Raw genomic sequence first — 63,712 nt, 5'->3', positions numbered from 1 at the left:
AAATAAGGAACTAGAAACCGAATAAGGAAATCGAAACCGAATAAGGAAATAGAAACCCAATAAGGAAATGGAATCCGATTCAGGGAATAGAAACCGAAAAAGGAAATGAATATGAAAAAGGAAATAAAAATCGAATAAGGAAAAAGAAATTGAACAAGGAAACGAAAAAAAATGAGGAAAAAAAAAATTTGAGAAAAAAAATTTGAGGAAAAAAAATTTTGAGGAAAAAAAATTTGAGGAAAAAAAATTTTGAGGAAAAAAAATTTGAGAAAAAAAAAATTTTGAGGAAAAAAAATTTGAGGAAAAAAAAAATTTGAGAAAAAAAAAAATTTGAGGAAAAAAATTTTGAGGAAAAAAAAATTTTGAGGAAAAAAAATTTTGAGGAAAAAAAAATTTTGAGGAAAAAAAATTTTGAAGCAAAAAAAAATTTAGTTTGGACTTGTAATATTTTTCAAAATTGAATATCGAAATAGGAAAAAGGAACCGAATAAGGAAATGGAAATCGAATAAGGAAATGGAAATCGAATAAGGAAATGAAAATCCAATAAGGAAATAGAAACCGAATAAGGAAATAGAACCGAATAAGGAAATAGAAACCAAATAAGGAAACAGCAATCGAATAAGGAAATGAAAATCGAATAAGGAAATAGAAACCGAATAAGGAAATAGAAACCGAAAAAGGAAATGAATATTGAAAAAGGAAAAAGAAACCGAATAAGGAAATGGAAATTGAATAAGGAAATGGAAATCGAATAAGGAAATGAAAATCCAATAAGGAAATAGAAACCAAATAAGGAAATAGAAACCGAAAAAGGAAATGAATATTGAAAAAGGAAAAAGAAACCGAATAAGGAAATGAAAATCGAATAAGGAACTAGAAACCGAATAAGGAAATGAAAATCGAATAAGGAACTAGAAACCGAATAAGGAAATCGAAACCGAATAAGGAAATAGAAACCCAATAAGGAAATAGAAACTAAATAAGGAAATAGAAACCGAAAAAGGAAATGAATATTGAAAAAGGAAAAAGAAACCGAATAAGGAAATAGAAACCGAATAAGGAAATAGAAACTGAATAAGGAAATAGAAACCGAAAAAGGAAATGAATATTGAAAAAGGAAAAAGAAACCGAATAAGGAAAAAGAAACCGAATAAGGAAATAGAAACCGAATAAGGAAATAGAAACTGAATAAGGAAATAGAAACCGAAAAAGGAAATGAATATTGAAAAAGGAAAAAGAAACCGTATAAGGAAATGGAAATTGAATAAGGAAATGAAAATCCAATAAGGAAATAGAAACCGAATAAGGAAATGAAAATTGAATAAGGAAAAAGAAATCAAATAAGGAAACAGAAACCGAATAAGGAAATAGAAACGAAAAAGGAAATGAATATTGAAAAAGGAAAAAGAAACCGAATAAGGAAATGAAAATCGAATAAGGAACTAGAAACCGAATAAGGAAATCGAAACCGAATAAGGAAATAGAAACCCAATAAGGAAATAGAATCCGATTCAGGGAATAGAAACCGAAAAAGGAAATGAATATGAAAAAGGAAATAAAAATCGAATAAGGAAAAAGAAATTGAATAAGGAAACGAAAAAAAATGAGGAAAAAAAAAATTTGAGAAAAAAAATTTGAGGAAAAAAATTTTGAGGAAAAAAAATTTGAGAAAAAAAAAATTTTGAGGAAAAAAAATTTGAGGAAAAAAAAAATTTGAGAAAAAAAAAATTTGAGGAAAAAAAAAATTTGAGAAAAAAAAAATTTGAGGAAAAAAATTTTGAGGAAAAAAAAATTTTGAGGAAAAAAAATTTTGAGGAAAAAAAATTTGAGGAAAAAAAAAATTTAAGAAAAAAAAAATTTGAGGAAAAAAATTTTGAGGAAAAAAAAATTTTGAGGAAAAAAAATTTTGAGGAAAAAAAATTTTGGAGGAAAAAAAGTTTTGAAGCAAAAAAAAATTTAGTTTGGACTTGTAATATTTTTCAAAATTTGAATATCGAAAAAGGAAAAAGGAAAAAGGAAACTTGTGTCTGGTCAGTATTCCTGTCACGTAATAATGTCATTTAAGTGGTATTGTTAACATTGTCATTAAAGCGGGAGGTTTGGTTAGCCATAATACCAGGTTCAAACCATAACTTTTCTTAAAATGTCCTGTACCGTAACAAAGTCATGATTATGGCAGATCTGTTCTTAGTGTCTTTTTTGTTGTTAGGGACGAAGAATGGATAAATACACTGTCACGTCCAGTCTGTTTTTCTGCTTTGTATCGATCTGATTAGTTAAGTCTTTTTCAATTGATTTTTATAGTTTGTTCTTTTGTTGACTGTTATACCACTGTCCCAAGTTAGAGGAGGGTTGGCGTCTTCAAACAAGTTTAACCCTGCCACATTCATTATGTGTCTGTCCCACAGGCGCTTGTAGTTCAGTTGTTGTCATTGGTTCATGTCTTTCATATTTGTTTTTGATAAATTGTTTTATTATAAATTATGCTGTTCGTTTTTCAATTGAATTTTTTTCGTATTTTTCATGTCGGGCGCTTTAATAGCCGACTATACGTTATGGGTTTTTCTCATTATTGAAGGGCGTACGGTTGCCTATGATTGCATCCACTTTATTTCAACTTTGGTGGATAGTTGTCTCATCGAAAATCATATACCTCATCTCCTTATTTTCATATCAACAATATCCTACAATCGTGGAAACAACATAAATAGTGTCCAAGTAAGATGTCGGCTCAACGTTATAGAGACGATATTTTTCAGCCAGATATGATCAATGTTATTTACCGTCAAAGGCATATGTTTTAACAGGACAATGCGCGGCCCATTACAACAAGGGGAACCTATGAATTTCTGTGTTGCCATGTCATCAAAGTCTTCTAATTCGAACCCCATAGAAATCTTTAGATGAAACCTGATAGACGCATCAGCCAACCCCCACTTCAATCATTAGATCACCTCAGTCAAGCGAATGAATGGAAAAGAATACCTCAGGTCCGAATACTCAATTTAATCTTTCAATGCAAAAGAGGTGCAGAACCGTGTTAGCCTCAGATGGTGGTCAGAACAACTCTTTCTACAGTGAAAGATGACCTTCAGAAATAATGTGAGGAAGTATATTTAACAATTGGTGTAAATCAGATGTAGATTCCTAAAAGATCCAAAGATCAAGTCTAACTATAACACCCGCGAAATCTCAGGCATTCAGAGCGTAGTTTAAAGTATGTAAAGTGTTGTTGAAAGAATTTTGTAAAATATTGAATGAATTGAGAATTTCAGCAAAAGTATCATATTATTAAGTTATATGTTATTGGGGACAGGAAAATGTTTTTTTTTTATCCCTCCTCCTTTATTTCCAAAATTCCGAATTTTTTGTTTTCTATCAATTTCAATATGAACATACATTTAGTATATATTATGACAATTTAAGTAAGGAGCCTGTAATTCAGTGGTTGTCGTTTGTTCATGTGTTACATACTTGTTTTTCGTTAATTTTATGTACATAAATAAGGCCGCTAGTTTTCTCGTTTGAATTGATTTACATTGTCATTTCGGGGTCTTTTAAAGCTGAGTATGCGGTATGGGCTTTGCTCGTTGTTGAAGGCCGAACGGTGACCTATAGTTGTTAATTTCTGTGTCATTTTGGTCTCTTGTGGAGAGTTGTCTCAACATGGCAATCATACCATATCTTCTTTTTTTTTTGTAATCAATGAATTTTGTAAAAGATTAAATGATTGGAAAATTTCAGCAAAGGTATCAAAAGTTCACATGAATAATTTTAGCGCTTATCTGTATATTATGAACATTCTTTACTATATAAATAAAGTGTATTTACTTTCAAATCTAAGTTTACTAATCGATCCATGGTGGTCATTGATATAGTATACAGACCCTCTCTATTTAATAAACTCTGTGACCGCCGTGGATAGTAAACTTAAAAATGATAGCAGATAGAATTCTGAAAATACACTTTATTCGTAGAATATGTATGTTCAAAGTATACAGAAAAACGTAAACCGGAAGTTTAATCTGACTTAAAATTTCGTCCAATGACGGGACAATATCCGGATGCCTTTTTTCTCGTTTTTCTCCCAAAATAACTCAATCTGAATAATCATATGAATGGATGACAAATGCGACTATGCACTGTACCTATAGGATACAGAGGCGTGTTGATTAATGTATTGTGGAAAGAAGAGAAGCGACACATAAAAATGAGGTCTTCTCGTTTAATAGTATAGATATCTTCAATGACAAGAATCATTATTGAAGAAGCTAAAATAATTAAAAAAAAATCCATTTATTTTAAGCATCGCTTGTAATGAAATGAGCCAATTCCTTTCTATTGTTGAAGATCGTCATGTCCCCTGGATTTGCTGTGTTGTTGTGTTTCTGACTAATTGGCGTACTTCTCATATCGTATATATACCATGCTGTTTGTATGAATTAGACAAGGATACAAGAATGTCTGAATATGTCATTCTTTATTTTAGCATATTTTTGAAACAATGAAATATAAGCAAATAAATATGAAAAGCAACATTAATCATTGATAAAACTACACAGAGGATTAAAATACACATTAAATACAATAACTCACTTGTCAAAATAACCTTATTGTTAATATTGAACGTAGAAGATATGATAAGGCCAAACTGCCAACATTGCCTCAATTAGATAATTAAAAAAATATCAGTATACAAGTCAAAATGAGCAACAGCCATACCTACAAAAATAATTCTAGTGTAAGGTTGTTGTTCGTAAAAAATTCAACGAAAACGATATGTTAAATGTTTTTTTGACAAATACGTCAATTCTTCGGCTTCAGAATCTAAAGAATATTGGTTAACTGTGTTGTTTTTACCCCAAAAATAAAAATTACGTCACGTCATTGGTAGAATCTCCTTGGTTTATGACGTTGTTAGCCAATCACATATAAAATAGATGTACATTGTCGGAAAATATAAAAATTATTTGTACGAGGTTTAGAAAGAGGACGAAAAGCGACAATGTACAGATATTGTTTTTATCCTGTAATTTACACCCGCCACTTAAGGGACCAGTTGTTTTAATCCAAATAGTTGCCTCTGATTTTTCAAAGAATCGGAATAGTTAAAACGCAGACCGCGAAGAGCACCCCAAAATGAACTGTAACGCAAAAAGAAAAAAAACACATTGAAGCGGAGTAACAGGAGACTTTATTTGTACAGGTACGAATATAGCAAAAATTTATTTCTGTACCTGTTATTTGTTAAATAGTTGGCTGATTGCAGGAGAAAACGATTTAAAGTGCGCTTTTGAAAAGATTCCTTAGAAGCTGAAGCGGAAACATATGTCATGTTTATTATCATCTAAGACTGCATTCACAGTGACCATGTTTGTACAAATGTGCATGTTTAGTTATTAAACTACTCAATTGTTTGGCATGCTTTCGTTTGTAACTATAGTTATTGATTCAATCTTGTTAAATCCTCAGTTTGACTTTTGTTCGATAATTCATCTAAAATTGATTCAATCATCTAAAATTGATTCAATCATCTAAAATTGATTCAATCTTGTTGAAACCCCAGGTTTACTATTGTTCGATACTTCATCTAAAATTGATTCAATCTAGTTGAAGCCTCAGTTTGAACGCAGTCTTATTTAATTATTCTTTTAATTAACACTATTTTGAACGATTTCAGTTGTAATTACAAGGACCAAAAAATGCCTCTTATCAAAACTTTGTCTTTCTTGTTGGTCTCAAAATGCTCCAAAGTAAGTCATGTGTCATCAGTATAGTAAAATAGTAATAAACGTTATAATACATTTTAAAAAGTTCGAATCACATTTAATACACAGTAAAAATATATTTGGAAAGTTCATAAATATTTGCACAAGTTACTTAATTATGAAATTATATTATAATCAACAAATTATACATTAAAAAAACTATTTTAAAGGATGCAATATTCAGTTTTATTCCATAGCAACTTCATATTCAACGTAAAACATCAAAATTTAGCGTTCGATATTTGCAGCTAAAGCACACTGAATAAAATCACGTCAAGTAATTAAACTATCTTCACAAAATATGATGTTCTTGTAATTTTGAACACTTTTGTCATAAATGTGTTTATTTTTTAATTGTTTTGGTTTCCGTCGCATTGTCTAATTGACAAACACTCCACATCTCTTTAAATTCTTATCAAAAATATTCTTGCACAAAGCTATATGTTACTTTATGCCTTTGTGGAATATTATTTTCAGTCGATATGATATTTTACACTAGGTCTTTGATACATTATGCAATGAATAACAATAAGTCAAGTATTTTGATGATATCGTATTCGGTATATTCGTTGTTAGTGATCTTCACAGATTTTTCGTGGCCTTAATTTTGAAATTCGAAGCTATGATCCCTATTTTTGCAGAAAAAAAATATATATAAACGGTCTTTCAGTTGAGCCTAAGTAATAGTGTGGCAAAATCAAAAGTATTAGCATTTCTGCGAAATTGTTCTTATTATGAATGAAGATAAGGGAGCAGATATTTAGAATATTTTAAGTACTCTGTTAAACACATGTGTTGAGTATATATCACAATATTATGTAGGAAGGCTACCGTTGAAAGAATTGCAAGAAGACGTTTAGTGGAACATCAAAGCGAGTCTAATTTATATCATTCTTTACAAGCAAGGAAAATGAATGAATTTTATTTCTCATAAACTACAAACTACATAGTTACAGAGAATATATACATTTACATTAAATAGTAAAGCACATGTGAACAATACAAAGTTAACATAAACATTAAATTACAAACTAACCAGGAGGAGTGACCCTCACATTTATAATTTTTATAAATCTACAAAGTTTTTCAGGAACAATATAATTATTAGAGCTCATCAATTGTTGATATTTATAAATATTTGGACGAAGAGTACAATAGTATTGTAACAACCTCTTCCTTTCTTGATTTAGAGCATTACATGACATAACATAATGATATTCATCACCTACATGTACGTCTCTTGATTCGCAAAGATTCAAAGTTAGTAGAATATCCGCGGAGAGTTTTGCATAGAAAAATGTTTGAAAATAATCGGCATATACATAGCTTATACCATGCACAAGGAAGAATCTAGTCATGTGTTTGGGTTTAATCATAAGCTTTCATGTGGTCCTTTGTATCATCATTTCTGATTTGATAAAATAGTCAGGATACCAACGCAGCTGTTTGATATAGTCTTGGTTCAAATGTATATACGAACAGCTGACGTGCCACCAGGCTCCATCAGAATCAGCGCAATTATCATTCCAGGAATCATAATCACGATCATAGGTCGAAAAAGGGTACCCATTGTTGTATGACATATAGTTTCCTGCAATAATGTAAAGATCTGATGTATAAAAAGACTTTTGCTACTAACATGTCGCATTTTTTACCTTATGTTAGGTACTCTCTCTCAACTTTCCACCTGTTAACCACGCAAACCATGTTTTAACTTCCATTTTTAAAGCAAATACATACATGAATTTTTGTTTGTCGTATTCTTGATACCGGTTTCAATTATAATACAGTTTAACATTCATTACATGCTTCTATTTTTTACCAAGAAGAGTCATGCTGTTTTTTTTTTGTTATTTTAAATCGTATCTAATAATATATGGCGTACATTTTGAAATTTGAATACAATATATGTTGGGTAAACATAAATGTGACATCAACCCAACTACTTTTTTAAAATAACTCAAAGATATGTAGCTGGCAGCCTATAGTCTACAACCACAAAATGAGTTAAAAGATAATGAGGGGACAATCCAAAATCAAAAGTGGATTAAAACAAGCAACACCACATCAAAACGTTAAAAGGTTCAATAGTTGTCGTTGGTTTATGTCTGTTGTATTCGTTTTTAGTAAATTGTTTGTCATAAATTAGGCCGTTAGTTTTCACAATTGAATTGTTTTATATTTTTCATGTCGACGCCTTTTATAGTCGACTATACGATATGGGTTTTTCTCATTTTTGAAGGCCGTACAGCTGACTATAATTGCAAATATCCAATTCATTTGAACCTATGATTGTTGTCTCGTTTGCATTTATACCACATTTCCTTATTTTCACAAAAGGCAAAGACAAGTCTTTAAAACACTGCACAGAAAACTAAAAACTGAACAACACGAAAAATAATAAATGGGGTGTTCTAATTATCTCTGTACGATGGCGTCAGGGCAAGTTAAAATCTGGCGATAAGCTGCAATTGGAGATGTAAGAATCGAGGAACAGAGGACTGGATTTTGACTACGACATTTTGAACATATCCAGGGTCATATGTCACACTGGTTTTCCATAACCTTCAAACAAAGCATGATCGGTTACGTTAAACTTCCGAAAGGATGACTTCAGCTTTACCATAAGGAACCTCTGATTCAATACATGTAGCTTCTTTGTCAGCAGCAACCGTCAATAATATAGCAAGCTACTATTTGTTTTGGGTCTATTAATATAGTAGTTTTGAGTCCATTAAGAAAACCAGAGCTGCAGAGATATGGTCATCTATTGACCCATTGTGGCCATCCATTGGCTAGGTCAGATCAGGTTAACATTTGTTCGTTACGCCCACCTATTGCATGTATTTACAATAGACATTTAATCGAACGGTGTCGCTATAGATTTTTCAACGCATTAAAACAAACTTTTATGAGTTTAACACATTACGTTAATACTACATATATACATGTAACATTTCCATTCATAATAGAAAGATTTTTGCTTAAAAGTTTATGGGAATTTTTGCGTGAACCCCTCTGAGGGGTTCACGCCTATATATTGGTGAGTTTTGGAAGTATCTATGGTCCATTCAATATACTCGGAACGTCTCGAAATTTGTCGATCATTTATACAGGTATGTTTTTGATACGGTTACGCTGTGGATAGGCTACCACGTGACATTGTATATTTCAACAATCAAATAAAATTGAGAATGGAAATGGGGAATGTGTCAAAGAGACAACAACCCGACCAAATAACAGCAGAGGGTCAAAGTTCATTTGTAGATAATTGGAAAGTAAAACAGTAAAGACTAGGTATCAATCAAAATATCATTTAAATGTTAGAATATATTTGCCTTTTGACAAAACATATGTAATTTGATAATGTGAATGGTTATCAAATATCAAGTATAATGATAACGCAATTATATAATTCATGCTTTGAGACGGTCCCTGTACGCGTTGTGTGTGTAGTATTTAATACAGCGAGCTGTTGTGCATTGTAACAATAAACCTGGGAATAGTTTATTGATATACAATGTCCCAGAATAAACTGATTATTTCTGAACGTTTATCCTTTGATATTTTGTACTTCAATCATAGCATGGGAAAATAATATTTATTTATCGATTTCAAGAAATCATTCGACAGTTTACACAGAGAGACTCTTTGGACAATCCTTTTATCATATGGAGTTACCACACAAGATCGTAACACTGATAAAATGCTTTTATACCAACTTAGAATGTGCTGTGATACTTAACAACAAGGAAACTGACTGGTTTGAAGTCAAATATGGAGTACGACAGGGCTGAATCATCCCTCCAATCTTATTCCTGGTTGCCATTGACTGGGTGATGAGGAAGACCACCAGTGACAAAAAAAAATAGGCATCACATGGTCAATGTTTACAACCCTAGAGGAACTTGACTTTGCTGATGATATAGCACTTCTGTCATCAACATAAGACAATATGCGACTTAACACAACACCACACTTAAGACTAAAAGCACAGAAATCCAACAGGTAGATAAATTTAGATATCTAGGAACTGTGGTTAGTACAGAAGATCCAACACAAAAATACATTAAAAGTAGGCTAGCCAAGGCAAAATCTGCATTCCAAAGACTACGACCCATTTTGAAGTCCAAACAATACAACAGAAAAACAAAGATAAGGCTATCTAACAGTTATGTTAAATATGTCCTTCTGTATGGAAGTGAATGCTGGAGAGTAACAAAAACAGATATGAGATCGCTCTCAAGTTTCCACCACATTTGTCTGAGGCGAATTTGCAAAATCGTCTAGCCAAACCGTGTTTCAAATGAATATCTCCTTGAAATGACTCAGTCCACTTGTATCCAAAAAAAAATACAGCAGAGGCGCTTCAGATGGCTGGGCATGTTCTCAGGATGCCTTTATCTAATATAACCTGGATAGCTCTTAGATGGACACCCCAGGGGAAGAGACCAAGAGGAAGACCCAAAACCACCAGGCGTCGAACTATTGAAGCAGAACTGAAGGAGCTTGACATGACCTGGGGAGAAGCCAAAACAAAAGCTAAAGTCAGATCTAGATGGCGAAATCTTGTGGTAACCTTATGCTCCACCGGGAGCGAAGAGGATAGGTATGGGAAAATGTCGGAAAGCATGAAGAAAATTAGGAAAACGAAATGTCTGTTAAAAAAAAAGTATCTAAGGTCGGAAACACAGGGGTCTGAAAGCAGAAAAATAATCAAACATAAAAGATTGTTCTGTCAAACATATCTAATTTCATTTATAGATACTACCAGACCAAGAGAATATTCATTAATAAGTTTAAACTGAGACTGAATTTATTCTTAATAGAATATAATTAAAATTGTCATATATACATGTACGTGCATTATGTCTCACAGGTTCAAACAGTCATTACATTATGAAAATTATTTGCAACGTATGAGCACCAATGAGCAGGGATTCGTACCCAAAGTTAGCCAAATATCTAAAATTTAAACTCTCGTGAATGAAAAAATACTTGCATGGTTTCAATTCACAAGGATTTTAAACTCTTGTATCTCACAAAAAACGTCATTAATATTTTACAATAATCATATCAAAATTTAATTACTATTATAATGTTAATTATTCTATACTGTTTTAGTATGGATTTATAAGTCTCTGTTTACATTTTGTATAGTAATATATTCATATAGTGGAATATTAGACTTTAAAAAGAGATTGATTTGATAAATAAAATGTCCATCTGTAAATACTTAATGTTTGTGTTTATTGATATTAATATATTCAAAATTTTCTGAAAAAATCACTATCAGGATTGTATGTTTATAATAAAATTTCAATTCTTTTTTGTTTGTTTGTTTGTTTTAATAGTTCAACCATATAGCATCTAAATATTTGACTCCAATTTTTATTGACTAGGATTGTCAGTTTTCCTATCGAAGGTCGGTGGTTTTCTCAAGGCACTCCGGCTTCCTCCACCAATAAAAACTGGCCGCCACGAAATAGCCCAAAAGCAGTGTTAAAAGTGGCGTTAAAACACCAAAAATCAAATCAAATCTAAATATTTGTACTATGGTACGATTTTGAAAATTGTATTCATTGTGTTTATCAGCTATCTTTCACATTATAATATATCATTTATTTTATGTATCAGAATTGTATATTATGTATTGATTTATCTGAATAAAATATTTTTTAAACTATAAATCACCCTGTTCACAAGCACACTATCGGTTTTCGTTCACATAAAATTCCGGATAAAATATCAATGAATCCGGAGTCAAAACACTTGAGGTAGGTAGTTTTACATCAGAAATCAACTATTAAATTAATATATGTGATGACGCAAATGCGTATTCGTATCCAGAGTAGCAGTGCGTATGCTTTCTATTTACAATTTCTTATGCAAAAATACCACGTGCATGCATAAATATTAATTTCACTCGTGAATGCGAATTTTCGCTTTTCTTATCTAAATTTAGGACACGGCAGTAAGAGCTTGACATGTGACTTTCAAGCACGGTCATCATTACTTACGGTATTCTGACCTCTAGCTGTTTCTCTTTTGTTTTCTTTCTTGAGTCACTGTCCTATTATAAACTTTGACATTTTCGAAATGTTTAGGATTTTCTACCCAAGGAATATATTACTTCGTATAACTGCGTACTTTACTAAGTATTTGGCCTTTTTGCCTTTTTTTATTCGTTCGTCGCTGATGATTCTTTGTAGACTTAACTCGTGTCTGGCGTACACCATTTTAATCCTGGTATATCTTTTTATATCTACATATCTTTTTAAATACATTTTTTCTTTTGAGAGTATGTTCAGGTTCATAAAATTTCTGAAAATAAGGTATTCTTCAAAACCAAGTTTTCCTGTAGAAGATTTGGATTTATTTAAGTAAAATCAAGAAATCCTTAAAACTTGAGATGTTTTATGAGACCAAAATAAGTCTCTATATAAGAGGTCCCAATGAAGCTGGTGTGTTACTTTCAAGAAAAATATACGAAACCTTCTAATAGGTTGCATGACACAGGGTTTTACTTCACATGTAAATTGGACTTTACATTTATCTATACAACATCTACCATGAGTACAGACAGCTTCAATAAGATTATATCTAGATTATAAAGCAAACTGAGTGCTTAAATTTATATTGCGATTGGTTTGTGCAATTTGCATTAGACATCCGGTTTGTAGATACTGGGATTTGCAGTAGGGTATGAAAAAAGAAATGTACACTCCAAAGTAATACATAAAATAAGCGAGCCTAAAAATGTATATTCAAATAGTAGCTGTATATATACACTTTTCTATTCACAACTATCCAACATTACTTTCAACTGACTTGTGCAAGAATCTACACACAATTACATATTTTTAATAAAGGTGTTTTAACATCATCATAATCTTATTCTATTCACAGTCAATTATTTCGATATAAAAGCAAACAAAAATTCAGCAACAATTTTTTGGTGACCAGTCAGCGGTCTTGGGTTCACGTGTTGCTTTTCTTTTCTTTTTAAAGAAAGAAACTTGTTTTAAATATAATTAATACTAGAACACACCCGTGATATCGCAGGTCCATGACTGAATTAAAGTATATAACTATGCGCAAGCCTTATTTTAGTATTAGTATTTTCATCTGATAAAGTCATGCCGATTATAAGATACACAGTTTTCTCTGCTGTCAAATCTTTCTGTTTGAACCCGTCGAACTGGAACTTATCAATTATAGGTAAAATTAATTATTTGGAAAACAAAAGGTCCTGGAATGGAGTATTTCTTAATCAACAGCATTGTCCTATATAAGTTATAAATAAATTTGAATTCTTTGATTCGCTGTTTTCCGTCATGCCCGCTAACAAATTGAAAGCTGTACCTATACGCCTTATTTTTAGTTCAGATTTTTAGTATTCGTATTGTTATCTTAGAAAGTCTTACTGATTAAAATACTACAATAGGTAACAATTTAACAATGATTGAATTTAGTAGTGTCAACCCTGTGATTATGACCCGTGTATATAGCATAATCCTAAATACACCGTTTGGTGGTGCGCCTGTTAGATGCGGAACGTACATATAAGGTAATAGGTAACAGGTGAATATATTATTGGTATCGGTATCGGACTCGACCCGGAACTTCTTAACTATTGGCAACATTAATTACGTGGAAAACAAAAGGGCCTGGAGTGATGTAATTTTTAATCTACACCTTTCTACTATATTAGTTATATATAAAATTGTATTCTTTGATTCGTCGTTTTTACGTGATGACGGCTGACAAATTGGACCTCGTTATTTTAGTATTATAGATAATAACATCAAAATTTGTTATCGAAAGATCGATAAATGTTGGGAGGAAATATCATCAAATAATGGTGGAAATACGATATAGTTTTTTAAATATGTATACAAGTTCTGTGTCTCATTAAAGAAAATATGAGAAAAAATATAAACTTATACGATGAGAATAGTTGAGATAAACCTAGTACGATCATATTAGATTTTTTTGCGTGAAAAATAAACTCATCAAAGATGAAAAGTAACCAAAATTAGTCCTTAAACATATAACTAGGCATTATGAATCCATTTTCAACGATTTCATCTTGCTGATATATTCATTTGATTTCTTTTTTGAAGCTTCTTTTTTTTTGGGGGGGGGGGGGGGGGCATTGACAAAAAACTTTCTTGAACTTGTTGTGAGTTGGTTGGTGTTATGTTAAGGTTAATCATTCACGTCTGGTACAACTCTTTCTTTTTTGCAGGATCTTGGAAAGTGTGTAAGCTTATGCCATGTGAACTTCGAGTTGAACATCCGTACGCTTGACAAGTCATTTTGATACTGAATATACGATATGCCATGCTTGTTTTTTTAGCTTTGTGGTATTCAGATATTTTATTCAAATATACTCATCACGTGACAATTTGTATCGGAGATGCCGTCAAAATGGCGATAAGTCGAGAAGTGTTAGTGGGATTTTAATTTTCATTTTAATCACTTATCTAGAAGAATTGAACAATAATTTTAATGAATATATGATTATTTATATCAAATAAACATAATATAAAACTTTCATTTTTTTGCGAAGTTTCCCTTTAAACATATAACTAGGCATTATGATTCCATTTTCAACGATTTCATCTTGCTGATATATTCATTCGATTTCTTTTTTGAAGCTTCTTTTTTTGGGGGCCCATTGATAACAAAAACAGCTTATATCAAATATGAAATAACAAGTAGTAAATTATTAAGTAAAACATGAAAATATCGCCCGAGATCATTTTAGTCGTCCGACTAGATAATTCTTTGCCATGCGTGTAGCTACATTTTTTGTACGTTTACGTCAAAACGCCCGGGCGTACACTTGAATTTTGAAAATAAAACAAATAAAAAATCAACATAGGATAAGAAAAACTGGTCAAAAGCACATCAGCCTTGTGCTTCTTTTTTCAATGGATTGTAGTTTTAAATAAAAATGGACTAAATTTACTCAAATAGATCATTTAATATATTTGTTCGAATCTTTTGTAAAAGTCTTAATCTACTATGACTTCTACGTACTTTTCTTATATTTAAAGCAGTTCACTACCTGCTCAGATTCGATATACTATTTGTATTTTTGTCGAGCCTGTGATTTATGTCCCAAAAGCGAGACAAAGCGGCGTCAATATTTAGGTTCCGAATGTGGATAAAGTCTTTTAAATGACTCTCCGTGAAATTTTACGAAAGTTGGACAGAAACTGTTTTAATATGATCAAAAGAGTATTCAAAGCAATATAATAATGCAATTATATCTTTAATTTTCCCACATTTTTAGGACAAAATGTATTTCTTTCTGCAATTAATAAGTGGTCGCAGTTTGGGCTTACATTTTGTTATTTCTCAATTACATTAACTACTTGTCGAACCTTCATCAAATTTTATGAAAATCCCGAAGAAGCTTTTTCCATGACTAATGTCTAAAATTAAAATTTGGAAAGCATTTGTTTTTGTTCATTTTTCTGTTCTTTTCTGATAAACAGATAGCCAGACTCTTCTTTACGCAATTAATTGTTTTATATGCTCACTTTATAAACCTTCATAGATTGTCGTGCAATATTCCAGATCAAGAAAAAAATATTAAAAGAAAATTTTAGATTTTTTTTAAAATCCCTTTAAAGGAATGATAAATTGATTCACTTTTTGTGGGAAGAAATCCTAGGTGTTCCAGAATTTTTTTATATTGCACCTCTTAGAAATATTTTTTTTCGTGTTCATTAAAAGGTGCTTTTATCGATTGTATGCTCACTCATGGCACCCTTTAACTTATTTAAAAGGGATATTTGTTTGGACGTTTTCTCTAAAAGTTAAACCAATGACCATTAGGCTAGCTTCCAGTTTAACACGATGAATAAGTTAACATATTACAAAATTTAAGCAAAACAAATAAACCATTTAGATTCAAAATTATGTTGCTATCAATGATTTTTTACTGACAGGAATCATTACGGTATCTCATTCTCGATAGCTTTCGGGGCTTCGTCCCTTTCGAACCCACTACCAGCAGGTGATTTAACATTGAGCGGTTGGTTACCCTCCATATCCCTCGCCAAGGTTTGGGCGTACACGTAAAAATGACCCAGCTACGCCACTGTTTGCACACAAAATATATGAAGTCTTCTTTAAGACTCCAAAGGTCACATATCATTCAAGTATAATATGAAACCTCTCGTTTCGCTGAAAAACATACCTTAACATTTTTTGTGATCACAAATCGCGGCTTGTAATTTTTAATGAGTTTCGTTGTTAACAAAAAGTAACCACTGTATTGATTGATGTAGAATATTGATAAATCAGATGCCTTGTATATGCCAATGCGACAGCATCTCAGTGATACAAATTACCAAAAGAAATCATATCATAATTCTTTAAAAAGGACACCAAGTTGTATCATTTTTATTATATTTTTTCACGGTTACCGTAACTGTGTTTCAATATATACTTCAAGAATTAAATAATATGTTCACAATACAGACACTATAATTATCATTTATAGGTTATTGTGTCAACATAAACCTGCAACAGTACAATTATACCCATGTTTTTTTCAAGTTTACTGCTAGTATACATTTTTTATGGAAAACATATTAAAAAGAATGTAGCTAGACTTGAAGAAATAAAATGCAGTAACACTTCTTTATATTTCAAATGTTTAAAGTTTACGAATAGTCAAATTTAAGCGTCAGAACACAGGGGCGGATCCAGCCATTTAAAAAAAGGGGGGGGGGTCCCAACCCAGAGTAAAGGGGGGTTCCAGCTATATGCTCCCATTCAAATGCATTGATCGGCCAAAAAAAAAAGGGGGGGGGGTTCCAACCCCCGGAACCCCCCCTCTGGATCCGCGCCTGAGAACATGTAGGTCTCCCAATATATAACTCGTGTCGGTTGTAAAAGTAACCGTATAGGTTACCGTAATGGAACACACGGGAACCCGAGGTGAATGAATGAGTACACTTTTGACATCTATGCAGATTCAATGTTAATTCTAAATGTTCTCGGAAATTACTATATTCTACTTGCCTCTAATTTGAACTTTATTAAACAATACAGGCTGTTCAACAAAACATTTATATTTATTAAACTGAATCTAAACTACATGTGTATTTTTCAAGAATTCTGATTCTGTCAAGTAAATACATGTATCAGAAATAAATGTAGAATAGTTCAGATTCAGCTAAATACCATTTCTTCTTTTCAAGTATGGTGAAAACTGAACACAGAGTTTAAAAAAATATCGAGTATAATTTAGCACTATGCAATGCAGTTTTTTCCAAACTATTTGTATCGACTGGTCAAAGCAAAATCCCCAAAGTTTAGAACAAAATATTAAGGCATTGTACCGATGTTCAATTATTCCGTCTGAAAACCAGGTATTAGATAGCCAGAAATGGGGCATGAACACATTTTTACATTTCAAAATTTAACGGATTGAGAGCATGTGCGTAGACTTTGCGTAAGCTGTGAACAACCCAGCACTTGATTCTAGAGTCACAACCTGTAGTATTTTATATTGCAGCCGCTGGCTGACTATTTCTCCGTGTTGGTACCATTTGCACAAAAACCATTTCTTTGGTACAGAAGGATCATCATGATACATTATTTTACGTTTAATTTTCATTTTTAAAATTAAGTAAAACATGGGTTTCGACTATCCCATGGCAAAACTGATCTAAGACGAGTTTTCTCTCTGTTAAGTCATTTTTTGGTTTAGGTGCAGTAATATGTTTGGTGTTTAACGCTTGCAAGAGCTTTGGCTGACCTGTGTCTGCTTTGGGTCATTCCAGGAACACGTGTGCTGAAATCTGGATGTTACCTGTCTTTTTTTTAATTAGTTAATGTCTCCATATTAGTATGTTTACCCAAATCTAATAACGTCATGAAAAAAGGAAAAACGAGTTTTCATAAAGTATAACACAGATTACTTTAATAAACCTTCTTACCAAAGTTAACATGCAGTCATCGGAAATATTCAGTCATTTATATCTGAATATTCTGCATGATGTGAATTTGCAGTGTGTACAGTTGTACAATCCTTAACACTAATATGAAAGCTTTTATGTTTGATTTTGATTTTCAATATAATTCAGGGGGTAAGATACTGACAGCTAAAAAGAGTAATATTTGATAAAAGAAGAAGCTATTGTTAGGCTACTTTTTTACATACTTACTAACAGAAAATCGTCAATTTGATTTCTCTCTCAATTATCAAATTACCAAAGCATATTTGCCATAATGTAACAGAGAATGGAAACGGTGCCAAAGAGACAACAACCCAACCAAAGAGCAGAAAACAGCTCAAGGCCATAAATGGGTCTTCAACGCAGCGAGAAAATCCAGCACCCGTAGGCGGGCTTCAGCTGGCCCTTAAATAATAATGTATACTAGTTCCGCGAACTGGACGCCACACTTATTCCGAAACATACATGCAAGTGAACAAGAAGACTGACAAAGGCTAGAGGTTCTTGAATTTGGACAGGTAATAAAATGCGGCGGGGTTAAACATGTTTTGTGATCTTTCAGTCTATTATAAGTTAAATACTATATTTAGGATCTTATTGCAGGCATGTAAGGCTGCTTTGAAAAGTTGGTCTAGTTCAATAGCATTGTGTTCATTAAGGACATTCTAGCTTATGCCATAGAGTAAGTAATCTTATAACAAGCGTCTACAAGAAAATGGGACGACTAACCTGCATTTCCACTGTATCCATTAATAGTCAATATATATCTTGATGTTGCATCCCCCACTGCAAATGTACTATACTCAGCAAAATACATGATGCCGTTGGTGTCAACTAGTTCCACTCGTAGTTTATATAATCCGCTGCTGGTTAAGAGATTTAGGTATTTGTTACCTAGTTAAAGAAATGTAAATATATATCTAGAATGCAAAAATGTTTCAAATCATTAAGGAGTGACATTACAGACTGCTGTCTGTAATGAATGTATGAATATTTCCGCCATTTAATCGATGTACATAAAAAAAATGGAGATGTGGCAAGTTTCCAAAATGTAGAATGTTGAATTATACGATGACTTTGAGTAGTTTAACGTTACTTTCAGAGCAAACAAAAAAATCTTTCAGATGATAAAAATTCCAGGAAAAAATTAAAAAGAATAAAACAACAAAAATATAACAGACACAACATAAAAAGATGTTTATATATTCCGAGTTTTTAAATAATGTAGTTATAAGTTATTTACGTTCTTATTCGTAGATATGGATATTTAACACCCTGCAGTACCCCAGTACACACTGAGGCGATTATGGGTGTTAAAATACCCATATCAGCAGATATGAACGAATTTATTCCAGGTTTAAGTCCAAATCCGACAATTTTTTTTAAAGAAATGCGAGCAAAAAATTTAACGTGAAAGCAACGTTTTTTATTATTTAAAAATTTTTCGCAAGCGTTATGTCATAGACGGCGTGACATCTATATGGATCATTTGCATAACTAGGTCAATAGTCCCGTTCATTTACTTAAATGAATGCCAATGATCAGAATACTATGACCAAATCATTAGTGATCTACATAATTGAATTTTTCATTGGGAATAAACGAATGACTAAGGAAAACGCGTGCAATTCCCTGGAGTAATTGATAGCAACGCCCGGGTAAATTGGTTAGCAACATCCGGGGCTTTAGGTTTTAAACGACGGTCATTGACCAATAAAAAATCAGGAAAATATTCTTAGCCGGGGATAATAATATTTTATAAACTGAAATGCGACTTCCTTTGTCAAAGTTGTCTTTCGATGGTATTGTTTTTTCAATTAAAGCCGTTCCGGCTTTAAAGCTTGCAAACGTTTCTTATCTTTGCCTATCTATGGTTCCATAAAGTTTTGGTTTCCAGGGTACCTGATGACACTGATCTCTTCAAACATGTGTTGTACGTACAGAATCGGTACCGTGCATTATTTGAAATATTTTATTGATATATTACCAAGACATATAACATCAGTCATTGTGTAGAAATGAAACACGTACTTTATAAGTAAAAATGTAAATAAAATCACTTTAAACTGTGTAGCTTTATTATTCATAACGCAAACTTCAAGTACATTTGTATTACATGTTAATATACAGTGTTTTAATGATGAACATAGCATCAATACTTTTAGTTATAACAGGCTTTCTGAATATCTCAATGAAACCATGTGTATATTGTATGATTGACTTATGTCTTATCGCTAGGGCATGGATGTTAAGCAATGCATTGGTTTTCCTTAATTTTGAATTGATCATGACAGGTTTTATTTAATGGTTAGAAGTACAAACAACAACGATTCAAATGCAGCTGCATGTAATATAATGACAATACTAGCTGATAGAATCTGATATAGTTACGTGTGAAACACATGCCGTTCGAAATGAAATCGTTATATTCAAATTACTAAATGCTGGCACTAATTACCTTTTACAAATTTTGATATAGATTAATGTCTTCTTTCGATTAAATAGATCGCCAATTGTACTTCTAAATAGATTTCATACATCAACCTATGGAAAACTGTAGAAGAATACGAATCCGTGCACAAAATTCCCACAGAAACAAACAAATATTCAGACATTTTACCATGTTCTAAACTGTAAACAAAAGACTCCCTAAAATGTAACAATTTCTCATTAACTATAGTATAAAGTAAACAGGATACTTGTAAAAATGATCCTGTATCAAATCCTTACTGCCGCACAATCGACACAATATAGGAATAAATACAAAATAAAAAATCCAGATATATTTAAATTAAGATATACCCACCAAGCCAAAACTCATTTTGAAGATCACCAAATCCATTCTCATACTCTACCCATGTCCTTCTAAAATTTTCACTTCCGTCTTTTCTTCTTTGAATAACCTTTGATATAAACATAAGAAGATGTGGTATGACTGCAAATGAAACATCTACTATCTAAGACTGTGGTATAGAAATGTAGTCGCGTTGACTTTTTAACCTGGAAGTCAAATCCATGCTCAAGAGGGGCGTTTGGGCGAGCAAGATGTATAGATATGTAGCCAGGTACAATCACAATGAGGACATTAAATTCAATGCCTTTTGTACAAATATTCTCAGGTTCTGTGCAACTTTAAGTCATAAGAGATCAGAATATCACTCATCAGTATTTATATTTTTGAATTTGTCTTACATAATTTATCATGAGAGCTTCAAAGTTCTTGAATTTAGGGGAAAACTGCAAAAACTGCAAAAACTACAAACATAGCCTCGAGCTTATTTTAAGATCCTGTCATCAATATTTAGATATGAGCAACAGATTTACCCAAAAAGAAATTTTGCAAGAAGATGTATTTCATCTAGGTGCAAATATGTGTTAAATATCTTTTTGGGTAAGGCTGTTGCTCATATATAGCGACATCACAAGTGACCTTTCTGCACACACATGTTCAGACTATATCAGCCTGTTCATTTATAAATTATATTAACATAATTACGAAAAGGGCCAAATAATAGCTTCTATCATACCTCTTTTTTTGTTTTATTTGGCTGATAATTTCCGTATATCATATGGATTCTAAAAACTAACTGATTATAGCGTCCGTAACATTTTCGAAAGGAAGACTCAACTTCATCACTTGGAATCATTGGTTTAATAGATTCCTTGTAAGCAGCAACCCCTATTCAAGTAAATCATGATGCAAGCTCTGGAATATCGTATCAACTGGAGCTAAAATCATCTTCTTTGTCGTAAAGTTTTCTTGTCAACCGACTCTCATTGACAATTTCTAAATGAAAGTCAATATATGAGACAGACTTAACTGTATCTGTTGTATCCGTTATTTCAAGTTCGATGGGATAGATGCGTTCATCATTGTCACCAAACTTTGGATTATTTAGTGACACTCGATATACATCATTTCCCTTTCAAGCTTTCTTGATATTTTTGAAAAGAGTCAATGTGATTGAATTCTTACAATTAAAATGAACAGAGATAAATTATGGTTTTTGCCGAAAACTCATTGTAGGAAAAATGTACATACGTATGCTTAATATGTAAATGCATTTATACATGTTACATGTTATATATATATCACGCCTTTTACGACTAAACTTATTTAATTCACGAAAAGCGTAGCTTTGAGTGGATTAAATATGTAAATGAGTAAGGCGTGGCTATATATGATTTGTAACATTAATGGGCTATGACACATGTCAAAGGTTAAATCCTGACCAATACACTGCACTTTTCGATATGCCAATCAAATAGTGGCCTGATACTATATCTGATTTCCAGAAAATTAATACATGCATCAGATGTCAGTTCGATTTGAATGTCCGATAAAGGTACGTTTAAAATTAAAAGAATTGTTGCCGTGGGAGTCATACTCGATAATCATTTATGTCTCATTGGATATTTTTCTTCCACGAAAACCACGGTGTGGTTGGGAGAGAAAAGGGGAAAGGGGGGGGGGGGGTGTAATGCAACATTTTATTCGATGTTTATTTGCCCTCAAATCCGAAAAAAAGACGTGTAGTTTCAAGGGACGTTGTGATAAAAAGGGAACATTTACAATCCGAATTGTTTTATGTATTTTGGCTGCAATTTCGAAAAAAGGCGGCAGACGGATAATTTTGACACCGGGAATCAATTTCGAATGGCATTTTATAACGTAAAGTATATTTCAATGTCTCTTTGAAGTCCTAGAACTAAAAGATGTTTCTCGAAAATTTGTGATATTGTTAAAAGTAAATTAAGTTTTTACTGCAAATATTTTTTGTCCCATTTTTAAATGTATAAAAAAGAATATGAACAACAACATGAAAAGCACAACAACTGTACAAAATTGTGTTCCAGTCCTATTTAGATATTTTAAGATTTTGCTTTCACAATAAGTATTTCTTGAAATTTGGGATTTTTGACTTTCATTTTTGCTTTAAAAATTTGTACTTTGTCTATAGAGTGTCTATATGCCATTTTGTGTTTCTTCGTTGAAATAGTTATTTGTTTTTATAGCGATTAAGATTATATTACAATGCTGATTGCTGTTCCCCATTTTTTTGACATTTTTACCTATTATGTCTGTTTGTTTTGCTCACACATTGTTGTCCATATAATGAAATTATATGCGACAAGTCATACAAGTGAGAGGTTTAGCTAGCTATAAAACCAGGTTTAATTCACCATTTTCTACATTAGGAAATGCCTGTACCAAGTTAGGAATATATTTTCCATTCGTTTGATGTGTTTGAGCTTTTATTTTGCCATTTTGTGAAGGACTTTCCGTTTTGAATTTCCCTTGGAGTTCGGTATTTTTGTTATTTTATTTTTTAGATATTAAGGTTTTTGAATGTATTACCGTCCAGCCACCGTTGGTCATGTTGCAAAACACATCTAGTCCATTATCAGACTTGGAAAGGTATACTTTATATACTCCCGTTTCGTTTTTGCATTTTCTCAATTGTGTACAATCTTCAGGTACATATTCACGAATTTCTGAAAAAAAGAAATTACATGATACATGTTTGTGTAAATCTATTCTAAACCCGAAACAGGATATAATAGTAATAATATGTTCAACTGAAAAGCTCTTAATCAAGTTATGTTTTCCATTTTATGCTCAGATTTGGTAGAATTGTAGGACATATGAGCAAATATCCTTTTTTTCTTGGGCCAATATGGTTTATTCCTTCTTTCTTTCTGACTAGCTTGAAGAAATTCATTGATTAAGTTTCGGATGGAAAATCTTATCCCTATATTTAAAGTAGGTGTTTTTATACAAATGCTGATCTTTAATAAGAATAAAGAATAATTAGCTCCCCCTACCAAATCAAACAACACTATTTTTTTAGCATTGTTCGTGTACTTCGTGCAAACGATTATGCTTTTAAAAAATCGCAAATTTTATTAATTTGAAAAAAAGTAGTTGACAATATATCTTGTAAAAATAGATAATTGATATAAAAATAAGGAGATGTGGTATGATTACCAATGAGACAAATATTCACTCAAGTTAAAAATTCAAATGAATGTAAGCAATTATACATGTAGGCAACCGTACGGCTTTCAACAATGAGAAAAACTCATACCGTATATTGTCGCCTATAAAAGGCCCCGACATGAAAAATATGAAACAATTCAACTGAGAAAATTAACGGCCTAATTTATCACAATACAATTTACGAAAAACAAACTCATAAAAATACCAATATTGGATAAACTTCATAAATAATTGGAAGACCTCAAAAAGTCATAGAAATTAGTGATGAAAATGACAGAGTTGATTGACAAATAATTTAATTTTGGATGTCACACGTCTTCTGATTGGCTAACAGTTTTTTTTGTCTATGAGCGCATAGATATAACTTTGTCATGTGACCGTGACTTCATCAACGTTTTTTCATGATTTACTCCTTAGAAATGAAATTAAGAATTAAATTATAAGGAATGACTGTAATAGTTTTTCTGTCTATTCGAAATAACCTTAAAAATGTGGTGCACACTTTTAAATAACCCGCTACGCGTGTTTTGCTGTGAATAGTAAGCTTGGAATTGATAGTAAATAGCAAAGAAAAGTTATTTGTAGTATATTTATGTTCGTATAATACACAAAAACACAGAAATAATTGAAATTTATAGAAAAAAATACGGATTTTGGAAAAAAGGGGGAGGGCTTAAAAAAATTGTCCTGTCCCCAAATACCTTTGGTACTTTTAGTAAAAAATTGTTATTCGAACACATCTACTCTGTTGCTATGATTCATTAGAACGGAATTTCACTTGACCCATATATTTAATTTTTTCGTACTGTAAATTAAATTTGTAATGTTATTTTATCAACCTATAATACTAAGCCTAAATATATAAAATAATGGAATCTAGAGCGAGAAGATCCCTCAAATATTTTTCTTTTGTACGTTTTAAAGACGGAATAGTCAACTCAACCAGCCTGAACTTAAAAAGGTGTACCCGACTTTTTCTTTCCGATGAAATTATTGACCATTTTTGGGATCTTTTCACAAAAAACCGCCGCCGTGGGCTGAGATGCAAATAAATCATATGGCAAAATTAGGGGTAATTTGCTAATTTGTATAGCGGCCATTTTGCCTTATCATGACGGCAGCCAATATGCAAATACCTATGTCGAATGAACAATTTGTTCGCATATAGGTGAATTGTACATGTTTTTAGGCTTCTGTCCGTGTACAAATGGACATTGTCTACTCTGAAGTCTTTCGGCCTTTTTAGTTTGAAAATCTGAAGCGTAACCATTGTGTAATTGCTATATAAGATCAAATAAAATGACGTAAAATCGTAAAATAGCAAAATACATAACAGAAATACACATGCAAGAAGATATTGTTCATGATTTGTTCGCATAAAGGGAAACACCTTGTAGGTTGAATTTTAAAGTTAAATAACTTTTAACTTACCTGCTTTCTTAAGTTTTCGGCCAAATTCTTTTAAAACACGATGATTTCAACCTTCGGGGGGGGGGGGGGATCCCATTTCGTAATAAGTCAAATTTTAAGCATTTCCCTTATAATTACACTGCAAAATTCAGCATTTTTGAAAATATCCGCCAAAGGAAGTTGTTAAAGATACATTAGTTTTAGATACATGACGGAAAAGGATTGGATTATCCGCAAATCTAAAATTAATTATATTTTCAATCTTAAGCTAAGGGAAGTAATTTGATCAAAAGGGACAAAGTCACGTGGTGCAAATCATTTGAATAAAGTTGAAGTACCTTTGATTTTGCCATATGTTCTCTAAAAAATCACTCTATTATCTGTCTTTGGATTTTTTTTTCGGTGGAATTTATGCTTAATATGCCGAAAAAAGATCCACATGTATTTGCACCTACCACAATAGACTGTTTTGTGAAAATTTGTCTATAATTTAAAAGTATACAAATCATTCGAGGCTCAAAACATAATTTAAGTAAAAACACATATATTAGATGAATAAAATCCTAAATTATGCACATTCATTAAACTTTTACAGCCCATAAAAACAGATGTAAACAATTCAAATTTAACTACTTGGCCCTTTTTACCTTCTCTAATAAAGAGTTCCATTTTTTTGGTTTAATTTCAACTGGGTTTCCGCCTGGTAAAAACAGATAAACCTTGTCGAAATTGTATGTTAAGTTTATAGTTATAATGTTCCCCTTATGGGACAAGATATCAGACGGCATATGATTATTTGGAATTAAAGTTAGAAACACCCTCAGTATGATTCTTATCATTAAACACACTAGTTTGTGATAATTTCGTTTGTTTCGATATGTTATATTTAATTCAGATATATTTTAGTTAATATTAAAACTTATTACGAATAATGTACACTTCAGTAATTGTGTGCTTCATTTTCAACCTATAATAGCCTAAATATATAAAAAATAATAGAATCTGAAGCGAGATTAGTATCAAATATTTTTCTGAAATAGATACTACACTACACAAAGAATAAAAAGATTCGAGTTACAATATATAATTATTGGTTCTAGCAGAAACATGTGAGAAACATTTATTTTTAAATCGTATAACAACGCAATTCGTGATGATATTTCAATACATTCCCTAGGAATTTACCGTTTTGTTTAATTCTATAGCAAAAATGTGTTATTAGTATCAAATATTTAAACCACTTTGTCCGTTTAATAAAAAATTTATAATTATCAAATCGTATAACAACACAATTCGTTATGATATTTCAATACATTCCCTAAGAATTTACCGTTTTGTTTAATTCTATAGCAAAAAAAAAAAAAAAAAACACGCGTTACTAGGTTACTAGTATCAATAATTTAACCAGTTTATCCTTTTAATATGAACATAATTTGTCAAATCATGCTGATTAACAAAGGACGTTACTTTGTTTTTATGTATACTATTCCAAATATTAAGCATGGATACATACATCTGTCATATATTTATGTTTTTTTGTTTTGTCATTTGGAGAATTTAATGCTGATGTGAAATCTTTCATAGTTTCTGTTTAATTTATTCACAACCTTTTGTTGACTCAGAACGATTTTGAGGTTGACATATTGTATAGACACCAATCGGAACTACTCGGCCTTCCTGGTTCACGAGATATTGTACAGCGTAGCGAGAATGGCCGAGTAGTTACGATTGGTATAGACACCTGTATATTGCTGAATTCTGTATGATACACGGTAGATTAGACTTGCTACAATTCCCTTTCTAATATTTCTCTCTTACTAGTTTATATGTTTACTGATAAGTGCCAGCCTACTGATTGCCCTTGGAGAAAGTCTGCAGATGTTTAGTATAATTGTAATCTCCTAGTTATAGCAGTAAAATTATTAAAGGGGCAAAATTGAAAAAATAATAATAATTAGGAAGGGACATGTAGCAAGTCTAACGGTAGATGTACTTGGGCTATTTGTGTCGATATGTTGCTGTCTCATTGATGTTTACTCCACATCTTCTTTCATTTGTATTGTTCTACGTTTAGTGTAAATTGGCTACTCAAATTGACCCAAACAAGGTTATTTGGTAGCAACACTCGCAAGTTAGTATATAAATTGATTTAAACAATCAATTTAGCATTGTAAACCCTTGTATAGATATTGGTTTTACCTTCTTGATCCTTGACGCAAACCACACCTCCATCTTTTTTGTTCTCACAAATTTCTCCAGATTTACAGGGATTTCCCAGGCATGTATCATACATAGGATCCTGATATTGAAAAGAATAGAAATTCGTTACATGAGAATGCCTAATTATAATATTTGCAATAGAGCACTTCATGCATTTTTGAAAATCGATTACAGATAAACAAGATACAAAACATTAAATGATGATTGTAATATTCTTTACGTTTCCTGATTAGATAAGTAATGTGTGTCTGAAAGTACCTGCAGTTTCAAGCAAGAAAGCAATGAGAAAGAATAAAAAGCCAACGGAAAACAAAAAAAGTTGACACAAAATTAGATGACATGGTAAAACCAAGGATTTGTAAAGGGTTTCCAAGTATAAATAAGAATTACGCTGTATAAGATAAAAAAAAAATCACCAATCAAATTAAAATTAAATCTCCGCACACGCTCATTTTTTTATGCTTGGTCGCTGCGAAGATCTAATTTTAATTAGATTGAAAAATCACAAACATATTTAAACTTCTGCGTGTCTACATTGGATTACATTGTACTGAGAAAAAAATACGATAATGATGTTTTGTTTCGTAGAAAGACAAACTTCATAGTATTACAATGCCATAGAAAATATAACTATGAATCAAAGGTAATTATTATTTTGAAAATATTCAACAATCTGACTGTGTAAATATCCTGTCATTATTGTCTCAAAAGCTATCGGTTAGATTTCGAACCTATCACAGATTTTGGTAAAGAAATGCTTGAAATAATGATTTTACAAACCAAATTCAAAATAAGTATGTTCATTGACAGAAACCTTTCCAATAGTATTATTGTATCTTAGTTGGTAAATTATAATTACTCATGCCATGTCAAAACATAGAGTTTAAATGATATATTGTTGGTTTTTACGTCCAGTTGTAAATATTTCAGATTTGTTAAGGACAAGAACAAAATATTAATATATCAATATATTTGATCTGAAAATTTGGTAATATAGTAGGCAGAATAATTTGGCTGAAACTGGAAAACAGACTAGGCTTTATTTAACATACGTAATATCAGAGTGAGGCATAATGTTCAAAACTTGTCCAATATTTATCATCACCAAATCTTTTTGAAGTGTCTGCATATTTACACGTTCCCAACATTCCAATGAATTAAATCTATATAGTGGGCCTTACCGTTGAAGCGGGGGGAAAGAATAAAAAGCAGTCTGATGATATTGCAATACAATACAATGCTCCTATCGGCAAGCATATTGAATGAGTTTATGGAACAAGCATTTAGTTGAGAAAGAGGTCTGCTGAATTTTCAATTCATATTTGGAAAGAGTTATTACAAATATACTTGGGGATTTTCATCTTATATTAATAATCATTTCCAAACACCTACTTAAAAATGCAAATATATATTTAACAACTGCATGCCAAACCAAACCCTAGTCGAATCAATTTTTTTTCTTACGGATAAGTGATATTTAAGCAATTCCCAATGTTCTGAAAGCAACAACTATCGCAAATATCTCTCAACTAGAACGATATTCTAACTTGATGATGCAACTATTTAGCTAAATATCTAATCAATTGATTCAGGCATTTCAGAGAAAAGTGCAGAAAACTGTTTTTTTCTTCTTCATTTCAGTGTTCTATGTCCAAGGTTAAGAAACTTTAGAAAAATCAGTCATTTGAAAGATACAAACTTGTAAGATATGATGACGTAAAACCAAATATCTAATCAATTTGTTCAGTCATTACAAAAATAACTGCAAAAGCTAATCAGTTCAAGCGATTTTCTATGTCAAAGGACCTAAACTTTAGAAAAAAGAAATCGCTTAAGTGAAGGATTTCTATATCTTAATATTACTATGTATACAAAATATCAAATCAACAAATTGAAGCAAAACTTACCAGACCATAGAACTGACTGACAGAGTGCAAAATCTTTAGTCCGGCAGTCGACTTATAAATATTTGTCCACTTTACCTTGTGATGCAGATGTAAAATGTTTAAAATTTTGTCAATTGATAAATATTGTTATGAATTTAGTTGCATTTTAAAAATGTTTATATGTTTAATTAACAGAATGAAAATCACTGATAGCTATGCGTATTATGTCAAAAGGCCTCAAGTTTCCTTATGCCTTACATTCTGCACAAAGAAAAAATAACCAAAGTAAAAAGATAAACAAATATATTTGACAGTATGTTAATATAGTATCAAATATTTTATTTAGATTTCTTTGTAAATTAAAAATGCAATATTTGCCGTTATTTGAACTTGTTTTCCTTAATAAATATACCTTAACAGTAGAGGATTTCCTATCAGTTAAAAATATTTCGTCTGCACCGATATTGCATTGCATACTTTCAAAGTTTTAAAGTTTGAGACTCGTGGGGAAAGGGGATGGGATCTTGCTATGTAAGAATGTAAGATCTGAGCCGCAGGAATAGGTCACTATTTCATGCTTGGTAATTTATGATACGGTCAACAAATTAAGATTAAATATAATATGATGAGGTTGAGATTAATTTATTAATCCGCAAAATTTCAAAAGATCTGTGACGTCTCAATGTTTAAGTATATGAGGTAGAAATGAATTACAAACATGTTTAACCCCGCCGCATTTTTGCGCATGTCCCAAGTCAGGAGCCTCTGGCCTTTGTTAGTCTTGTATTATTTTAATTTTAGTTTCTTGTGTACAATTTGGAAATTAGTATGGCGTTCATTATCACTGGACTAGTATATATTTGTTTAGGGGCCAGCTGAAGGACGCCTCCGGGTGCGGGAATTTCTCGCTACATTGAGGACCTGTTGGTGACCATCTGCTGTTGTTTTTTATTTGGTCGGGTTGTTGTCTCTTTGACACATTCCCCATTTCCATTCTCAATTTTACTGTATATAAAATGTTTACGCAGTGACACCAATGCTGACCAGGGACTTTAGATTCAATTCAAATGTTGAAAGAATGCATCCAAAAAATAAGGGATTTCTGATGAGTTTAATATATAACATCTGCACCGATATTGCATTCCATACTTTCTCGGGGAGGGGGTCTTGCTATGGAAGAGTATATTTGAGATGAGCCGTTGGAAAATGTCACTATTTCATGCTTGGTAATTTATGATAAGGTCAAGAAATTAAGATGAAATATAACATGATGAGGTTGCTGATTTAATCCCAAGTATCTAAAACTAATTAATTTCGACATATTTAGATGCGATTAAAACCACCTGCGTTATACATCAGATATTTGTCAAATACATTTATCTGTTCATGAAATAGAGTAATCATGAATGCTATAGTGTATTTTTTGTCAAAAAATATATTTGACAGGGTATGTATTTTTGTTATTCTAAAAAAGATTGAAGCGCCCCCAAGACCAGAGAGGATCCAAGAAAACTATATTTGCAGACAAGCCGACGAGAGATAAACACGATGGCGGAAATTTATCGTATTGCACTCAGAAGACCGTGAAATATGAAATACTGCCCTAGACAATAATACTCAATTTTTGTGCAATGACCCTATAATATATTTGAGACTAATAAACTTTGAACTTTAGAACCCTGTTATAGACTTCACAAGCGTTTACCAATCATACATTTTAATAAAGTCAGGCAAATTGCCATACATTTGATTACAGCTGAATACGGCCCGAAGCTCTGCTGTAGGAAAATAACTATATGTAGACTCAATGTTATATATGGTCCTGTCTACAAATAAACGTGAACCTCAATGTTCGGCAATAAGCTCTAGATCTGTAGACTTCATAAGCTTTTACCCTGTCAGATATTGTAATTAGACAAAGGTACAAACCGTACGTCATATCTAGAATTTTAAACACAAGTGGTTCACACTTTTGCTGCAGGGAATCAGCAACATTTGACGTAAAAAGTGTGATGCTGTGCATGCCCTGCAACTACTCGAATTGTCGTACTGGCTGTAGGCTGAACATGCATTAACCCATCCTGGTGTATTAGTGGGACAAAGTCGTTAACTGAGGCTACTTTTCTACGGCAAACAATTTGGTTACTGGTAGTGTGAATTAAAGGTATGACTGGTTTCTACACTGGTTGGTTCATATTCCGTAATCAACAATGATGATTAACCTGCAGATAGAAGGTACTAACATTCCTCTTTTAAAAACACTCAAACTGCCATGAAAATGTATTAATCCGCAAAATTTCAAAGAGATAATGTGTAACATCTCAATGTTTAAGTATATGAGGTAGAAATTAATTACTTTGTAAAATGCTTACGCAGTCACACAAATTCTGACCAGGGACTTTAGATTCGATTCCAATTTTGCAAGATTACATCACTGACCTGGCGTTATCCAACACACCCTGAACACCATGCTTTCAAATTACATTAAACATTATCGACCTCTTCACAATTGCAAGGTGTATTAAGTTTTCAAATAATATTCAAAAATATGTTGTTGTTCTCTTCCTAAATATGCATTAAGTAATCGAATTTGACGTTTAGCAACTACAAACAATCTGAAAGCTCTACAACACCTGGAATGTACAACATTTGCAGGAGCAGGCATTTCATGCATAGGGACCGAAAGGCACATGCAGACAGCAAGTTGAGCCAAGCCAAGGCACAGTTAAAAAGCTATGAAAATAAATTCAAACGCAAAAAACACGCACATATATCAAAAGCTGTATGGTTATACTAAAAGTCTTAAAATTAAAAATCAAAGTTTTTAAAAGTATTTATATAGGTTGTAGAAGTAAACATGTATATTTATAATTGTTTTTCAAAATTCATTGAAAAATCGCATAAAAACTTGGTTATCACTTAAAACAAGGTAGAAGAAGAAAATAAACCGAACTTGAGAAGAATAACGAGCATATGATAAGTTTTGTGAGAACCATATTCAGAATGTCCTTCTTGTCATTTATTAAGTATGAGTATAAAAAAGTTTCATCACTTTAATGGGGGTAGGGGAATCTTCAACCAACATCAATTATTGACAGTTTTACTATAATAAAGTCAAACGTTCAAATTGATATGCAAAGTTTAATGTTTTAGAATGAAAGATTGGAAAATCTTGTAAATGAACATCACAAAATGAAATAAGAACGTAATTCTAAGGTTGTCAACATTCTTTAATAAAATAGAGAATGGAAATGTAAGCATTTCCTAACTCATTTGATTTGAAATATTCATTTCGTATGAAAAATAGACAGCTTGAAAACAACAAAAATACACAGAATAATTATTTTCTACAAATTGTTATCATTTATTGAGTATGCTCATTATTTCCTGTTGACAAATAAACAGTTTTGTACTACATGTATATAATGGCCAATTTGATATGAATATGACAGAAACAGTGAAACTTGTTGACTGTTAATATTACATCGACATGCTATTTTGTTTTTTTCATTATGTTGGAAATCTCCAACCGCTATGGATCATTTCCAGTTTTAGTATAACTGCAGATGGGTAACCTGCCATCCACAAAGATTAATACATAATGTATAACAACTCAGTACTTTAACATAATGATTTCACTGCTACAAAAATTCACAGTTTTGGTAAACCTGAATGGTCAATTTCACATAATCATAGATTGATAATGTCAATAATTAGTTTGTAAGCAGTATTCATTTATTAATTTTTGTTAATTTACCTGTTAAAATAAAATAAGAATTTGTCTGAGGACACTAATGCCCCCGCACAAGCTTGCTTATAATATGTGAAAATACCTTTGGGAATGACCGACGGACGGTCAAGGGTAACACTTAATGCCCACGACGATAGGCATGAAAATACCAGTTTACTATAACAAAAAGACGGTCACTTTGGAATAAGAATGTGGGATACTGTGAAACTTTACTCGTATTTATTTGTCATTAAAATAGTATGCTCATGTTTTATTATTAATTTTCTCTTTAGAAATTTTGAATCAGAGAGACCGCTGTTCACAAACAGTTTACATTTTAACTTTTTTACACTACATAATAATCTAATGTAGACACCTTTTTATTAAAACAACTTCATTTCTTTTCTAATATGGAACACTAATTTATAAAGTAGTGGATCATCAACAATTTTATAAACGGACAGCGGCTAAAGTCAAAATATGGATCACCTGAAGACTTTTTGTTGAATGGTCAGCATTTCACTCATGATGGTAATGTAAAAGTAATATGATAGAACTGAATGGGATGAAAATTAATATAATTTGAGATTGATCTCTGATATATCTTTCACACAAAATAACAGAAAATACATTGTACCAATGCAAATAATGTCATTGCTTAAATATCAATTAATCCCTTCTTTCTTGTCATGAAGCAAACAAGTTATATTTTGCATGCAATAGATTGTCATTCGTTTGAAGAACATGTTTGAAGATCAATTATGTTGCATGCACGACGAAATTATAATAATAATGAAAAAACGACCACTAAAACATGCATTACAGTGCAGGTTGCCTTTGGCTAGTCATTGTATGGACATTTAAATACATAAAGAATATGTCATATGCAGTCATCATCTGGCCAAATATTTATCTATTCTCCCGTTTTATTTTCCTATTTTGTGAGAAGCTTGTGATGATGTCCTAAATTGTCTAGCACGACTTATGTCTATTTTATGAGAAGCTTGTGATGATGTCCTAACTTGTCTAGCACGACTTATGTCTATTTTATGAGAAGCTTGTGATGATGTCCTAAATTGTCTAGCACGACTTATGTCTATTTTATGAGAAGCTTGTGATGATGTCCTAACTTGTCTAGCACGACTTATGTCTATTTTATGAGAAGCTTGTGATGATGTCCTAAATTGTCTAGCACGACTTATGTCTATTTTATGAGAAGCTTGTGATGATGTCCTAACTTGTCTAGCACGACTTATGTCTATTTTATGAGAAGCTTGTGATGATGTCCTAAATTGTCTAGCACGACTTATGTCTATTTTATGAGAAGCTTGTGATGATGTCCTAAATTGTCTAGCACGACTTATGTCTATTTTATGAGAAGCTTGTGATGATGTCCTAAATTGTCTAGCACGACTTATGTCTATTTTATGAGAAGCTTGTGATGATGTCCTAAATTGTCTAGCACGACTTATGTCTATTTTATGAGAAGCTTGTGATGATGTCCTAAATTGTCTAGCACGACTTATGTCTATTTTATGAGAAGCTTGTGATGATGTCCTAAATTGTCTAGCACGACTTATGTCTATTTTATGAGAAGCTTGTGATGATGTCCTAAATTGTCTAGCACGACTTATGTCTATTTTTTTTTCTTTAAGAAATATTGATTAGGCAATTAATTATTTAACTGAGTTGAAGACAGCTTCTTTTTTAATATTTATTAAGATAGAACTGGAAAAGACAACTTTTTGAAAGAAAGGAAATGTAACTTTTCAGATGAAATCTATCTGAAAGCTATAAATTACCTAGAAAAAGCAGTGAAGAGCTATATTTTTAACATAAAGCTTAAATTTCAAAATTAAACAATATCGTAGATAGGAGACTCATGATTTTCACTATTAAATTTAGATTCCAAGGTTTCAAATTGTTAAGAAAAAACACCAAAATGTTACAGAAACTGACATTTACACTTAAACATGGAAAACAATTCGGGGATGTAGTATCTTTCAAAATCTATCAATGTTGTCATTATGCACAGAATAAATTTTCCAGCAAAAATTGCGAAAATGTAAATATGTAGATTGGTACATTTGAAATTAACCTAAAAACATTTATCAGGCCATGTAACATATAAATATGTTTTACTGCGTCTTTTTTTATAATCATTTGCAAACAATGATGAAAAATTTATACTTACCCCTCTGTAATGACCAACGTCAACATACACAAATCCGACCTCGTTGTGAAAGTCAATGCCAGAGACACATTTAGGTCGGAAGTTCAATTCGCAACGCAATATGTGTCTGTTATAGTTGTAAGAATGACATTTGGGTCTACGAAGACATTTGTCGAAACACATCCTAGGGGATATTTTCTCAAATGTACGAATGTTGTATCCATCGAGCTTTGTATCAATCTTGTCTGGGTTTATACGAAAAATTCCAGAATTGAATTGATCCTCAGACGCCATTACAATGTCAACCAATAGTAGTAACAATTGTCCAAGGAAAACTAACATGTTGCTGGTAAGTTTTCAGAAAAATGGATTTTCTCAGAGAATTGTTATCTGCAGAAATATATGTAGATACTTTGCAGCTCACATTTCATTTCAGTATGGATGTAACGGATATTGTTCATTATACGTTCATGATACGTGTTATATATTTGTTGAAAAAAGTTTAAATATCGGATTTACAATTATCCAATAGAGAAGCATAACACTTTATGTGTAATCATGAAGCGACAAACGTAGATGCAAACCAGGTTGACATTGGTTACTATATGTAGACATGCAATGTTTGATAGCTACTTTGATCAATCTGTTTTCAAACGCTCGTATATAATCAATCAGAAGAGTTAAAACTTGCATAAGATAGAATAGAATAAAAACTCGAAACAAGATAAACGACTATTCCTAAATTCATTAAATTATACAAAAATAACATCGCATTTACTGCTACGACACAATTGCAAAATTAGTTTTTACTCTAGTGCCACTCCTGTATTATTTGCGCTAAATATGGTTCTGTGATTGGAACTTTTCTAAAGGCAAATGATAGTAGATGTTACTTGTTTAAAGACAAAACCTTACAAACTGTATAAATAATCGGTACTTTATACTACACACACGTGCGCGACACATTGATATACGTTTTTTTTACCACCATCGGGCCAGTTGCGCTGCTATTAGTGTTGGTTACCGATGGGACCATTCAACTAAGAGCCAATGCTCTAGTATTCGTCAATATTATTATTATATATTTTTATACATTTTACTACAAACTTTCTAAATTATGCATAATGTTATTCTACTAAAACTAAGTCTGTATCGCCCTATGGTATAATATATTTAGAACGGCTTTGATTGTTTTATTTCGCTTCATTTGGTTTCTATGCTCATATAATTTTTGTGTTTTTTGCTTCTGAAACTTCTTTCTCGAGCGTATATCTAAAAGGCTTTTAAGAATAAAACGTGTTGTGCTCACTTATATTATACGTTAATTTTGCCTAATAAGCCCGAACTACATCTATAATATAATTGACCATGTTTAAATTCTAATAATGTCCTCTAACAAATTAGGTTGCGACGTTTTCAGTTCAAGTTGACCTTACGCTTGTAAGGATCGTTTTGGCTTTGATGCTATTAAGCGTTTAACATATTTGGATTCATAATTTTGATCTTTTAGGTGGAGGTTATTTTAGAAACATAATTTGGCAATTTACCGCCCGGAATAATATTTTTATGTTATAACCTATTGATCGGTACCGACATTTGTAATAAAGGAGAAGAAATGAAATGGCAACCTTTTAAGGATACCAGTAAATACATCTTTTTTTGTTTTAGGTTTTTCTTACTTTTTTCCTATAGGGCTTCGAACTTCTGGCATACAACGCAAAACTGGAAACGCTTTCAAAATATCTTCCATGATCGTTCTATTGATATATTTAGATATGAGCCACATCATTACCAAAAAATAGATGTTTTGCTGCAAAATGTGTTATACTAAGAAGTTACCGATGGTAGACATCTTTTCTGATAAGCCTGTTGTATTTTTTTAATTCTGCAAAAACACTATGTGTACAATGATAATTTAAAATAATATGTTCATTTCAACTTGTCATTGACGCAATTCGCATTTCTATACAAAATGTACAGATTAGATCATCCTAATATTCTATCAATATGATGAACATAAATTTGAAAGGTTTGAAGAATTTTACAATTTTTATTTAAAATGGACTAGATAATAAGTCTTAGTATATTCCAATCTTTTAAGTGAAACAATGAAAAAATATATTGAAATTAAGGTTGCAAATCCATTACATTTTGTTTCGAGCGTACTTAATATTTTTTTTAGAAACCAGTATGGCAAGGTAACAGTATCATGAGATTGTAATTGAGAAAATAGTAACACATCAACCTGAATGTATTATAATTAGACATGTTAGAAAAGTCGATAATATTGTTGGCGCTTGTGTTGGATGCAAGATGAATACAATAAGATGTGGGGGTCCAAAAATATAAAAACTCAATGCTTTATTTTAAAATGCAAATGTGGGATTTGTGGTCACTTGCCTAATAACATAAGCATTGTATGATTGGGTAGCATTTGTTTAATACAAAAATAACTCAGTTGTCTCGAAACAAGTCCAGCACACAATTCAGCTATTTGATTTAGTTCGTGCCTTTGATGTCTCCATAAAGTTCCAACGACCATGAACGTCTTTAAATGTCTTATTCCTTGTTCAACATACACACGCCACTCAGACATTCTTTTATTTTTTTACATTTCCCTCGGCGTTTTCCGTGTTAATTGATGTCTCTTATATGATGTAACAATTTGTGCACGGTTTGCATAAAGTTTGTCATCTAAGATTACATGATTTGGAGGAAATCTAACTCCAAATTAGTCCCAGTACTAGGCAAAAGATTGAAGGGTGTTTTAGAAATTTATAAGTTCAACTGTGACCTTGACCTTTGGTTATAGCCTTATAATCAATAAGGTTCTAGATATTCATAAGGACTAAGTATGTGAAAAGTTTGGTCAAAATCACCGGAACGATGTTGTGTCTAGAGTGTTAACAAGGGTGTTAATGAAATTATAAGTCCCACTGTGAGCTTGACCTTTGAACTTGAAAATGATTAGGGTACTAGATATTCATAAGGGTTAAGTATATGCCAAGTTAAGTCAAAATATGTCGAACTATAATCAGTATAGTGTTAACAAGGATATTAAATATATTACAAGTCCAACTGTGACTTTGACCTTTGACCTTGAAAATCAATAGGATTCTAGATATTCATAGGGACTAGGTATGTACCAAGTTTGGTCATAATCCTGGAACGATGTTGAGTAAAGAGTGTTAACAAGGGTGTGACGGACAGAAGGACGGACAAACGGTACCGTTACAAGATCCCCTCCAACTGCGGTGGCGAGATGATGAAATCATTTTAGTCGGAATTGCAGACAAATTTTATTTTGAACGATGGCAATGGCAGCACGAAGGGTCGATTGATTTACATTAATGAAAGCCCGTTATATGGTATGAGATTGTAACTACGGGAAACAATGTCAGCTAAAGCTAATTTCGTTTTCATCTTTTCTTTAAATGTCTTGCAAACTTTTTTTCTTAAAATCAAAATCATTAGAAAAGTAAACAGTTACCATCTAATCAAAGACGCTTGATTATGATATATAGAAAAAAAATCGTGGATCCCTTTTCTAATCCTATTACAGGTGACCTGGGGAGGGGGCTATATTTTGTGTATCTATTTGTTTTCTGACATCTTCCTTTACAACCAGTGCGCGCATTCGAAACTAACGACAATCACTAAATAAGAGGCATCTGGAGTGTGATAGGTTCATACAGAATATTGCGGGGTTGAACATGTTTGTGAGCACTCAACCCTCCTCTTTACCTTGGACAGTGGTGTAAGTTGTACCAACACAACATAAGTATAAACTGTAAAAATCACTTGGATATGGCTTGAATCATTATATTGACAGGAAGCACAAAAAAAAACTAACATAAAGACAAAAGAACACAAAGTACCAATATTAGAGTACTCGCAGTTACTGAAAGCTAGCTCAAAGTCAATAACAACCGTTACGGTTTCCGTATGTATAAATGGATATTGAATTATTTATTAGTTGTGAATGACTTTGAGCTAGCTTTCAGTAAATGCGAGTTGTATTATCTAATAAAAAAATATGAGTGAATTGTCATAGTTATTCAGTTCAGGAGTAGCAATTCGAGATAACGGATTATCAATCCGAGATCACAGATTAGCAATCCGAGATCACAGATTGCCAATCCGAGATCTGTTCATCTGTGATCACAGATTATCAATCCGAGATTATGGATTAATTGATTTTTTTATGTGTCCCTTTATGGCTTCCGTAGTTATACGACTACACCCTTTTACCATTTGTTTGACCTGTTTTGGTTCTTAAAAATAAATTTGATCTTCTACTGCGTACTTTAATAAATATTATAGTTTACGATTAATCTCAGCGGTACCAAAAAATTGTTCTTTTTGAGATGGTCCCCACATATTGTATTCATCTTCCATCCAACACGAGCGCCACCAGTAGTATCGACTTTTCTAACACGTCTAATAGAACTAAACTAAACTGAGGACAAAAATTGCCATTATAAATGTACGCTAAAATGTCTGAACTTACAATACTTTCTTTATTCAAATAAAATAAAAATACTTCACAAATATTCAAAACTTGAATAAACTGAAGGAATTTTCGTTTTGAATTTTCCTTGGGGTTCCAATTTTTTGCTATTTTACTTTTTCTTAAACAATAGTATAGAAAATTAATCATAATGCTATTATATGAGTCCTTCCATTATGAATAAGTAAATAAATAAACAATAGATTGACAAATCAACTTTATTTATCAATATGTCAAAAATGGAATGTAAAAGCAAAAGCAAAACAATAATACAAACAAATATACACAAAACAATCAAGAAAGGAAAAACAAACGAACTACAAGTTCACACATAATTTAAGACACCAAACTTACGCCAATAGCAAGTAGGTACAGAATCACTTCAAATCATCTCGTAAACCCAGGTAAAAACAGACAAACATCATAGTAGAAATTACAAGAGCTAGAAATGGACAGAAACAACAACTGTGTCCATCGACAGGGTATGCATCTGTTGCTATGAATGCTTAACACTTAACGCAATTATCAAATTATGTCCAACAGTAAGTGTCACGGCTGGGAAATATACAAACCTGTATTGAATTAAGACGATGCTATTTTCTAAATGATGCAATCTTCGCTAACAGCGTGGATACCTAAGATTGTGTTCTTTTATATAAAATGCTAGAATCGTTTTAAAAAAAAATCCTTTAGTTTGGCATTGGATATTTCTAGTAGAAAGGTAAGGGAAGCAACTATTGCCTTTTGTAAAACTGAGCAAACTTGGCAAGGGAGAATTTACAACCGCTTCAAAAACATAGAAATAAAAATTAATAAAGAGATAAACAGGACGAATTCAGTATTCGTGTCAGCAGATGATGATGACAAAGGCGTTATTTCTAGATGTTTAAAATAAAAACAAGAAATATATAAAATGTGTATAATCATGTAAAATAAATGCAAACTATTTTAGAATTCATGACAGTTCATTGTTTCAAACAACTTAGATAATGCCGTTCACTAATGCAAGCAACATCAAGTCATTGAAAATAAAACACATTCTTATTACACAATGTGATTGTTTAAATATTAATGCCGCCGACCGGATCATATTCTTGCATAATAATCTAAAATCAGATCTTTTTTTCAACATAAAACAATAAATAAGCAGTTAATACTATAAACGTGATAAAATCATCAGGTCGTTTTTGCGATGGTTTTATCATTTCCAAAATGGGGTAGGATTGCTTGCAATTTATATTTTAATAGCATGATTTTTATGCAGGAAATCGCAATAATTAATCTCGCATTATTGTCCACTGTTCAGTAATCGCCATTATTAATGCAGGCAAAAATTCGGAATGAATAGTACTTTCTTGATTCAGTTAGAATAAGAAAAACTTTACAAATATTCGAAACTTGAATAAACAGTACAATCTAGTCACATACTCTTGTGGATACATAAATCGTGGACCTCCGGAAATCGTTAATATTTCGCATGTGTGTTATTGTTGTGACGTCATCATTGGCATGTTTTTATTGCTTTAGGATATCCCTACAACGTCATCATACAAATTGAATTTCGTCGTTTCAAGCAAGGTAAGACTTATTACTTATTTATATAATTAGCAAAATGGCTGATTCACTTATTCACTTATTCCCTAATTTAACCAATTTCCATCGACCTCGATACCTTTATTCAAAAGCTCTATTCCAAAATCCTAGTGTCGTCTGGTTACTCTACTTCTAATGAATAACGTCACGTGACAAAAAAGGAGATTTTCTCTCAGCCAAAAATATCAATGGAACGTTATCAGTGTCATAATCTTTTATGTTTTCAATGTATTTTAGCGATAAATGATGAATTTCTGTTAATCAAATCAACTTCAAAGGAGTTATTTAGCACAGTTCTTGTTATTTAAGTTCAACATACGTTGATTCCTGGATAGTATCAAGGACTTGAATAAAAAAAAAAAAAATAAATAAAACAAAATTTATTTTGTATTTATTTGTTTTGTTAAACGTTTCGTGTATCACAACATTATAAGTGTTATTCATTGATATTTACAGGTCCAACTTAAAAGGCAGAAATATAAGTCATATTCACCAACAAAACTGACAAATGCTTATCTGGATGTAAATGACAACAAGCTAAGTGTTGCCAAGGCTGCAAGGAAGTATTGTCTTCCTGCACAGACATTGGAATACCGTGTATTGGGCCACATCTCCATAGACAACGTAAAGTCTGGACCACCACCAGTATTTGATTGTGGACAGGAGGCAAGATTGGTTCAGCACATAAAAGAAATGGGTGCAGTATGCTATGCATACACCAGAGCGGAAGTAGTGGATCTTGGAACTGAGTAACTATGCTGTTCACTTGGACATGAAGACAAAAGATGACAAGCAGCTTTAATTGAAATGGTTTTACAGCTTCATGGGTAGATGGCCTGAACTAAAGGTATGGAGACCAAAAACCATCTAAGAACTAAGAGCGAAGGCAACTTCAAGAACATCCATTTACAGTGACTTTGATGAACTTGATCGTATAATTGAAAAGTAAGACTGAAAGACAAGCCACAGAGCATCTATAATGTTGATGAGAAGGGTTTACAACTATACTTCAAACCACCAAATGGTGTGGCCTCTGCCGAGTATGTACCCTCTACCTTATCATCAGAAAAAGTCAAACAACAACTGTTATGGGATGTAGTAATTCTTTATGACATCACATTCCGTCATACATTATTTTTGCTGGTAAACGTATGAGACAGGAGTTGTTAAAAGATGCACAAGGTGCTGATGTGTCTGTTAGTGAAACTGGATGGTCCAGTTCAGAGATTTTTCAGTCATACCTTGAAAATCATTTCATCAAATATGTAACTGGTATGCAAGACAAACACATTATTTTTCTGTATGATCATGATGATGGTCACATGACTCTATGGAACGCCAAAACTGTCTTGTTATGCCCATTTACCTTTATATGGTGTGCACTTGTCATTATATGATGTGGAAACACCTTTAGATGATGTGCAAATATCTTTATATGATGTGCAGCTATCTTTATATGATGTGCAAATATCATTATATGAGGTGCAAACATCATTATATGATGTGCAAATATCATTATATGATGTGCAAACATCATTTTATGATGTGCAATAAAATTGAGAAAGCAAATGTTGAATGTGTCAAAGCGACAACAACCCGACCACAGAGAAGAGAATAGCCGAAGGCGACCAATGGGTCTTCAATGTAGCGAGAATTCCCACACCTGTAGGTGTCCTTCAGCTGGCCCCTAAAAAATATGTATACTAGTACAGTGATAAACATACTTATATGATGTGCATATATACTTAAATGATGTACACATATACTTATATGATGTGCAAACATTCTTATATGATGTGCACACATTCTTATATGATATCCAAATATCCTTATGATGTGCAAATGTACTTATATGATGTGCTAAGATCCTTATATGATGTGCAAATGTACTTATATGATGTGCAAATATCCTTATAAGATGTGCATTTTCCATTATATTATGTGCAAACATTTTTATATGATGTGGTTGTGTCATTATATTATGTGCTTGCAATCTTATATCATGTGGTTCGGTTAACTTCATTATATGATGTCGAAACGTCATTATATGATGTGCATTCATCGTCGTTATGGTCAGTGAACATGATTACGATTAGAATGATTACTGTCTATGCCATAACTGATTCCGATCTGATTCTGCGGAGTTACTATAATGCCGGCTTAAATCTGTAGCTATCGCAAGCAAAAGTGCATTTTACAGATAAAGTGAGACAGTGCTAGTCTACATGAGTCTAGTGCAATTTAAAAAAAGATTAACGTTTCAAACTTTTTGGGGCCCTTATTTATAGCTTGCTGTTCGGTTTGAGCAAAGTCTCCGTGTGGAAGGCCGTACTTTGACCTATAAATCTTTACTTTTTACACATTGTGAGTTGGATGTAGAATTGTCCCATTGGCACTCATACAACATCTACTTATTTCTATTCATTGCAAAAGACAACAATGAACTCAACATCAGTTTTAAAAATATTTCATAACGATAGCTACAAAATTATCTACTCTTGCATAATTATACCGGTATGGATGATTGGTTGATTAATTTGTTGATTGAATGTTTTTTAACGCCACTTTCAACACTATCATGCTATTTCGTGGCGGTGAGTTATAATGGTGGAGGAAGACGAAGTCCATGGAGAGAACCATCGACTTTCGGTAGAAAAACTAATAATTCTATTCAATGAAGATTGGAGTCGAGCTTACCTGCCACGTGCGGGATTCGAACTCACAACCTAAGTGTTGAAAGGCTAGAAAAACAGTAGCCTTTTCAATGAGACAACTCTCCACAAGAGACCAAATGACACAGAAATAAACAACTATAGGTCACCGTACGGCCTTCAACAATGAGCAAAGCCCATACTGCATAGTCAGCTATAAAAGGCCCCGAAATGACAAATGTAATACAATTCAAACGAGAAAACTTACGGCCTAATTTATGTACAAATATGAACGAAAAACAAATATGTTACACATCAACAAACGATAACCACTGAATTACAGGCTCCTGACAAGGGTCAGGCACATACATACAGAATGTGGCGGGGTTAAACATGTAAGCGGGATCCCAACCCTCCCCTAACCTGGGACAGTGGCGTAACAATACAACATAAGAACGAACTATACAAATCAGTTGAAAAAGGCTTAACTCATCAGATGGATATAAATAAAAATACATGTAACAAAAACACAGAGTGGACGTGGCCGGGTACTTGTATATTCCAACAACAAAAAGACACTAAGTACTGATCTGAGAGTACTCGCAGTTACTGACAGCTAGTTCAAAGCCACTAACAACTAATAAAAAAAAATCATGCATCTAAGACTAAATATGCACGTTATGGTCTACAATATTACTAGCTTCAGATGAAAAATACTCTGCTTGAAGAAACTGTTTAAAATAAGGATTTAGGTTTTAACAGTTGGGGCGAGCGGAGCGATGCGTAAAAATTTATGTCTTTCGAGTCAAAACTATTATTTTTTACTGCAGGGGGAGTGTACGATGTGGGTCGAACCCTGAACACTTAGGGAAAGTATGGACACACCATTCAAGCTTGATACAGGTCTGAATTTTGATATCATTAAATATCTGACACATCATAGGTTTGTGACACATAATGAATGTGGTCTAAGATTTTTAAAAGTTGAAATTGGACATTTACCTATTATATTGTCCAATATAAAAAATATAAATATGTTGTTAGATTCAGCATATAAAAAATCCCTAATAATTGCTTGTTTTGGTCCCGTGTTGGATCCTAATTCCTAAACAGTTATTGTCTGGCAACAAAGTATTTACCGACGACGAACACATCGCCATATATATATACATTATACGGCGGCAAATCTATAACTATAAATAATTGAACACCACCTATCTGTTGAAAATAAATAAATTAGAAGTTAAAGGCTACTTTAATTTCGTCCTATCTCCTCTTTATGGGGGTTGTAAATGACAGGTCCATTATATTAGTCATTATCCTATCAGTGTCCGATTTTTTGTCAATGTTTGTGTCTATCTTGAGAAAAGAGAGAGATATATATATATATAGAGAGAATATTGCACAGCTTAAATGATCAGCAAGACAAAATTTACAAAAAATGAACATACTGGATTTATGTTTTAACTTCTTATAGAAAAAACGCGAAGGCTAGGTATAAAGATATTGTCAAATATAAGCATACCCTTTTAAAAATGAGCATATATTGAGCATGGCATAAAAGAAATTGTTTTTTTTTAATTTAATAACTTTAACCGTATGTTCATTATTGTAGATCCCGTATGTTCATTATTGTAGACCCATCGATTAAAACAAAACTTTGCAATTCATAATTTAACAATTTTCCAACAAAATCTGGTGTAATTTTTTTCATCTTTAATCGAGGTACCAACATGTCAAGGTTTTTCTCTTTTTAAATCATTTTCCAAACGATAGCAACATATATGAGCCGGGTTTATATTAATTCCGCAGAAGCAGACCGGAATCAGTTATGACGTAGACAGTAATCATTCTAATCGTAATCATGTTCATTAAGGAATGACTGTAATATTTTTTCTGTCTATGAAGAATTAACATAAAAAATGTGGTGCACACTGAATAACGCGCGTAGCGGGTTATTTTACAGTGTGCACCACATTTTTTTATGTTATTTCGAATAGACAGAAAAAATATTACAGTCATTTCTTATAATTTTGTTGTAGATATATTTCCGAGCGAGTACTCGAGTATCGCTCGATAAAACCAACGAGTACTCGATTAGTAATTGTTCACCGAGTTGACATCCCTAATAATAACCCTTTAACTTTAAGTTATATTTTATAGGTAGATGTAACTGAAAAGCAGAATGGTAAAGGTGGAAGCCATCTCATTGAAGATTTTGTTGACTTGATTGAGCGAACATAAAATCTGTGTCAAAGTTGATGAAATGTATGTTCTTTTTTAGTAAGCTACAATCGTGGCCTCATTACTATCAAACGCGACTAATAACCATTAATAAATGTGTTATATTAAAATTTTGTCTTTGCAAAAAATACACATTCCCGCAACAAAAGTGCTAGCTTCTGTATCAGACATTGATTCAAATTTTATTCATGATTTAGATAATAACATGCCATCTGTAGCTAGTTTACAGCAAACTAAGGAAGTCAAGAAACCTATTAATTTTGATTTCAGCACTTCTGATTTAAGTTCTGAACAGAGACAGAAAATGCAGACATTTCTTGCTTCCTATAGAGATATTTTTGCTACTAATTTATCTGAATTAGGTTTTACTAATAGGTACAAGCACAGAATTGAAACTTTTAGGGATTCCAGACCAGTCAAAATGGGATTCTATAACCAGTCTCCTCATATGCATAAAGAAACAGAAAAGCATTTGGTAGAAATGAAGAAAAACAACATCATTAAAGAATCAACTAGTGAGTATCATTCACCTGTTATATTAGTGAAAAAGAAAACTGCACCGGGTCAGCCTCAGCAGTACAGATTTTGTGTGGACTTTAGAAAATTGAACCTTCAAACAAAAAATTCGTCCTTTCCAATTCCCCGTCTAGAAAACGTATTTGACACGATTGGTGAAGTGCAGCCTCAAATTCTGAGTTGTCTCGACCTTCACAGTGGTTTTTGGCAAGTCGAGATGGATGAGGAAACCAGACATAAATCAGCTTTTATAACTCGCAATGGTGTCTATGAATTTCGCAGAATGCCTTTTGGTCTTAAAAATGCTCCTATTAGTTTTCAACAGCTCATGTCTAATGTTTTACGTGGTCTTAATTGGCAATTTGTTTTAGTTTATGTGGATGATATTTTGGTATTTAGTAGGAGTTTTGAAGAGCATCTTTCGCATCTAGAACAAGTTTTCACTCGTCTTCGTGATGCAAATCTCACATTTAAACCAAGCAAATGTGTGTTTGCAGCAAAAGAGGTGTAATACTTAGGGCACATCATTTCAAAAGAAGGCATTAAGGTGGATCCTGAAAAGACAAAAGCTATTAGTACTTTTCCTGTCCCTACAAGACAAAAACAGGTTCGTTCATTTTTGGGAATGTGCAATTATTATCGACGCTTTGTTGATTCATATTCGAAAATTGCCACTCCTTTAAATGGGTTGTTACAGAAGGAAAGAGAACGAAGTTTTAAATGGAATAGGGAATGTCAGGTAGCTTTTGACAATTTAAAACAGGCTTTACTAACACCTCCTGTCCTGGCTTACCCTGACATGAATAAACCCTTTATGCTGACTTGTGATGCTTCAAATTCAGCTATTGGTTTTGTTCTAGGTCAATTAGATAGTCAGAGAAAAGAACGTGTCATTGCTTTTGGTGGTAAAAGTTTATCCAAAACTGAACAGGTTTGGAATACAACTGAAAAAGAGTGTTAGGCAGTAGTTCAAGGTGTAAAAACATTTAACACTTATCTTGCTACTGGCAAATTCACTATATATACTGATCACAAAGCTTTGACATATCTCATGAATCAGAAGGCAAATACAGGAAAACTTACAAGATGGGCTATGGACTTACAGCATTACAACTTTGAGATTAAGTATAGAAAGGGTTGTAACAATCATGTAGCTGATGCTCTCAGTAGACGCTCATATCCTGAACAGCCTAACGATGAAAATGAAGTCGCAGCTGTAAAGGTATCTGAAGTGAATACTAGAACAGAAGCTAGTGGCAATGATAAGACTTATGAGAGTATCCAAGTGGAATTCTTCTATGATGATTACACTATGGTTGCTCCATTAGATCCAGTTATTGCCAGACCAGAATTGTCAAACCTTCCTGCTATTGCAAAATTGCAACAAAATTGTCATGATTTTGGAAATATGTACAAATTTCTTACTCAGGGTATTCTTCCTGCAGACAATGATCAGAGTTCAAAAGTTCAAAAATCTGCTCAAGATTACTCCATCTGTAATAATGTTCTGTATAAGTGGTTTCAGAAGAGAGTCAGAGTTGATAATGGTGAAAAGTGGATTAAACAATTATGTCTCCCTCAAGCTCTAAGAGAGGATGCTCTTTTAAGTTACCATGACAGTTTTGTAGGTGGTGCACATCTTGGGATTGAACGTGTTTATCATGCTTTGAGTCTTAAGTACTTTTGGCCTAAAATGCACCAAAGTATTGAAAACTACATTCGATCATGCGATCGCTGTCAGAGAATTAAAAGAGATACAAAGGGTAAGAAACCACCTCTTAATCCTCTGCCAGTTGACACAACTTTTGAAAGATGGCATATGGATTTTTTGAAACTCAGTAAAACTAATGAAGGTTATTCTTATGTGTTACTTTTGGTAGATTCTTTTTCAAAATGGAGTGAGGCCTTTCCTATGAAAACTCAAGAAGCTTCTGAGGTTGCAAAGGTTTTATTTCGTGAGATTATTAGTCGTTACGGTGCAATGAAGTGTCTAGTTACAGATCTTGGTCGAAATTTTGTATCGAATTTGGTCAATGCTTTGTGTGAAATGTTGAATATTACAAGGCATCATACAAGTTCATACCACCCTCAAACAAATGGATTAGTGGAAAGGACCAATAGCACACTGATACAGGCAGTCAGAGCTTATAGTGATAAGGACCAGAACAATTGGCCAAATAAACTCCCTGGTATTTTAATGGCTTTTAGAAATTCTCCGTCAACTCAATCAACAGAGTATTCTCCCTTCTCAATGGTGTTCGGCAAGGAGATGAACTTACCTTTTGACGCATCTGTTTTGCCAAAAGACAATCTGTCAAAAGATGCAAAACACCATTTAGAAGAAATAATTTCAAACCTCAAAATTACCCAAGATTTGGCTGCTGAAAATATTAAGCTTAAACAAGCAAAAATGAAAGAACGATACGACAAAAATACCAAAATTCCAGAATTAAGGCTTAGAGATAAAGTTTTACTTAAAGAACATGTAGTCCCTGTCGGTCGTTCACCAAAATTAGTTGATAAATTTAATGGTCCTTATTACATAACTGACTGTGGGCCGAATTTCACATATAAATTAAGACGCTGCAGTGACCAGAAGGAACATAAATCTATGGTCAATGCGAGCAATCTTAGGCAATATGTGGATCCCACTGATTTCCGTGATCCGCCACAAGCTCCAGAACGTCCAGTTCCAGATAATCCACCCGATGCGCAAAATAACCAATCTGCAGATAATGATCAAGATGATCAAATTGCAGACGATGAGAGTACAGATTCAGATACTAACAGTGAGAATGGAGATGAACCAAACAATGTTATTGATGATACGTTTCATGAAGTTGAGAAACTACTAAATAACAGGAAAACAAGAGGAATACAATATTTTCTTGTGAAATGGAAAGATGGTTCCAAACCGACATGGGAACCAAAACAGAATATAGGAGAGGGCTTGATACAAGAATATTTTACAAGGAAAACTAGGAGAGGAAGGAGGAGAAAACAGAAAAAATATTTTACGAGGCCATAGGTGAAAACAAATAACTGTACAAATTTCACTGGAATAACACATATAAAGCTTTAATGGCGAATAACTCACTTACATTCTAATAATCTGGATTGAACTCCAGTTTCGAATCTGCGCAGTGGACCATTCTTTATTTATTTGACCCTTTGATTAACATTTTTTCTAATTTCAGAAATTTGATAGGCAAATTATGATGTGAAGTCAAACCTAACAGAATGCATCAGTGTTTTGTTGTCAGTAGTGCTAGAGTACGGCCGTGCTCATTCGACTAATCATCACTTTTTTTATTTTAGCAACTGAGTGTCCTGAGAAACTAGAATCCATTCCAATGTTATAGTTATGTATGATGAAGTTAAGTGTTCAGTGAAATGTTACCGAGAGCCAAAGTGGAGGAGTTTAGAGCGTATTAATGTTTAGTTTATACCTTTTTGTAGGATTTAGAACACAAATATATTAAACATATTTTTAGATTACATTATACCATAGAGATTGCAGATCATGAGATTGCAGATCATGCGCTTGCAAGAAGTGAGCATGCAATGAATCGTTCATTTTCATGTTTTATATTTGACTTTTATATTGTTTTATTGTCTTTTAATATGAAAATTTATTGGTACTTTGACTTTTCTGTTGCACTAGCACCTGGTTTACTTGATTTTTCATTATTGGAAAACTGCATCAGTACTATTTTTTAAAACACACATAATCAGTGTGAAGTGTTAATATCCCTCCTCATAATGCAAAATGACAATATTAATTAAATGCATATTTGCAAACATGCAATACCTCAGTGCCTCCCCATTACAAATGTATAAACATACACCCTTTGAAGTTTTGGAAGTGTCTTATTGAAAATCTGCAATTATGACCATACAAATATGTATTTCTAATTTTTAACTTGAGTATTTTATGGGCATTAGATCACAAAACTACATTCACATGAGTGTGATATATAAACATTGACTCTATATGAAAATTTACATTATGTTTATCATACTTACTTTCATTCTTTATACATGTACATATATATATATATAATTATTATTCTTATTTTATCAGTTTAGATGATGTTTCAAATTCAAGCTTTGGGACAAAGCTTAGTGAGGTTGAGGAAGAGTTGTTATAGTAAAATTGTGAATTGCCAAAGACAAAATTTTAATATAACAGACCAAACTAAAGTGAAAATTATCCAATTTTTACAATTTGAGTTAAAGTATTTTGAAGTTTAAATTTTTATTTTATTTCTAAAATTTCTCCTTACATAAGTTACATTATTTTTGGAATGTTAATTTTTGATAAAGAAGAATGACATACAACTTTAATATTTATATTACGTAATTAAGATGGATAACAAAGAGACATGTAAGCGTTAAATTATTGACTTTGGATTATGTACCTTACATGTAAATTAAGGCTGTTGTTAAAACAACCTTTTCCTATTACTCATGTGTGAAATTGTTTGTAACACCTGTCACCCATGACTTGATTATTGACCAACCAGTGAAAATAGGTTGTGGTCAAGGGAGCTTTACAAGGTAATTTTTGATTGGTGAAAACAGGAGAAAGTTAAGAAATCAGTGATCATGTGACCACGCCCGCATGGAAACAATTTATGTTTTCAACGGTCACTTTGATTACTGATTTCAAGAAATAAACATCTATATTTACTAGAACTTTCTCTTGTTTTACACCAGGCGCTAAAAGTCATCAGACACAGCACGAAAAGTCAGTACAACAAATGTTTACTTATCATTATCAAAATCCCTGGAGCCACTAGAGGGACTGCCACTGCATCTGATTTTCGCTGGTTTCTTGTCGGATAAGTGTTCCTTAGTGTTTAGTTTTCTGTGTTATGTTTTGCTGACCGTCATTTCTTTCTTTTTCTTATGACTAGGGTATTTTGTTCTTCTTTGACTGAATATTGTATTTTCCCTTTGAAATATATGAAAGGTTCATTTCATTCATTTCCTACCAGACATGAAGGCAAACAACTATAAGTCATTAAACGGCCTCCAACATGGTTATAATGCATATTGCATATAAAAGGACCTCGATGATAAGGTATTATGAGATAATCAGCGGCCTGATTTAATAAACAAAAATCAGTTATGACAGACAGCAACAAACGATTGCAGTCTGCTTATTTGAGTATCCACATGGTTTAACATGTTAGTGAACGTCAAGTCTTTTACATGATAGGGACAGTGGAGTAACAGCACAGGACAGGAACCAACTGTCAGTCGGGTTTGGTCTTAAATTCATCAGGTTTTCATACATTCCTGGCTTTGATTTCTTTTGAGAGAAAAAAACCCAAAGACACAAAGTGACAATCACTGATTACTTGTATTTACTTAAGACTAGTACAAACGCTTATTCAAGCTTATAATGAAGCCACAAACTTATATATCAATCAGTACATCTCCAACTGATTTAATATAAATCTTCCTTAGCAGAATGAGAAATGCATCAGTTAATAACAATTTATCTTTGTTTAAACATGGTAAAACCTTTTCCCATTTAAATCTCTGAGTATCTATAAAATGTCATTTACGCATAGCTTATTTGTGCAGTGTTACCTTGATTAAACATACCTTGAAACTCGAGACTTTAAGCTGCAATTGGTCAGAGTTAGGTAAAATCTAACTAAGAATAACAAGAAAACGAAGCATATGTTTATTCAATGTTATTTAAAGTATTCGGCTTGGAACGTCTTTGAAAATTTCAAACAAATACTGCAGATAGACAAAAAAACATAAAAATATTGAAAATAGAACATATACAAAGATAATAAAGCATTGCACTGATAAAACAACTCGAATCTTGGTAATACAGAGATTTCTCTAGCTCTTCAGGAAAGATCAGGAAGGCCTATATGATATTTGATATCATGTGAACCGGAGCAATTTGTATATTAGATTTATTTTCAACACACAAAGGGTTCAGATCTTCATTTATGGATTTAACTGTACATATTCAGCCATGCAGTTCAATACTTGACTAGAGTGAATAGTAGACTGATGGTGAACTTGATTTCTCTGACAATTAAAGCATTTTTAAAGTCCCCGAGCTTATCACCACTCCAGTAGTCGGTACTTTTGTGTTGACATAAAATATCATTGATATGTTCATTTTCTGTAGATTTACTGTTTATAAAAAGTGGAAATAACCGAAACACCGCTAAAGGCGTATTTTGCCCAACATTTTGGTAATTTCGTCTTTGATTTTGCCTTCCAGCTTTTTTGCGCCAATGATGTAGAAAATGTCTTATGTCGACGATACGCGTGTCTTGCGTACCAAATTTTAAGCCTGGTATTTGCTGAATATTGCTTTCCTAGAATAGTTCTGCAACCACACCTGGCAATAATTGATACGTTACATACTATGCGTCATGTATGTCGAGTGCAATGCTTCGTATGTGACAAATGCATTACAACGACTCATTGAGCAATCCACAAGTGACATATTGCAAGGGAACATTTCTGCCTTGCCCACGTGATGAAAATTGTTTTCCTAGAATAGTCATGCAACCACACCTGGAAACCATTGATACGTTACATACTATGCGTCGTGTATGTCGAGTGCAACGCTTCGTATGTGACAAATGCATTACAAAGACTCATTGAGCGATCCATAAGTGACATATTGAATTGGACTATTTCTGCCTTGTCCACTTTTCAATTGTAGGTCACATTTCGTACCTTCATTTACATCGACAAACCTTGCAGGAATTACCCCATGTGCTTATTTGCGTTCTTATGATGAATATATTTCAGTTATTTGACAACAAAAAGAAAACAACCAACAGGTCATGAAGTATTCATTTACAATTAAAACAACAATGTATGACAAGGCCGCGTTTAAAAAAACCCATATGATATCTACTTTTGGCAGATTTTGCTATAACATCAAGTTTACGCTATTATCTTAATATTAATACTGGCATGCTTTCAATAGTTGACTGCTGTTAAAGTTTCAATAGCTTTTTTTTGTATACATTTACAATATACAAAAGAAATAAGGAACAAGGACATGCGAAATGATTGGAAAGATAACTATGTATTGAGATACTCCAGTTGAGGAAAGAAATACACAATCAGTTTTAGACCCCAGAAAAATGAAAGACACAAAGGTTGACACTATATCACAAAATACTAAACAGAAAACTAACAATTGAGACATACATGTACGAGCTGTATCAAAAACTGAATTACTGTAAATTCAGAAATTATTGCGAGGTTTTTATTAATGCGCATAAGGTAGCACTCCACAGTTAGATGTGTAGTTTCGCATTTTGGCCCCTGTGGATTTTTCAAATATGAGAGCTAGTGTGCAATAAAAATCATTTTTGGATAGGTCAGTATTAAAATAGCCTTTGTATTGGGTTTATATGAACATCAAGGTTATGTAATGTATGTAATATATGCTGTTTTCTGTATGACAGTCCGTATTTGCATGTCCCTACCATACATTGGTCCGGCAATTATTGTAATGTTTTTTTCCAACTTTTTATCGCACGAACTTTGTGATTGGATTTTACGAAAAAATGAGGCGAAAGACACCCATTTTTTATTTGATCATTAGGAAGATTTATGAAAACAGTTTCTAAAAAGGTATCACCCAAAGGCATTGAAATTCTAGTTTGATCCAAAATTTTTTGGGGGGATATGTGACATGTCAACCCCCCTTTTTGCAATATTTTATAGTAAATAAATGCAGAATGTTGCCATGGATACACATAAAAGGAATTAATTTTCACTCTTTTAACTTTTGAAAATCAAATCTATGGAATATACTGATTACATACATATGCACATGTACAACACAAACAGTTAGGTTAATGTATTAGAAATTCAGGAATAGGAGATGATAAAACATTTTGTGGCTCATTTTTAATTTTATTTTCTAACTGTGGAGTGCTACCTTATGGCACACCAGAAAGCAAAGAAATGCACTTTTTAAGATAAAATTTACCACAAATCTTTAGTCTTTTATGTTCTTGTTTTAGTTCTGAAGGTAAAAAATCTGTTAGGAATGCAATTTATGTTTATTTTATTGTTTACTGTCCTTAGCAACCAAATATACACATTTTGACACTTAGACATGTTGCGGTCTCAAATTTGTACTCCATTAGCTTCGCCATTGTAACCAAAGATTGCGCTTTATATGATATCCTCAGAATGTATTGCTTTTTATTTTTGAATGCGTATAAGTCAAATAAACATTTTTAGCAGGATTTTATATTATAATTTGACATTAATTAAATTTAATGATGCCAGTACTGCTTGAAATTTATACCCTGCTTGAGAGCTTCTAAACCAAGGTTAGGTATGCTATTTACAGCAAAATTGACCTATAAGTACTTTCAAATACCTTAAAATTGTACAATTTGTCCTCTTTGAAGGTAATTTTATGATTTTAAATAAGATAATGGGAAAAGTTTTAGAAATGTACCCCAAAAATGAGACAGACTTGAAGTTTTTCACTATGATCCAGCATTTATTTTTAAATCGCTTTTTGAAAATCAAATCTATAGAATATACTGATTACATACATATGCACATGTACAACACAAACAGTTAGGTTAATGTATTAGAAATTCAGGAATAGGAGATGATAAAACATTTTGTGGCTCATTTTTAATTTTATTTTCTAACTGTGGAGTGCTACCTAATGCGACTGGGTGAGTTTCGCAATAAATAAAACTCGCATTCTGATATCTAATACATATATCTGTATCCCGATTTTTCTGAAATCGTATTAATTAAGGGGGTAGACCTGGTATATGGGAGACAACTCTTACACATGTATTGAAAGTCATTAGTGCGTTTTAACATAGCAGTTAATTAAACAGTGATCAAGCATTTATGTTGTTTACATTTGGCTGTGAGAATGATGCAGACAGATCCAGTAAGCTGTACATGTTTGACACCACCAAAACATTAAACTAAAGAACTTCTTTTTAATGATGTGGATGAAAAGGTAGAAAATTACCAGTCATAGATGATATGCTTAACAAAACATCAATGAACTGAGTCTGATGAGTTATGGAGCAACTATACTGACTAAAGGACCTTGTGGCATCATTTTGAAAAAAATCTAGGAAGTTTTGGGAAATTCGATTTGAACAAACTGATTAAATAATGAGTAATATGGTTTTAGTGCTATGTCATTAATACAGTGTTTGTACTTACTGTTTGTGGTTTTTTCAATATAAAAGGCACTATTCTAGAAGATATGATCTGAACATCAATTCTAGTACAAGCTTATGCTAATAGATAATCTACTTTAACACAAATATAGTACTAAGATAGTGACAGACTGTCAAAACAATGAATTATGATAGCGTCTGCTATTGATGACAGGGGCATTTTGTAGTCTGGGGAGAGAAACCAATAAATAGTTGTAATTAAAAAATTGTGTCAACTCGTCCCAAGGATACTCGTACCATACTGAATATTACTGTTTTTCCTTATAAAATTTATTACAATTATTATTAGGACAGTACTCCTTTGACTATTTCACCTTTGACTATTTCACATAAAAAGAATGCAATTACAGTCTGTAGGAGGTTTTGTAAGGGGAAAATGGATTTTGTCCCAAATTTCTACTTTTTTCGTGTGCCTTTTTCAGCCATCTTGTTGGAAAATTTTGAAAATTTCAAACGGTCAAATTCGATAAAATTTTGTGATTTTAAAGATTAAAATAACTAAAAAATGTTAGAACAATTTTTTGCAGGAATTAAACGACAAAATTTTTTTCTGGCTAAATTTGAAAAAAAATGTGTAATCTGAGCTGGCCAGACTTTTTTTACTTTCAGGCTATTTGTTTTACTATGATGTTTCAGATTTCCTTTAAAATATGTTTCTTCTATGCAATTTAACAGTCAGGGGTATTTCTTATGTCAACATGTGCAAAAACACTCAATGAGTTTTACCTACTAGTGTTTTCGACCGTTTTTTAGGGTACCCCAAAACTGGTCATATTCAATATACCCTAAAAATAAAATGAAACGGTGCATTTCCTTAAGACCTTGGCAGATGATGCATAAACCCCTACCTTTTCAATGATGTAGATATAAGAAAAATTAAACGAAAGGAAAATTTTGGTGTTACCAAGGCCTACCCCCCTTAATCACGCATTATTGTTTATTTCTCAAAATTCGCATTAATAAATGCACGCAATAATTCAGATTTGACAATATCTAATGTTGCACTAAAAGGGTTTATTGATTGATTGGTTTTTAACGCCACTCTCAGCACTATTGTGTTTTTCCGTGGTGGTAAATTTTTATTGGTAGAGGAAGTTGGAGACCCAGGAGAGTTTCACCGACCTTCGGTAGGAAAACTGACTATCATAGTAAAAAGAGATTGGAGTTGAGCGCACCTGCCACGTGCGGGTTTCGAACTCACAACCTCACTGTTGACACGCTAGTGATGCAGTAGTTGGTAATACATGTAACTAGACCACTCGGTCACCGAGGCCCCGCACTAAAATGGTAACCAGATACAGTTCTATTTGTTTCTACGATGTTCACGTCCAATAACAAGTAATACGAGTCAGTGCCTAGGAATCCGATAAGGTATAATACAATCAAATCATAGAACGTAACGTCTGGTTGCATACGAAAAAAGGGTCGAAAAAAAAAATTCCTTGAATTTGAAAAGAAATTAATCCTACATTTCATTGCAGTAACAAATTTCTGGGTCTTAAACCGACTGAGACTGTTCCATATATCTTAAGTATTTCAAAGCACCATTATTTTTATATGTTGGGTTTCTATAGAATATTTTGGAAACTTGAGGTTACTTGGTTACTAAAGCTGATACACAAGTAAAAAAGAGTCGAACATTTGATTGGTTAACTTCCATTGATGGTTATTTTTTTTATATGCAATGAAATGTTATGTGAACTATTGTCTATAGTACTGGACAGGATAAAACTCATGTCAAGTATTTCTTTATTTGCAACAAAGATATATTCTGCACAATTTTTTTAATAGTGCAAATTTAACAAAGACTAATAGAGGAAATCAATGGTGGTATTACACTATAACATAATCGGTAACTAGGAGTCAGACAACAGCGGAAACAGGTAAGACCATAAAATGAATATCTGCTAAAATAGTGTATATAATATGAATGAACTGATAATTAAAGACATTTGAAGTTCTTACAGTAAGGTTGATTTGATAAAAATAAAAATAAAATGAATCTCAAAGTTAATTCAGTTATCATTATTTGATTAACTGTTGTTTGCTCCACGAACAGTGGCAATTATATCATGCATATATAGGACGTGAAAAGATAAACAATAGGTGGGTTCAGCAAGATGTTGACCAGGAGGAAGGCCGTGAATTTCTACTGCTACTTGAAAATTGAGTCATACTAGACAGGAGCAGAAATTTTGACTAGGGCATCTACGAACTCCTCAAAGAGTATTATCTAGGTTTCGTTAACGTGCTTTGAGTAAATCACTCTTTCTAGGTGATGTATTCCTTTAAAAGTTCCCATTCCGATCGAACGGGTCTATGTATTTATACATCCAACATAATGAAACAAATTATTTCTAAAATGAATTAAAATGTTGGGTACATTAAAAAGGACAGCATGATGAAATTAAACAATCTATAAATTGATATAAAACATGCGTATTTAGAACCACAAAAATGACCAAGCTTACTCCAATATGTTGCGTATTTGGGCTTAATATATTGTATACAATATCGGCAGATTGTATTTAAGCCAATACAAGAAGATGTATCGTTGATTTGTTTGAGGTAGGTAACCTTAGTAACCTTATACCTATAAACCCACCTTGTCGATAGCTTATCCCTTTGAACTGTTCAGGTCTTGTTTATTAGGACCACCCTAGTGTATATCAAAACTTGTTTAATTTCACCTACTGGTTTGATATTGTTTTATTTTATGTAAACTTTGTTTTAAAATAGAAATAGAAATACAATTTAATAATTTCCCGATGTATAAGTTCGAAACTCGGTAACCAAATTAGTTTAGTAAGAAAACGGTTTATTTTTAGAATTAACCATTTTTATTGTTGTTTTGCCGGAATGTTGACGATAGAAGAATTGTTTGATTGTTGATGTTTAACTCCACAATCAGCACTATTGGCGTTATCGTGGTGGTCAGCTTTTATTGGTTGAGGAACCTGGAGGGAACTATTCCTTTCGGCAGAAAATATGGCAATCCTAGTCAATAAAGGTTGGACCTGCAACGTGCGGGTTTTGAACTCGCAACCTCAGTGTTAAAATAGATACTTAGACCACTCTGCAAATATGGCACCGGTAACTATAGACTATATATAGTATGAAATAAATAGTTAAGAACGAATCAAAATTGTTTTTGATGCCTTCAAACCTCTGATAAGGATAAAATTTGTTAAATGGTGACATTTTGTAATCATTATAAATACTCTAGTAATATTATGTTTGATCAAAAGAAGACACGTTGGTTTACTTTTACAAATTGTGACTTGGATGGAGATGCATTTTCTTAAATCTATATACATGTACGTTGTATAGTAAGGAGTCTATCAAAGGTGTTTAACAGTTAAGTACCAATCCAGTCAACATGGTAAACTAGACCAAAGTCTATTAAGTTAACAGATGAGATACTACATAAATTCTTCTATGTAACTGAACTGTGCGTTCGAGAACAACGGCATCTTTTGACGGAGGAAAACTATTTTTTTATTTATGGGTTTTAACGTTAACTTTTCGAAATGCCAACAACCCCATCTATATATAGGAATCTGCTATCCACATGATGTTTAGTAGAAGTTTGTATTTGTATTATTCGTAGCTCTAGGTTTTAATGTTCTATTTTTATCTTGCCACATACGTATCTTATTGTTATTTATAGATTTTTGTTGGTTATTTCAACGAGATTGATTTTCTCGCTTGAGCCGGAACGGCAAAAGTGAGAAAAGGAATTGAGTTGAGATGACCAATCATAATCTGTTTAGTTATTTTACCTATTGACAACCAGCATGTGCACCCTGGGTTTCTAGCGATAATTTTTCATATCGCTCGACTCTACTGAGAAAGGAAATTATCAGTCAGCAAGATCAAAGGAAAATTTCGTAAAATAACGATAAAGATATGTGTCGGTTATGTATTGACTTCTGCACTTCGATTTATAATTGTTCAAATATCGAAGTCGGTTATATAACTAAAAAGTCTTCTTCGTTGTCTTCATAATTATTAAAAACTCATCTGTTTAAGATAAGGTACGTAACTTGTTTAAATAAATTGTTATGATAGCATCTATCAGATTTCACGATGACATGTTTTGTGTTGAGCATTCATTATCACCATTAAACTATTTGGTCAATTAATTGTGTCACTATGGTTTTATATCTACGACACTGAAAAAGATATCTGAAAAATTTATGTTTTTCTTTAAATCAATTTAAACTAAAATATGTCGATGGTTGTCACACACGCACTGAAATCTGATTATATGACTTGAATTAAATCTTATCATAATTGCGTACTTATCTTTTAATTCAATTTTTGGTTTCAGTTTTACTTAGCTACATGTACATGATTTAACAAAATTCAATACAATATTTAGTGGAATGTCATGTTATACATTTTTGTACAACTCATGCACCATTCGTATTGTAGCAGGGTGGTGTTGAAAGTAGCATTCTTGGCATGATATGAATGGTTGAATTCTTGTTCTTTTGAAAATGTGGTATATGAAAGCTGGAAAAAATGATAAAAAAACAGAGAGCGGTATATGCAGACACCCCCTTTACAGAAATAATAAATTGAAACAAATGCAGCAAGTAAAAGTCTGATTATTGGATGTGTTGATATTGCTTAAGATGAGTTTTTCAAAGTTTAAACATGTTTTTAAATGACTTAACTGAAGTAGTTTACTATTTAACAGAAGTATGCTACTGTTGCCTTTATGTAAATTACTCATTTCTCCCTAGTATATTTTTTTTACTTAGTTTCATTTTATTTGTAAAATTAATAGATTGTTTTGAATTTTCTTCCAGTGGCACACATTTAATGAATGTTCGGGGCTATTGTCACAATATAAATTAGTGTACGGAGTATTAACTAAAAAAAAAAAAAAAAAAAAAAAAAAAAAAAAAAAATACAATTTTAGAAGAATTGAAGTGATCATAGCTATGAATATTTCAGACACACAAAGACTGATTTAATCGAATAATAATTAGTTGCTGATTGCTGGTCATGAAGTTATCGTCCTTTTATCTTATAATAATAGGACGCGACGATCACAACAGATGTAACCAGAACGAACAATACCGTGACCACAAGAGACTCGCCGTTCTTTACCGAGGTCGTGAAATATGGCAAAGTTTATGTGACCTGAGCAATGATACAGCTGAATTGTCCTGCAGACCACCGGTCATTATAATTAACACGTCCTAAAATGGTGGTTCTGAATGGACATTAAATATAACCTTTAACTGTCCGATTGGTAATCAAACATTTTAATCTCACCCAAACTATAAAAGTTATAAACTTGACAGTTATCTGACAGAAATCTTGTGAAACAGTGTATGAATATATTACATTCAGAATTACAATGTTATGATAATGAAGTAATGGGTTTAATGTACAATGAAACTTTTTATTTTATAATCTCATGATTTTCCGGATAATGATCAATGAAGTTAAGAATATTTTTCTCTCATTTTCAAATTTGAATCCATCCCACCAGAAACCAATAGTAAAGCGCTTTCAGCGTTCATACTTTAAAAAAATCTAGACATGTAGTATACTGTATACGCAACAGAAGAAATTTCCATGATTCATTTTTAAGTACATCAATTCCAGTCCAATTATTTGCAAAACCAACAAAAAGAAATACTTAAAGCTGACCGTATATTCAGTCAGGTTCGTTTGTTCTTTTAACTCCGATCCAATGTTTAACTATTTCATAGATTGGATTATGCAAATTGACGAACAGTCGATTTGATGTAACTAAATTTTTATTATACATGTATTTCAAAAGTTCACTTTTACATGTCGTTTATCTTGATTTCACCAGATATGTCAATTTGTAAAACTCTCTTTATTATTTTTACACGGATAACCCAAGACAGTCAGAAGTCATAAACGGAGATTCTAATGCAATTCGTTTGTAACGATAATTTTCATTGGACGTTGACAAATATTTTGAGATGGTAAATTCCATGTTTTACCAGTCCGTAAATAGGAAAGCCACCAATTTGATTCCGATTTTTTTTGTATGTTACTTCTCACAAAATAAACGAGAAAGTCACATTTTGAGCCTCAAGATCTTCTTTATATCAACGTTGGTACCATTCCGAAGCGTATTAAAGTCAGAAGTCAGAAACACAGATTGAACGGGGAGATATCGGTTATAGACGAATCACACCTTATTACCGGATATAGCTGCAATAGATACAATATGATCAAGATTGCAATTAGAACAATTGTTACAATATTTGCCATTGTGTTAACAGCAGATTTTGGTCTGGTTTCCTGATTGCCATTGCCATTCAATGGTTTCAGGAAACGATGAACTCCAGCTGTAATCATGTATTGAGGTTTTTCTCAACTAAGAGATTAATTTTCGTACCAACATGAAATGTACAAAGAGTCAATTCAAAATGAAAAAAAAACGAGAAATTCAGGAATGTGTGAAATATGCAGCAATCGTGATCATCAACCGTTTTCTAAATTTTGTCAACTGTTTTTGATAAGTTCAACTTCAGAAGAAATTTCTTCACTACAAGAATCAACAAAAAGAAAAACAAATATGAGATATTTCACAACAGAAATGTCTACTTTTTTTACCTAAAAAAAGAAAATACAAGTGAAGTCATTTTATCGTTAGATATTTCCTTTGTCTGATATAAAACAAAACACTTTTAGCAGTAAGTTAATTGGAAAAAAGTTCAAACGTTTTTGCTTCCAACTGCCATTCATTTATACATCGCACAAAAACAATATTTCAGAGCGAAAAACGGGGGAAACAATTCTGTTTTTTATTTCAAAACATGTCTTACCCCTTTATACAGAAACTGTCCATACATCAAAATTGTTAGTATGTAGTACGTAACATGATTAACCTTCAGTTGGTATAATATTATATCAGCAATTTGAAAAAGAAAATTGACAAAATTCGTCATGATCAAGGTTTTGAAGCATAAGTCAGATTGCTAGAAAACCACTGCTTAACCATTCTAAATGATTGCCTTTTTTTCCGATTTTTTTATCATTAACTTTTTTAGATGTTGAATAGTCGATCGATTAAAAGTTACACCAAGTTGCTTTCATTGAACAGCGACACCTTATGACACCCGTACCAAAATAATATAGTAATTATATTCTTAAATGCTGTCAGACAATTTATTGAAAAGATTATCGAATTAACCCGATGATAGATTGCTGAAAATTATAACATGAATTAATTGAAAAGGTGTGATCCAATAAACTAAACAAGTTTCTAATGTTTATCAAACAGCAGGCAGGTTTGAATTATTGACTTGTTTGTATTGTTGTGTTTACAACTTGAAAACAACTGTCCAGTGTTGAATGAATTTGTCCATTTCTTCTGAACCTGAAATTCATTGGACTCATTCACCGTAAATTATATACCGTTTTGTCTATGCAATTTATGGCATTTATAGATGTGTTTTGTGTTGTCAAGAATTGATCCAAAACATACTTGACAAATCTAATTAGTTATCAAAGGTACCAGGATTATAATTTAATACACTATTTCTTGCATTGGTGTTACAGCCAATAAGAACACGTTGATTATGTACATTATTTTTAATTCGTATTCTCTACTTCAACATGGCTTATTTGTTTTTATCTATTTATTGCATAACAAACACAAACCAACTTTGGTCATTGTTGTACAGACACAAAACAAATATAAGAAAGAAAAAAAACCTCTGTAATTATACGATACATGCTTAAACAGTTATTGGACTCCTTTCCTCACTTCAAACGACTCTTACATAAAAGA

General features: G+C 32.3%; 1 protein-coding gene across 1 annotated transcript; it reads right to left on the bottom strand.

The window, feature by feature from the left end:
- Positions 1 to 4,462: 4,462 nt before the first annotated feature.
- LOC139519690 (fibrinogen-like protein A) lies at positions 4,463 to 35,647 on the bottom strand. Its single transcript, XM_071311906.1, has 6 exons — positions 35,195 to 35,647; positions 27,364 to 27,463; positions 23,113 to 23,249; positions 20,560 to 20,656; positions 18,483 to 18,647; positions 4,463 to 7,360 (listed from the first exon to the last, which is right to left on the bottom strand). The coding sequence occupies exons 1-6, from the start codon at positions 35,513 to 35,515 to the stop codon at positions 7,152 to 7,154; spliced, it is 1,029 nt and encodes a 342-aa protein (XP_071168007.1). The 5' UTR covers positions 35,516 to 35,647; the 3' UTR covers positions 4,463 to 7,151.
- Positions 35,648 to 63,712: the final 28,065 nt, after the last annotated feature.

Source organism: Mytilus edulis, chromosome 4 (assembly GCF_963676685.1).
Source record: "Mytilus edulis chromosome 4, xbMytEdul2.2, whole genome shotgun sequence".
In the NCBI taxonomy this organism is placed as follows: Eukaryota; Metazoa; Mollusca; class Bivalvia; order Mytilida; family Mytilidae; genus Mytilus; species Mytilus edulis.
Note: the sequence above shows the minus strand (reverse complement) of the source record. Positions and strands in the feature narration are given on the sequence as shown.

Coding starts and splice junctions, on each gene's coding strand:
- LOC139519690 (XM_071311906.1), bottom strand. CDS start 35,515: ATGTTAGTTTTCCTTGGACAATTGTTACTACTATTGGTTGACATTGTA. Junction 27,464..35,194: donor ACGTTGGTCATTACAGAGGG/GTAAGTATAAAT, acceptor TTTCAATATCAG/GATCCTATGTATGATACATG. Junction 18,648..20,559: donor TCAAAATGAGTTTTGGCTTG/GTGGGTATATCT, acceptor TTCTTTAACTAG/GTAACAAATACCTAAATCTC.